Source organism: Helianthus annuus, chromosome 5 (assembly GCF_002127325.2).
Source record: "Helianthus annuus cultivar XRQ/B chromosome 5, HanXRQr2.0-SUNRISE, whole genome shotgun sequence".
NCBI classification, from domain to species: Eukaryota; Viridiplantae; Streptophyta; class Magnoliopsida; order Asterales; family Asteraceae; genus Helianthus; species Helianthus annuus.
This window is the reverse complement of record NC_035437.2, coordinates 140,882,294-140,954,382: the sequence shown is the minus strand read 5'-3', so window position 1 is coordinate 140,954,382 and position 72,089 is coordinate 140,882,294. Positions and strand designations below refer to the sequence as shown.

The 72,089-nt window shown below is 35.4% G+C and overlaps 2 protein-coding genes and 3 long non-coding RNA genes across 5 annotated transcripts; all 5 read left to right on the top strand.

Annotated features, from left to right (window-relative positions):
* The first annotated feature begins 25,195 nt into the window (after nt 1–25,195).
* Nucleotides 25,196–28,043, top strand: LOC110903338. The gene is made up of 4 exons (XR_002571852.2): nt 25,196–25,252; nt 26,195–26,358; nt 27,459–27,705; nt 27,955–28,043. It is a non-coding gene; the product is annotated as an uncharacterized LOC110903338 (long non-coding RNA).
* A 6,330-nt stretch (nt 28,044–34,373) lies between these two features.
* On the top strand, nt 34,374–35,157 carry LOC110903339 (serpin-ZXA). The gene has a single exon (XM_022149355.2). The coding sequence runs from the start codon at nt 34,559–34,561 to the stop codon at nt 35,078–35,080; it is 522 nt and encodes a 173-aa protein (XP_022005047.1). The 5' UTR covers nt 34,374–34,558; the 3' UTR covers nt 35,081–35,157.
* Nucleotides 35,158–37,471: 2,314 nt separating this feature from the next.
* LOC118492554 lies at nt 37,472–48,697 on the top strand. Its single transcript, XR_004894462.1, has 3 exons — nt 37,472–37,837; nt 37,914–37,964; nt 48,152–48,697. It is a non-coding gene; the product is annotated as an uncharacterized LOC118492554 (long non-coding RNA).
* A 282-nt stretch (nt 48,698–48,979) lies between these two features.
* On the top strand, nt 48,980–71,167 carry LOC110899630 (serpin-ZX). Its single transcript, XM_022146522.2, is given in 3 exon segments — nt 48,980–49,127; nt 52,669–52,800; nt 70,725–71,167. Coding segments are annotated over 3 exon segments (723 nt in total).
* Nucleotides 59,827–61,952, top strand: LOC110899631. The gene is made up of 4 exons (XR_002570391.2): nt 59,827–60,331; nt 60,434–60,652; nt 61,268–61,340; nt 61,818–61,952. It is a non-coding gene; the product is annotated as an uncharacterized LOC110899631 (long non-coding RNA).
* Nucleotides 71,168–72,089: the final 922 nt, after the last annotated feature.

Genomic DNA, 72,089 nt, shown 5'->3' with positions numbered 1-72,089 from the left:
TCTTGATCACGGAATCGGTCAGGGCACCTAGAAAAAAAGTGCCCGAACTTATCACACCGGTAGCACTTAATACCCGAAAAATATCTTTTCTTCCCGTTTTGTTTTTTATCATCACGGTTCTCTGAGGAGTCCTGTTGACCACGGTCGTGGATGTTATCACGACCTCGACTACAACCGCGACCTCTCGAAGAATCCGAACCGCGTCCTTTACCCCTGTTACTGTCACGACTATGGTTAGAAGAAGATTTGGAATTTGAAAGCATCAACTTACCCGATTCAGTTTTTTTTCTTCTTTAATCCTTTTTTCATAGGCTTTTAGTCTACCAACCACATATTCATACCCGACTGTCTTTAAGTCTAAAACTTGTTCAAGCGAGACCACAATATGTATAAACCGCCTTGGCAAACTAGTGAATAATTTCTTGACCAATTTTCACTCTTCAATTATTTCCCCAAGTGTGGCAGATTTAGAAGCAATTCCAGACAGTTTCGTAGCGAACTCGTCTATCATGCCAATATCCTTCATCTTCATACCTTCGAACTCGGTTATCAAAGTTTGAAGTCTTGCCTCTTTGACTCGTTCAACACCTAAATTTCTAGTATTTATTGCTTCCCACATCTCTTTAGCTGATTTCAGATTACCAATTTGAAGTATCAGGTCTTCTGGTATTAACTGGAACTAAATTACCTTGACGACGTTATTCTTTTTAGCATCCATTGAACCTGGTTCAATTACTTCCCACACTCCATGAATACCCATAATTACCTCCATTTGCATACTCCAAATAGCGTAATTCGTTGTTGTTGACATTGGACACTAAAACGACAACGGGGTTGGTTCTTTCGCTGGTTGTAGTGGCACGGTTATATCACCCATTTGTTTCTTCTTCCTTCCCCGATAGTAGGCCTGCGGTGAATTTGGTTCAGGATTATCAGACCTTTGTTCATAACTGGACTTACACTTATCCTACCTGATCCTTGACACGATCGGGTAAATTCTACAGGTCTTGGTCTTCAAACTAGGTGATTCTGTTGTATGGGCTTGGTCTTCACAAACAAGTTATATTATTGTATGACCCAGGTCTTCAACAAAACAAGCCCTAACCAGTAACACTGTATACACGAGCCTTCTGAATTTCTTCTCCAGCGAACAATCTACGGGTGTGACACTTGTGCTCTGTAAACGTACGACGTAAAACAATATCAATTATTAATGAAACGATGTGTTTTGGTGTTGATATTTGTGTATTTGTGTTTGACGATTTTACGATTTGATTCTAGTTCGATTTCAAGCTTTAAATCGCTTTCTGGAAAGCTATACGCAAACTGATGCGTAAACATAATCTGTTTAACGCGACAAACACTCCAGAATAGTGATATAGGCTTAGCATACCTTAAATAACCTTTACATAACTTAAAAATAAGTTTTGGATGGTTCGGTGTGTCGAAAACAAGTTTATTCGATCGTAGGGACTATTTGTGTCAAATTGCGAAACTATGCCGATTCGTATGGTAACGAACATTCCGGAACTTGATCTTAAGCTAAACATACTTTAAACATCCTTTACATAGCTTAGAAATAGGCTTTGAGGGGTTTGGTATGCGAAAATAAACTTATTTGATCAATAGGGACTAAAAGCGTCAAAAAGTGCATAAGTTTGCATTTACGCGCATATCTTACGTTCTAAACATATCCGGACATCCAAAAATTTTTTGTAATCATTAAAGTATTTTATTTTAGTGATTGGATGGCAAAAATACCATTCGTCGTGAAATTTGGATCGTTTTCGCGTCCGTTCGAGTTTTCGTCGTAATTAACTGAATAACGCAACCGTACGACCAAACGAACAAACATTTGAGATGTTTTCAAGCATATTTCATGTTCCAAATGCTTTAACTTCATTGTGGAGCCTCGAAATGGGGTTAACGGGGTTTAAACGAGTCGAAAATCAAGTTTTAAGCATGCAGGGACGTGTTCTGCCAATTTGGAAAACTTGAAACCGATCTCCCCCCCGCCACGCGCCAAGCCCAGGGTTTACCTGGCACACAACGCTATAGGGAACAAAACTCAGCAGTTCAATTTCAGCAACTGGCTTGATTTCTAGGGTTATTTATGCAATTTTCTCAATACTATGGCCTGGTTTTAGGCTCCCATAGTATTCAAAAAACTATGTCCCACAAGTGTAGCGTCAAGATTACACCTTCTAAACACTTGGAATGATCTTGATGATCCAATCTTTCTATAAATAGCTTGGGTTTTTGAGAGTTCATTTGCTCATTCTATTCAAATCAGCTCTCGTCTGATCATTGAAGCTATCCCTTTGGTTGAAGGCTTCATTTTCTAGTTTTCTTTGTTCTTGATCCTTGCTTGGACCTTTTGTAAGCTTCTTTCATGCTTGTTTATGCTTTTCAAGCATGAAAGTCAAACAATGTTTGACTTTCTGCTTTGACCATGAATTGGTCAACACAAAGTTCATTTGAACTTTGCAACGTGAGCGTAATCACGATGGTTATAGTCCCTTGTAAGTATACCTACTGATTACCACGTTGATTAGTCGAAGTGACGAGACAAAGTTTTGGTCAAAATACGTGTTTATGCGTATTTTGAGACGAAGCTATTTTTGGGTATCAAAACACTTTGTTTTGATATTAAACCTGTTTTCTAACTTAATTAAACATGTTTTAACATGTTTAACTCGTAACTTTTAGTCTAGTGCTTGTATAAGGTCGTAAGTCAAGCGGTCTTGACAACCGCTTAGACTTTCAAACCCGACCCGTTTGGTCGATCGTTAGGATCCGACCAAGCATGTTTTATGACCATAGTTGTATAGGGAATAACCTTCCGAGGTTATACCTTATGGTCACTTAGTTTAATTAGTTGTATGATAGGTAGTTTATATGTCTTAGGTAAATGACCAAAATGCCCTTTTCATGCATAATTGGATTCTAAGCATATGTAACTTAACTTTTGTCACTTAAACAGATTATGCAACATATTTAAACATGTTAGGGCATATAATACTTGTCATAAGACTAGTTAGGTGTTTCAAACGCGCTTTTGCGCGAACGACGCGTTAACGTAGCATAAGCTACCTTAATGGGTCATGACGGGTCGTAAGCACTTAGGATAGGTTCCGATTTAGAATGTAGGCTTCGTCAAACCATATCACATGAGTTCCAATACTCATTTGGTTTACAAGACCTCATTCTACCCGATCCTCCGATTTAGGTGTCGAATTATTAACTAGCGATCCGATTACTAGGTGCTATCTGATTTCCTTGGTTTACCTGAGCTTTGCTAAGTTCATTTAATCAAGGGTACTTTGCACTTCGATGTGAGTACATAGTTCCCCTATTTTACTGTTTTCAATTGTTTTGGGGTGATTCATATGTGTTAAACGATTTTGATGATTTAAAAAACGAATACCATGGTTTATATTAACAGTAACGATTTCGATAATGTGAACGAACTTGTTGGACATATTTACATAACGAATGACATTCATTAGCTTTGGCCAAGCCGACCAGTATTAGGTTATGGTACCATAGGATCTGACAAATCCCGTAATCTGACTACACCCATGGTTATGTATGGGGGTTATGTGGGTAACGACTGAACCTGTTGATTGTTAACTTACCCTTTGATGGTTTGTTAATACGAGTTGAACGATAGACGAGTTACGAAGGTTTGAATGTTATAAACAAGACGACCAAAAGTAGTTTTCACAATTAAAACGAGAACGATTTGAACGATTGAACGACTTTAAACAACGATTGAACGATTTGAACTATTTAAACAAGTAAAACGAATTGAACGAACGATTGGTTTTTGGTTAGCGTTTAGATAACGGGACGGGTATAATGTGATAAAAGCATGGTAGATACGCCGCTGGTACTTCTTATATATAAGTGTTTTTATCATATTACATACCGTGGCGTTATTTAGTTCACTTGGACGAACGATTTTGAAACGAGGACACACAACGATGTTTACTAAACGATATAAACCACACGAGTTTTATTACGAGAACGATTTACGATTTGGGTTTACATCAACAAATGTTTTGAGTTAAGATTCATGGCAACGAAGTTTTATAAACTATAACCAATCTGTTTTGACTTGTTTATTCATTTTACAATGCAAACATTTTACAAAACAAGGTTTTGTAGTATCGATTAACGAAGTTGTATTAGTTATTTCAATATGTAAACGAGCCAAGGATATGACACTCACACAAAACCTATGTGCTCGCCGACATTTCTTTGCTGACTTTATTTTTACATATGTTTCAGGTGGTGTCGAATGATGTTGATTGAGACTAGGATGTATGCTCACTTAAGACTGGACAAGGCCTTAGTGACTTAATAACGATGATAGACTATGTTTAACATATTTGTTGTGTTTCAAAGATAGTGTTTAATGTTTAATATTTTAATAAAACGAAACTTTTGAATCCATGGTTGTGAAACAATGATTCTGTCGCTCCACTCCCCGACGTTGCAGCCGCGGTTTCGTTGTTTTACGCGGTCGGGGTGTGACAGAAGAGTTGGTATCAGAGCTCATGGTTATAGGGAATTAGGTTATTAGTAATGCTTTGACCTAGACTATAACTTTTCTAGGACCTTAACGCGAGTTTCTTGCGTTTAGATTTTTAAAACAATACCGTTACCTAACTTTAGGTGACAACCACAATGAGAACACAATAACAAATCCGATTTGAAAATCAATCATCTAATCCTAGATGATTTATTATAAGGTTTTGAACCTTCAAAGTTTTGCAAAACGATTTTGAAAATAATCACCCACCCTTTGGATGATTCATTTTGGCTTAATGCCTTCTAAGTTTTCAAAATTTCGTCAAAGTTTGGGTCTAGATAATGTGAACACGTGCAATCTGGAAGGTTGGATGCATGTATCCTGAGTTTTCTGTCTAAGGCTAGAGTGTTCATGCAAATCCACATAATCAGACTAGTCACTCTTACCTAGGAACTCTTGGGATGAGTGTCCACTTATAGGCTAAAGCAGGTCTTCGCGATACATTATATTGACCCATTTACTTTGATTAGTCATAGTGTCGTTCGTTTGTTCGAGGTAACGAACGAATGATCGCCTTCCTTATGTTTTGTCGATGTTTTCAGTACCTCTTTTGTTTATCCAATTGTCGATCTCACTCGTTTCTCATATTTCCTTGTTCTTTTTTAGAATATGCCTCCTCGACGAGATGCACAACCTCAAACTAACGCCGAAATCGCAGCCCTTGTCACTCAGCAAATGGCTGCTGTGATTCCGAACCTAATTACTCAGATCAATCAAGCAAACAACAATAACAATAATGCTCAGTGCAGTTTCAAAACTTTTAATTCGGCTAAACCACTAAAGTTTTTTGGGTCTCAAGGAGCAACTGCGCTCCTACAATGGTTCGAGAGTCTCGAAAGTACATTTAGACATGTTCAATGTCCAAATGAATGAAAGGTTGAGTTTGCATCCAGTGTTTTCGAGAAGCGTGCTCTTACATGGTGGAATGGTGTGATGCATGATAGGGGTGCCGATGTGGCGATGGCACAAACTTGGGAAGAGCTTCGAGCTCTCATGATGAAAGAGTTCTGTCCCTGTAACGAGATTAGGGCTTTGGAACGAGAGTTTGATGATCTAAAACAAGATGGGGGAGAACATCGTGCTTATATGGATCATTATGAGGAGCTAAGTTTGTTGTGTCCTATTATGGTTACCCCGTTGGAGAAAGAGATTGAGAGGTATATCGATAGTCTGCCTGATACTGTGCAAGACATTGTAACTGGTAGTAATCATACCACTGTGCGTCAGGCTATCGAATTGGTTGCAACTCTGACTGAGTCCCAAGTCAGAAAAAGTAAACTGACCCGCAAGGGTGATAAGAAGCAGTCGACTGATTCCGTTCAAGAAAAGGGTAAGGGTAAGAAGAAAGGCGAGTCGTCAAGGAGGCCAAGGAAGCACAAGGCTTCCCAAAATTTTTTGTTACCAATCAGAATGCTTAGAACCCACCAGCACAACCTCCTGCCAAGAAACAGTATGCTGGTATCGCACCTCACTGCAACAGGTGCAATGGTCATCATGCGACCCAACAACCTTGTAAACAATGTACTACTTATGGTAAAATTGGGCACACGGCCAACATCTGTCGTTTGGGTCAAAATCAAGCTGTTCAGAATCCATCACAGGTTCAAGGAAATGCTGCTAGATTCCCACCTAGTTTATGTTACAACTGCGGTGAAATGGGTCATTTCCGCAACAATTGTCTGAGGCTTGAGAATCCGAATGCGAATGTCAATGTCAATCCCGCTCATGGACGAGCATACAATCTGAACGCAAACGAGGCGCGTGCTGACAACGAGGTTGTTTGTTAGTGCACTACATCTGTCGACTTCGTCTTGTATCGAGTCTTAGATTGCATTGTATAGATTAGGGCACGTTTTACAAGAAAATAAGAGAATGTATATGTGTTTTATGCTGATTTCGCCCCAAAGTGTCATTTGGATGATTTCGGGCGAAATCACATGATGGTGATTTCGATCCTATTGACCTGATACCATTTCAGGCGAAATCAGATACCTATATATAGGTCATTCTGAGCGAAATCATGTAACAATTGCCTTGTATTCCACGCCGAGGTGCTGCCGGTGTGAAGACTGATTGTAATCGCTGTTAGATCAATATACAGTAGTTAAAGTGAAGATATAGCTGCTACTAAGTCAGAATCTTGTTTTCCGCACCTGAATCTGATCAGAACCTCTCTGAACGACTCGTTTGGGTCAGCAATCACGATCCTACAATTGGTATCAGAGCCAGTTGGAGGAGTTCTGCAGTTTACAGCCGAATTTCATTGAGATTTCTAGTTTCTACACCTTCTTTCTTCACCAGAACGAGATTTAACGGTCAAAACTTGGTCAAAATTTTACGGACTATAGATAATTGGACATTAACTAATCCTTGAAAGTTTCAGACCTAAATTCTCACTAAAAATGGATAAAATTGATCCCCGAGTTGATTTCGCTCGTATGGACACTCTCTGATTTCGCTTGTGTTAGCTTGATTTCGCTCCAGATACAACCTGATTTCGCTCCAGAAGTCCATTACAGTCTGATTCCGCTCGTAATTCAAACTTTATTTCGCTTCAGGGATACCATCTGTCTGATTTCGTTCCTGAGAAGTTCTAATTTCACTCCAGGGTGTCAAGTTTGTTGATAATTTCGCTCCAAACTGCCATAACCTGTGATTTCGCTCCTAAGTGTACTTTGCCTATTTCGCTCCAAGCTGGTTTCTGGTTAATTTCGCTCCAAAGTCACTGTCTTTGAACAACGTGTTGACAAATCATGGATAACGAGTTCTACAACGCGTTTGCTACACCGTCTGCTCCTACTGTCATTGCACAAGCCATGAATTTAGAAAATGAGACGGGAACTACCCAAAAGCCCCCCGAAATTGATGAGTATTGAAGAATATTACGGGTGGAAAGACAGATTCGAGAACTGGGTGCATGCAAATCATCTTAGGTCGTGGGAATGTATTCTGAAGAAATACGTGTTGCCTTGAACAGAATTGCAGGTTATCAAAGATTTATCAGAGTTTAATGATCAAGAAAGGAATATGCATAAAGTTGAAAAGACGATGATCAGTCTGCTTCAGCAAGCTATTAAAGAAGACATCTTCATTCTGCTACAACATAACAAGACTTCAAAGTCAATCTGGGATGCTCTTCGTGTAAAATTTAAGGGTAGTGAGAACATGATCAAGAGCAAGAAAGCGTTACTCAAGAAAGAGTTTGATCTGTTTAGTAGTTTACCGGGAGAGGATACGAAGAAACTGATTGAACGATACTGTCACCTTGTGCTATCCATGTCAATGCTAAGTATTACAAAAGATCGTGAGGAGTGGGTAGACAAGCTAGCAGATGCGTTACCGCAGAAAGAGTGGGGAACGTATTTGATGATTCTGAAGAATACCGGTGTGTATGATGGATTAACGATTTCTTAGTTTATCGAAAAGATTGAAAGTCAGGATTTGGAACAGCAGAAGATCACTAGGATGAACAGTTCAAGTGGTCAACATGACGTAAAGATGTACTACAAGGGTAGTGTTCCAGTTCCAGAAGCTGAGAGAAGTCCAAAAATCCAGACTGTATTTAGTGCTGGGGATTTAACAGAAAAGGTTGATCAGGGTTCTAACAAAAGCAGCAGTAGATTTTCATCATTTCCTAGTGTCAATCCGAAAGAGTCAACTACAAGTTTCCATTCTCAGGGCACAAAGACAGGAAACGGTTATGTGATCCAGTGTAACATCGCTTTGAATCTTCCAGAGGGTAAGAGTTTTTCTGAAGAAACTGCAAAAGATCACATGGCTCTACTTGGTTCAGTGCTATTATCTTATGAAGGGCTAGTTGCTGGTCGTATCGGAAATCCTATGCTCACAAAGGAGGATTACGATCAGATAGACGCAGGAGAGATGGAATTAATGGATATTAAATGGTGTCTAGCTAGTGTTCTTAGGCGTGCTGAAAAGTTCAAGACTATTACCGGGAGAAATGACTTTCTTGATGCACATGTTTCTACTTTAGGTTTTGATAAATCTAAAGTTACTTGTTTTCGATGCAGGGAGAAAGGCCATTTCAAACGGGAATGCAAGAACAGGGAAGCTAGTGGAGCTCAGAATCCGTTCGGAAAAGACGATTATTACCGGAAACCCATTTATCAGCAGGTTGGTCAATCACAAGACTCACAGATGGCTCATGGTAGAAAGATTGAGGATTCAAAGAGAGCATGTTTGGTAGACTTTAACTGGAACAACTACATATCACCTGATAGCAAAGCATGTTTAGTCGATCAAGATGATGAACGATTACCTGAAGGCTTCAGCTGGGATATGTTTGTTGACAATAAGGGAGAATTCAAAGCTTTCATCGCTAAGATTGTTAAAGAACCAGATATGTTTGCAACATGGATGAAGTCTATTGGTGAGACTGTGAAGAATGTAGAAAAAGAGTCTGTTGCATCTGATGAAAGTTCAGAAAGTGCTGATGAAAACTCACAGAGTTCAGATGAAAGTGTTCAAAATGATTTTAGTTCAGAAAAGGAAGTTGTTTTTGATCAAACACTATCAGATTCTGTTTTATCATATGCTAGTTCTGAGAAATCTGTACAGTTTGATCAGTCACAAACTGATGATAGCAGTAGTGATAATGAGGAGGAAAAACATATTAATATTGCAAAATCTCATTTATCTCCTGAAAGTTTTCATTTCTATTTTGCAGATCGCTTGGAGAAACTGAAAGAGAAACGAGCTGCTAAAGAACAACAACAAATGAAAACTGAAGATGTTGTTGAGAATGAGATTGTTGAAAGAGTTGCTGAGGAGATAGTTGAGACTGAGCAAGTGAAGGTAGAAAAAAAGGGGAAAGAAGAAGAAAAGGTGGTTGAAATGATGAAAACAATCGAAGTTGAAAAAATTGTTGAAGTAGTCAAGCCTTGCACAAAGTGTTTGGAAGCATGCAAGGAATGTGCAGTAAAAGACGATATAAATACTGAGTATGAGAAGAAAAAGGAGCAGTTATTGTTTAATCTCAACTATGTGAAAGAATCCTATGATGTCTTGAACAAAACAGTAACTAGTCTCCAAAAGACAAATACAGAAAGAGAACAGGCACTAACGATGATGAATGCAGTCATGATGTCGAAGCAGAAAGCTACAAATTTTTACATCGAAGAGAGTGCTAAATGGAAGCAAGAGTTGGAGACAGAGAAGATAGAAAATGAGAGAATTAGACGTTTATTGCAAAGTTATTCTAGTTCTGATTATCTCATTGATCGTATTTACCCAACTGTTGCAGGTATGGAAGCTTTTCAAGATGACAAGCCAAAGAAGAAAGATACCGGTAAGAAACCGACTGTTAGTTATAACAAGTGTTCGCCTCCAATCTGGGAAGGGTATTCTCCTAGAAAACCAAACGAGGAGCAACTTGAAAAAGCAGTCAATATAAAGCTAAAAACTGACACAACTGATGAACTACCAGAAAATATTGATGTCACGTTCACCTCGTCTGACACTAATCATGAGTCTGAGTTAATCAAAAAGGTGGTCGATCAGGTGTTGGATACTGATGAGGAGTCCGAGTCAAAGTCTGAGTCTGGAGGGTCAAATTCGTCAATCAATGATCTAAAGTCGTCGGTTAAATGGTCTTATAGTAAAGAATTTTTATTATCAAAAGCAAACTTGAATGATGAAACATTTGAAGTAGCATATAATTTAAATGATCCAGAGAAGTTATACTCTGACAAAGAGTTTCCAATAAGAAGTGTTCGTTTTGAAATGATCAAAAAGGTTTTTAAAATGACAGAAATTAATATTTCTGAAATAAAAGATTTAAATCTTACTGGTAAATCTAAAAAATACACTTCAAGAGTTCAATAACGATTAAACAAGAAAAGGGTTACAATTCTGGTCCTGGTTTTCAAAAGAAACCAAACCAAAATCGTAGCTACAAAAAGAAAGGTTTAGGCTTCATTCCACCAGAAAATCATAAAAATATGAAAAACTCTAAAACAAAAACAGAATTTGTTTCAGGTGGGAGTGCAAAGGATGAACAAAAGAAACCGTTCTGGAGACAATCATATAAGGAGTTTCTTGCTGAAAAGAAGAGGAATGGAACTGGAGTGTTTCATTCAAAGGAAACTCGAACTTGTTACAAGTGCAATGAAGCTGGTCACATTGCATGGAATTGTCCGAAAAATGCCAAGACAAAACAGGGAGTTTCTAATAAATTGAAAGAAAAAGTTGTTGATGTTGAACCACCAACAGAAAAATTTAAAATTTTTGAAAATTCAACTTTTGAGGTTGGTGAGTGTTCAAAGAAAAATGCTTACAAAAAGAAAGCAAAAGACAACCAAAGGTGGGTGGTTAAAAAGGCTAATAAGAAAGTCGGCGATGAATCTGGTTCCACAAAGCCAGAAGAGCCACAAGTTGAGGTGAAAGTTTCAGTGAATGATGATGATTTTCTATTACTGAAATTTGAAGAGGTTAAACAGAAAGTTGGTAAAGTTGAAATCTCGAGTCAGTTTTACACCGAGAAAACTAAGTTTGATGTCGAGAAAACATTCAATGGGAATGTAAAGAAATTTTTTGGAAAAATGCTTAATGGGAAAGCAAAGGGGGTTAAAGATTTTTGTGCAACTAAAAAGGCAACTTACAACCCTACCGCGCAAGAATTGAAAACCATCAAGTCTGAGAAGACTTGGATGGAAGTTTGTTTTCCTTGAAGTCTTAGGACTACGCCGGAGATCCCAAGTTCATATCGTGGATCAGGAATCGGCATCATTCTAAATTTTTGATAGGTTGTTTAAAAAAAATTGAATGAGTTTAAATTTTACAGGTTGAATTGACTACGCCGGAGCTTCCAGGTTGGTAAGTGCGAAGCAGGAATCGACATATTTGTGATTAATCTTACAATTGGTAAAATGGTTTATGTAGACGTGACATTCCTACAAGTGGTATTGTTTCAGATATACGTACAATTGGTACAGAGGTTGCTTAATTGCAAAACGGTAAATCAGGGACATTAAGTTGTACTTGATTTACTACACATGATTAAACAAGATGATGAACCATATCCCCAAATCTATTCTTGTCAATCCTAGAATTGGTAAAAACAAAATCATTTTCCGGAAAAATCATTTTGATTAAAACAAACTTAAGTGTTTTGAAATCTAAATGAGAAAATGGTTTGTTGAAAGGGGGAGTTCAGATTGTTTATGTCGAGTGGATGGAGATTTGATGCGATTCGATGTCAGTTGTCAAGTTTCTGTGTAGTTTGTTTTAAAATTGGGTCAAGAGTTTAGATAATTTTCAAATTTCCTTTGAAATGTGTTTGCATTTTAGGGGGAGTAGGATATTTTTAGAAAATACAAAAACATTAGAAAATTTGAAAAATCCAAAAACATGATAAAATCCAAAAACATGATAAAATCCAAAAATGAGTTTTGTTGTGAAAAGAGGAAATGATAGTACATCAGTGGACTGTCACAACATGCTAAAGATATGTAAAGTCAAAAATGTGATAAACAATCTTACTGCGGATGTGTCAGTAGGTTTTTGCACATTTAATAAATTGTGATGAGATATAAACATAAAAATCAAACTGGCTTATTCAGTGGGTAACAACTTCTTGGATATATAGGTAACCCCTGAAATCTTGTTTGAAAGGTCCCTTATTCTGAGATACTAGGTCTTTATGCTCAGTGATATCTGGGGTATTATCCCGGGACTTCTGCTGAATGGAAGTTCTGACCTAGTCCCCGGATAATACTTTCCGCAAATGCTTTGAAATACAAGCGCAACCCTCAGCAATCTGGTTAAACAATAAAATTGATAGTTATTGCTGTTGTAATAAAAAGATCCTCTAAAGGGGACACACCGAAAGTCGAAGCCGTCATCTCTCTGCGTATACGGAAGTATCGACCTGAGCTCTCACGGCCCTCGCATCTAACCCCTGAACAGATATCATCTGTGGTATATTCACCTGTAAGACTGAATATTGGGATCTGGATACGAGAGTATATTCAAGTAGTGGGACACACGGATAAGTTAGTTTCTAAGATATTAATATCGTATCTCAAAACAATTAAACTTTGTGTGAAAATTTAAGTTGACAAATATATTGACAATCTAGGTAAATTGTTTAGAGCTTAAAATGAAATGCAGCTTAACAGTGTTGTTGATATGTCTCAAAACTGATATGATCCTCTTACGCAAACTCACAAAAATATTGTTTGTAAATATTTCGTTATTGCATTTACTTTCTTTCAGAAAATCCAAAAAGATTTTAGTGTTTTTTAGCATAAATTTTGAAAAATTCAAAAAGATTTTCGACAACTGATATTGAAAAGCTTATTTTCAAAATTCTGAGTGCTAAACATGATGAGCAACATTTGAGGGGGAGTGTGTACTTTGAAGATTAAAAATTTTCAAAATTTAAACCTTTCAAGTGGTTCATTAAAATCTGTGTCTGATCTGAGGGAGAGTTAGTGTTAAGTGCATGTCTCTATATTTGAAAAGTGTTATATTTACTTTGAGGAAGAGATTATGCAGGTTAATATGAGCTGAGCTATCAATCCTGAGCAGAACAAGAGCCAAGTTTTGATTATGGAACAATATTCTGAAGAGCCAGATTTCGATTCTGAAGACAAAGCTTGAGCCAGGATATCGATTATGGATGTGTGAAAGACAGACAACGATCCTGAAGCTGATGATGCTGAAGAACTAAAGGAATGCCAGCATATCGTAAGGGGGAGTTTGAAGATATATGAGATAAGAAGAGAGAGAGAGAAGCCCAGAGACTGATCAAGACTGAAGTTTGTGAAGACACGACACAGTCAGACTCGACACGTGCGACTCGTCAACATCTGATGGGGAGTCTGTTAGTGCACTACATCTGTCAACTTCGTCTTGTATCGAGTCTTAGATTGCATTGTATAGATTAGGGCACGTTTTACAAGAAAATAGGAGAGTGTATATGTGTTTTATGCTGATTTCGCTCCTATTGACCTGATACCATTTCAGGCGAAATCAGATACCTATATATAGGTCATTCTGAGCGAAATCATGTAACAATTGCCTTGTATTCCACGCCGAGGTGCTGCCGGTGTGAAGATTGATTGTAATCACTGTTAGATCAATATAATCAGTAGTTAAAGTGAAGATATAGTTGTTACTAAGTCAGATTCTTGTTTTCCGCACCTGAATCTGATCAGAACCTCTCTGAACGACTCGTTTGGGTCAGCAATCATGATCCTACATTGTTAATGGTACGTTCCTTGTTAACCATCAACCTGCATCTGTTCTTTTCAATTCTGGTGCCGATAGAAGTTTTGTTTCGTTATCATTTGAGCCTTTGCTTGCGATACCTAGAACTAATCTGAGGAAACCCTTATCTGTTGAAGTTGCTACTGGAAACCTCTTATACTCGATTTTGTTATTCACGATTGTCAGTTGAACCTCGATAACCATCTTTTTCCTATTGACCTCACACCAATGCAACTTGGGAGTTTCGATATTATCGTTGGGATGAACTGGTTAAATAAGTTTCATGCTTAGGTGGTTTGTTTCGATAAGATTGTTCGTATTCCTCTTTCTTCTGGTGAAGTTCTAGAGGTTCGTGGTGAAAAACCATCAGGTGGTTTGAAACTCATGTCGTGTACGAAAGCCCAAAGTTATTTACGAAAAGGATATGTGTCCTTTCTGGCACACATCACCGAGGAGAAAGGCAAGAGAATGTGTATTATAGATATTCCGATTGTCCGAGATTATCCAGAGGTGTTTCCTGATAAAGTGCCTGGTTTGCCTCGAGTTCGTCAAGTCGAGTTTCATATTGATCTTATACCTAATGCTAACCCGATTGCGAAAGCACCTTATATTCTTGCACCGTTTGAGATGCAAGAGTTATCAAAACAGCTTCAAGAGTTATCCTACAAAGGATTCATCCGACCAAGTTATTCACCTTGGGGTGCTCCAGTCCTGTTTGTGAAAAAGAAAGATGGGTCTTTCAGAATGTGTATCGATTATCGTGAGCTTAATAAGCTTACCATCAAGAATCGAAATATCCCCTACCACGAATTGTTGATCTCTTTGATCAACTGCAAGGTGCTACATGTTTTTCCAAGATCGATTTGCATTCTGGGTATCATCAACTTCGTGTGCTTGAAGAAGATATTCCCAAAACTGCTTTCCGCACGAGATATGGTCACTACGAGTTCACTGTCATACCTTTCGGTTTGAACGAATGCCCCAGCTATTTTTATGGAATTAATGAATAGGGTTTGTAAGCCTTATTTAGACAAAATCATCATTGTGTTTATCGACGACATTCTTATTTACTCGAAGTCTTGAGCCGATCACGAACAACACGTTCGTCTGACGATGGAACTCCTGAAGAAGGAACAACTTTTTGCCAAGTTCTCCAAGTGTGAATTCTGGCTTAAAGAAGTTCAGTTTCTGGGTCATATCGTTAACAAGCAGGGTATTCATGTGGATCCTTCCAAAATAGCTGCTATTAAAGATTGGAACACACCTACGACACCCACAGAAGTTCGATCTTTTCTTGGTCTTGCTGGTTACTATCGTCGGTTTATTTCGAACTTCTCGAAGATTGTGGTTCCTCTCACTGCTTTGACTTAGAAGAATAAGCCTTTTGAGTGGGGACCCAAACAAGAGGAAGCGTTCCAAATGCTAAAACGAAAACTATGTGATGCTCTTATTTTATCTTTGCCCGATGGAAACGATGATTTCGTTGTCTATTGTGACGCGTCGAATTTAGGTCTTGGTTGTGTTCTTATGCAACGAGGCAAAGTTATAGTTTATGCGTTGAGACAATTGAAAGTTCACGAGAAAAACTACACCACTCATGATCATGAGTTGGGAGCTGTGGTTTTTGCACTCAAAATCTTGATACACTATCTCTATGGCACGAAGTGTGTGGTTTTCACAGACCACAAAAGTCTCCAACACATTCTCAATCAAAAGGAGCTGAAAATGAGACAACGACGCTGGGTTGATCTCTTGAACGATTACGATTGCGAAATTCGCTACCATCCTGGTAAGGCGAATGTCGTAGCCGATGCGCTAAGTCGAAAGGAACGAGTCAAGCTTAATTTTGTTCGCACTCTAACTGATATCCAATCGCGTGTTTCTCAAGCTCAACATACTTATGTTTCACAAGACATGATGGGTAAGAATTACCACGTCAACCAGAGCTTAAACTCGAAACGAAGGACGATGGGTTACTCTATTTCAAGGATCGTTTGTGGATTCCGAAACAAGACGATCTTCGTACTTTAGTGATGGACGAATCTCACAAGTCTCGATATTCTATCCATCCTGGTGCTGAAAAAATGTACAAGGATCTTCGTATCCAGTACTGGTGGCCTGGTATGAAAAAGGATGTTGCCTTGTATGTATTGAAATGCCTAACTTGTATCAAAGTCAAGGCTGAACATCAACGACCATCTGGTTTTCTTGTACAACCAGAGATACCAGTATGGAAGTGGGAGAACATTGAAATGGATCTTTTCACTAAGTTACCGCGTACATCTAGAGGTCACGATGCTATTTGGGTAGTCATTGATCGATTAACAAAGTCACCTCATTTTATACCGATTCGCGATGATCTATCTGCTGATAGACTTTCAAAGACTTATGTTGATGAGATTGTATCTCGACATGGTGTTCCTTTGGATATCATATCTGATCGTGATGCTCGATTTTCATCTCATTTTTGGAAGACCGTGCAATCTGCTATGGGAACCCAACTAAATCTAAGCACTGCTTATCATCCCCAAACAGATGGACAATCTAAGAGGACGATACACATTGGAGGATATGCTTAGAGCATGCGTGAAAGATTTTGGTAGTAATTGGGATTCTTATCTACCGTTGCTTGAATTCTCTTACAATAACAGTTATCATGCTAGCATTAATATGGCACCGTTCGAAGCTTTATACGGTCAAAAATGTCGTTCACCTGTCTGTTGGAATGAGATCGGTGAAGCTCAGCTTACTGGACCTGAGCTCATTCTGGAAATAACAGACAAAATCAAGAAAATTCGTGATAATCTTCTGACAGCTAGAAGCTGTCAAAAGAGTTATGCGGATATGCGACGCAAGCCCTTGGAATTTCAAGTTGGAGACCATGTCCTACTCAAGGTGTCACCTTGGAAGGGAGTGGTGAGATTTGGAAAGAAAGGAAAACTTGCACCACGATATGTTGGACCATTTAAGATTGTTGAAAGAATCGGAAAGGTTGCCTATCGACTTGAGCTACCTCCTGGACTTGGGAATATTCACCTGACATTCCACGTGTCCAATTTGCGAAAGTGTTTAGCCGATACTGATCTTCATATTCCACTCGATGAAATTCAAGTTGATGAAACGATGCACTTTATCGAGAAACCTGTGGAGATAATGGACCGTGCAGTCAAACAGTTGAAGAATAAGCGAATACGATTAGTCAAGGTTCGTTGGGAGTCCAAACGTGGCCGAAAGTTTACTTGGGAGCGTGAGGACAATCTGAAAGCGAAATATCCACATTTGTTTTCACAAGTTTCCTCTAGTTAAAATTTCGGGACGAAATTTCCTAAAGTAGGGGAAACTGTGACTTGTGCTCTGTAAACGATGTACGACGTAAAACAATATCAATTATCAATGAAATGATGTGTTTTGGTGTTAATATTTGTGTAGTTGTGTTTGACGATTTTACAATTTGATTCTAGTTCGATTTCAAGCTTTAAATCACTTCCTGGAAAGTTATACGCAAACTGATGCGTAAACGTAATCAGTTTAACGCGAAAACCACTCTGGAATAGTGATATAGGCTTAACATACCTTAAATAACCTTTACATAACTTAGAAATAAGTTTTGGATGGTTTTGTGTGTTGAAAACAAGTTTATTCGATCGTAGGGACTATCTGTGTCAAATTGCGAAACTATGCCGATTCGTATGGTAACGAACATTCCAGAACTTGATCATAAGCTAAACATACCTGAAATATCCTTTACATATCTTAGAAATAGGCTTTGAGGGGTTTGGTATGCGAAAATAAACTTATTTGATCAATAGGGACTAAAAGCATCAAAAAGTGCATAAGTTCGCATTTACGCGCATATCTTACGTTCTAGACATATCCGGACATCCAAAATTTTTTTGTAATCATTAAAATATTATATCTTAGTGATTGGAATGCAAAAATACCATTCATCGTGAAATTTGGATCGTTTTCGCGTCCGTTCGAGTTTTCGTCGTAATTAACCGAATAACGCAACCGTACGACCAAACGAACAGACATCGGAGATGTTTTCAAGCATATTTCATGTTCCCTATGCTTTAACTTCATTGTGGAGCCTTGAAATGGGGTTAACGGGGCTTAAACCAGTCGAAAATCAAGTTTTAAGCATGCAGGGACCTGTTCTGCCAATTTGGAAAACTTGAAACCATGCTCCCCCGAGCCACGCGCCAAGCCCAGGGTTACCTGGCGTGCCACGCTACATGGACCAAAATTCAGCAGTCCAGTTTTAGCAACTGGCTTGATTTCTAGGGTTATTTATGTAATTTTCTCAATACTATGGCATGGTTTTAGGCTCCCATAGTATTCAAAACTATGTCCCACAAGTGTAGGGTCAAGATTACACCTTCTAAACACTTGGAATGATCTTGATGATCCAATCTTTCTATAAATAGCTTGGGTTTTTGAGAGTTTATTTGCTCATTCCATTCAAATCAGCTCTCATCTGATCATTGAATCTATCCCTTTGGTTGAAGGCTTCATTTTTTAGTTTTCTTTGTTCTTGATCCTTGCTTGGACCTTTTGTAAGCTTCTTTCATGCTTGTTTATGCTTTTCAAGCATAAAAGTCAAACAGTGTTTGACTTTCTGCATTGACGATGAATTGGTCAACACAAAGTTCGTTTGAACTTTGCAACGTGAGCGTAATCACGATGGTTATAGTCCCTTGTAACTATACCTACTGATTACCACGTTGATTAGTCGAAGTGACGAGTCAAAGTTTCAGTCAAAATACGTGTTTATGCGTATTTTGAGACGAAGCTATTTTTGGGTATCAAAACACTTTCTTTTGATATCAAACCTGTTTTCTGACTTAGTTAAACATGTTTTAACATGTTTAACTCGTCACTTTTATTCTAGTGCTTGTATAGGGTCGTAAGTCAAGCGGTCTTGACAACCGCTTAGACTTTCAAACCCGACCCGTTTGGTTGATCGTTAGGATCCGACCAAGCATTTTTTTATGACCATAGTTGTAAAGGGAATAACCTTCAAGGTTATACCTTTTGGTCACTTAGTTTAATTAGTTGTATGATAGGTAGTTTATATGCCTTAGGTAAATGACCAAAATGCCCTTTTCATGCATAATTGGATTCTAAGCATATGTAACTTAACGTTTGTCACTTAAACAGATTATGCAACATATTTAAACATGTTAGGGCATATAATACTTGTCATAGGACTAGTTAGGCATCTCGAACGCGCTTTTGCGCGAACGACGCGTTAACGTAGCATAAGCTACCTTAATGGGTCATGACGGGTCGTAAGCACTTAGGATAGGTTCCGATTTAGAATGTAGGCTTTGTCAAACCATATCACATGAGTTCCAATACTCATTTGGTTTACAAGACCTCATTCTACCTGATCCTCCGATTTAGGTGTCGAATTATTAACTAGCGATCCGATTACTAGGTGCTATCTGATTTCCTTGGTTTACCTGAGCTTTGCTAAGTTCATTTAATCAAGGGTACTTTGCACTTCGATGTGAGTACATAGTTCCCCTATTTTACTGTTTTCAATTGTTTTGGGGTGATTCATATGTGTTAAACGATTTTGATGATTTAAAAAACGAATACTATGGTTTATATTAAACAGTAACGATTTCGATAATGTGAACGAACTTGTTGGACGTATTTACATAACGAATGAAATTCATTAGCTTTGGCCAAGCCGACCAGTATTAGGTTATGGTACCATAGGATCTGACAAATCCCGTTATCGAACTTCACCTATGTATGGGGGTTATGTGGGTAACGACTGAACCTGTTGGTTGTTAACTTACCCTTTGGTGGTTTGTTAATACGAGTTGAACGATGGACGAGTTACGAAGGTTTAAATGTTATAAACAAGACGACCAAAAGTAGTTTTCACAATTAAAACGAGAACGATTTGAACGATTGAATGAGAACGATTTGAACGATTGAACGATTTTGAAATGATTGAACGATTTGAACGATTTAAACGAGTTAAACGAGTTAAACAAATTGAATGAATGATTGGTTTTTGGTTAGCGTTTAGATAACGGGATGGGTATAATGTGATAAAACCTTGGTAGATACGCCGCTGGTACTTTTTATATATAAGTGTTTTTATCATATTACATATCGTGGCATTATTTCATTCACTTAGACGAACGATTTTGAAACTAGGAAACACAACGATGTTTACTAAACGATATAAACCATACGAGTTTTATTACGAGAACGATTTACGATTTGGGTTTACATAAACAAATGTTTTGAGTTAAGATTCATGGCATCGAAGTTTTATAAACTATAACCAATCTGTTTTGACTTGGTTATTCATTTTACAATGCAAACATTTTACAAAACAAGGTTTTCTAATATCGGTTAACGAAGTTGTACGAGCTATTTCAATATGTAAACACGCCATGAATCTGATACTCACACAAAACCTATGTGCTCGCCGGCATTTCTTTGCTGACTTTATTTTTACATATGTTTCAGGTGGTGTCGAATGATGTTGATTGAGACTAGGATGCATGCTCACTTAGGACTGGACAAGGCCTTAGTGACTTAATAACGATGATAGACTATGTTTAACTTATTTGTTCTGTTTCAAAGATAATGTTTAATGTTTAATATTTTAATAAAACGAAACTTTTGAATCCATTGTTGTGAAACAATAATTCTGTCGCTCCACTCCCCGACGTTTCCGACGCGGTTTTGTTGCTTTACGCGGTCGGGGTGTGACAACGAGTGCCCTGGTTCACTGCTACAACTTCTCCTACCTGTTGTTTTCGACTCGCGGCTTCACCCACCAGCCTTAATTCACGGCCGGCCTTCATGGTTTCGTCGGTCTTTATAAATTGATACCAGCTCTCACGCAGCTAGATCTTCCAGGTATGAATTCGATTTTTAGCTCTTGAAACTTAAAGGCCCTGAATTGTTACCAGAATTCAGTTGCAATTGGAACACACAATCAAATTGGCTAACACCCAAACGGTTTTATTATTGGAGAAAACTAACTCAAAAACTCCAAATTACAAATCTATACCCATTGTTCATGGTATATATAATCTAGCCTATACAATTAGACTATAACTAGTATTCTATTTTAATAAAACTCACAACAATTATCTAAACAATTCCTATTCTAACTCAAGTAGGAAACTAGATAATTATCCACCATTTAATTAACTGATTTGTAGGTATTTGACTTGTACACGAATACATGGCACCCCATATCTGTCCCACACAATTGCCATAGACAGACAAGGAAATTCGCCAACAAGATTTACGATATTGTGCTTTTATTTTGCAATCTGAGATATAAAATAGTAATGATCATAGTTGGAAATTTGTGACCGAATTGTACAGTATATGTCTTATAAGAGCAACGGAGATATAGGGGATAACATAGGTTCTAGAAAACCAACTGGCTTCCGAGTTATGAAACTTGACACTAGGGCTTGATGCCAAAAGTTTTGTGTCAACAATGGAGGATTAAAAACTTTAAAATAGAGAAAAATTGGGATTGAAAGCTACTTCAATGGAAAATTGGTCGTGCTGCTTTTATCTAGTGCACATGTATGTGTTTGTTTTCACTTTTTTATAATTATGATTCATATTCTTATTCTTAAATAAAACAATGGAGGATAAAAAACTTTAAAATAGAGAGAAATTGGGATTGAAAGCTACTTTAGATGGAAAATTGGCCGTGTTGCTTTTATCTAGTGCACATGTATGTGTTTATTTTCACTTTTTTTTTTATAATTATGATTCATATTCTTATTCTTAAATATGTTTATTTGGGAACTGTTGATCATTATAATTTTGTATTATCATATGTTATTTAATGTATCTTTGTTGATCATTATAATTTTGTATTATCATATGTTATTTAATGTATCTTTGAAACGGTTTTAATTTATTCTATGATGAATATCTTATAATTTAGAACACTTTGAAATATCTTATAACTAGGTTATAACCCCGTGTATTACACGGGCTAAAATTTCTCACGTAAGTACAAGATAATTAATATTATACAAAACTTACTTAATCGAAAAAATATCAATTTATTTCCTTGAAATTTAAAAGGCAACATAATAATTTTGAAATAAATTTAAGATACCAATATATAAGAGATAACTATTGGTATCAATAAATACATAACAACTTGAATTATAAATAATTTAAAATTGAAAGCTACAAATGAAAATTTGTTAGTGTTGCTAAATCTTACACAACGTTTATACCCTAAAGTTTAACAATTTTATTAAATGTAAACTCAAGAAGCTATGCAGGGGCGGAACTACAGGGGGGGTCAGGAGGGTCCGCTAACCCTCCGGCCACCGGACGTCCATGCATGTTCTGATCTTTCATCTGGTGAGCTTTTGTATTATGACCCACCAATATTGTTAGTTTATCGGTAGTTGCAACGAAAAAGAAGAATAGTGTTAAAACTTAAAAGAGTAGTCACCGGAATAATTTTTCCGACACAACGTTGCAGGGGAGAGTGAAAATTTTGTGTTGTGGAGAAGATAATGTACATAGGGGTGTTATTGTCATTTAACCAAATCATTAAAAGAGTCAACATTATTTAACAGTCAATGTCACTGTACGATGCTTTCTCTCTCTACAAATGTTTTGATTGTTTTTAGATTTAATATAATAATAAAACTGAAGTCTTTCAGTTTATAGAACTAGAATTTCCCTTTCTATTAAGTTTGTTAAATTCAAGTGAAGATTAGATATTTATCACTTTTTCTTCTAATCTTTTTACCTCACTAAAATATAATTATTATACACCAACATATGTGTCTAGGGTAAAATTCGACTGCAAATTCCAAATCTCTTAAAAAAAGTGTAAAAAGTTATAAAACACACTCAAAATACACAAATAAAGAGTGAATATTACTAAAATACTGTATTAGAACCCTAACAATACATAAAAACTTCAAACACACAATTTTAAAAATATGAATATAAAACATAGCATGATCATTAACATAAAACACAATAATATCAACCATTTGATAATTAGAAGTTTACCATAAAAAAAAACAAAACAAAACAAAACTCATAGACATGGTGTTTTAATAATCTTCATGGTGTTATATGTGGGTTTTATGAGTGACATTATAGTATTTTATTACTTTTTAGATTTTTAGGTTTTGGACTTTGTAGGAGTCCTACCCTATGTGTCTATATGTATTATATTGACCATCTGGTTAAAAGTTTCTGGTTCCGTCACTGAAGCTATGTAGATATCTTTTACTGTAATAATGAAAAATAACTTAATTGTTATTGAATTTAAATTACATCCATATAAAAAAAAATAATGAAAGTGTATTTTTTGTTTAGGGTAAATATAAACTTTGTAAAGTTAAATGTAAATATGAATGTAAAAAATCATCACGGTATATTAGTAATACTAGATTGAATATTAGATTAGATATTGATCTAATCTACCTATTATACTAAAAAAATACACTTAATGCCACATGTCCTTTTCTTAGGCAATCAATTGGGTGATGTGGACACTCTCTTTGGGCAGATAATAGAGAATGAGCGGCAATCTCTTTTTCTCTATTCTCCTTCTCACGTACGTTTCTCTCCTCAACCTTTCCTTTAAATCTTATTATTTGCAAATCACAAACCTAGATCTCTAAAGCAAGGATTCAAATAATCGATTGAAGGCCAGTAAGTTATTTTCGATCCTTAATCTGATCCACATATGTTTTTCTTCATTGATTCGTGTTTCATATTTGTTTAATCTTGATTTATATTTCACGAACCCTAATTTGCAGTGAAGCAATTCTCATGTATCTCTGATTCATCCTAATCGTTACCCTCTTGGTATGTTAAGTTTTAATCTTATAATCTTACGTTTATACAAAACCCTAATTATGATATGTGCAATTTTCAGACCTTCAAACTTCTACAAAACCCTGCTATGAACCGAATTCCCTTGATGTTTCCACTGATTGGATTCTATATAACATTTGGCTTCTAATTATTTCAATTTTCTAAGATTTTCTTCAATGGTAGCAGATCTCTGTTAATTTTCAAGTTATCGTTTTTGCTCAGGTAAATGTTCTATTGGTTTTTTTGGATTATATAATAGTTTATTATTGGCTTATTTTTTTTGTTAATCATATGTATATGTTATTGATTTAATTGGAATTAGATTTATATGATATGGTTTGAAACATGTGACTGTATTGTGATTTTTTGGGGTAAATTTGGTTACATTCACCAAGTGTAGAAGTGTAGATTGGATTTTGGAGTTTATAAATTGTGAAATTAGAGATCAGTGTAGAAAGATACTCTTACAACTCTTTTGATTCTACAATACTTTGTTTGTTCGGTTTTTTGATTTTGTTCCTGTTTGTTGAGAGATATTCAGTTTTCAATCATTTTCGCTCTGTGATTCTTTCCGAGTTTCTGGACAAATTTTTTTCCGGTAAAGTTCTTTTAACATCACGTTGTAGTTTTTATTATTGATTTATTGAAAAAGTTTCATTGAGTTCTTCTTCATCTAGGTAATCATTTTCTAGTCAAATATCGTTTTAGTTCTTTTAATCAGTTGTAATAATACCTTAATTCCCACAATCGATATTATTAGGTGTCCATACCGGTTGTCGTAGTATTGTAGCTCCATCACCATTAAGTTTGGTTAAATAATACAATTAGTGTTGCAGAGATAGCACATGAGGATATACAAGAGGATATACAAGAGTAGTTTGAACTCGAAAAACAGTAGATAATGTTACTTCCACCAGTGGCGTATATAGAGTATGTTCTTAATCCCTTTCGGCTTGAGTTACTTTATTGTCAATTGTTTTTTTATTTAACAAGATTAATATTCAATCAGTACTTATTTGTTAATAATAAGAATTATATTATGGCTACATATTTATTTATTTATTTAGAATCCCGTATGGGTCAAACAAGGTTAAAGTCACTAGACTTTATACCTTTTATACCAAGTTACTAACCAAATGGGTCAAGCTAGTTTACTTCATTTTTTGAATCATAAGACTATGAGGGGCGGAATGGCCAATTTTGGTTTGTGTCCCTTAATTGGGTCAACTGGAAAAAAAAAAACTACCTCAATGTGGATTGAGGCAAATGGGTTGAAGTCACAAAAGTCATATATTGTATACTAACCAAATGGGTGAGAAATGGGCGATGGTTTGTGTTTTTTTTAAACAGGTAAATGAATAAAAAACTAGCTGAAAGTGGAATGGGTCAAATTGGTAGAAGTAACCGAAGTCTATATATTGTATATACGATAAGTTTGAAATGGATTTTGGTTCCACTTTGCTTAACTTTAATTGAGTCATTTCCACAACAATCACCTGCTTTTTTTTTTCAGCTGCAGCTTAAGAAAAACATTAACCAAAGCAAGTTCAGGTTACCTCAAAGGTTAGTTTTGGTTTACATATAATAACTCCACAGATAATGAATACAAGTTACTTCTTATTTTATGTACAAAACAATAACTTTGAAAAGAATACCAACTCCATTTTAAAAGGATCAGTCAAATTAAAATGGGGGATTTTAGAACTTAAAAGAAAAACTTAACAGTAATGTTTCAGCTATGTTTTAAGATATGAAAGATGATCAATAAATTATGTCCTTTGAGGGAGGCTTTTTGAGATTCAGTAGGTAAGTTTACATTATTTCAATATTAGTGTTCACTTATGTTGCATATTAACAATTTATACAACAATCTTGCCGAATAATTGGAAGAAACTTCTAATCTTTGGGTGATATGAGAGTTTTAAATTAAAGTAGCGAGTGTGGAAGATATAGTCTCATCCCGTATGTTTGACTTCTTGAGTCAACTCTACATACTCAAATAAGAGATATTTACGGTCCGGTTCAACCGGTTTTTACGAGTTTTTGGGTGGAACCGGTAACTACGGTTTTTGGAAAAACTAAGCCAAAGCAGTCGGGTTGGCAGCATCGACTGGACTGTCGGACCAACCAAATGTTTAAGAATTGAACGGTTTACGAATAAAGTAAAAAAGAAAAAAATTAAGAGCACGTATTCGGCTAAACTAATAATCTATATATAGGGTAATGTTAAGTTCATATACGTAGAAAAACATGTTTTTTTAATATTATGGCGGTATGTTCATCCCGCCCTGTTACAAACCATAAACCATAAGCCAGACCACATTATTCCTGACCCATCTGAGCTCGCTGATTTAACTTGGTTTGGGCAGTTACGTCGGTTTCGATGGTTTTTTAACATCACTAACTCAATTAGCACTACCTTTTTTAATTCTTACTTTCAGGTTTCCGGTTCCATAGTCTATCAAATTACCACTAAAGTTTCACTTTTATATCTTTTCATTTTAGAACGATGAACAAAAATGGTCAAATTATGGAACCAGGTTCGTGCATGTTGGTGGGTTTGTACGGTGGAGATGGTGCCTCCCAACGATGGTGGCTCTCGCTTCCAGGAACAATCACAGAGGTTTTTAGTAGCAAACTGACTTGACTCATGAAGTTTGCAAAAAGAGGTAAGAATATTTGTGCATTTGTGTTTTTTTTCCTCATATGGTCTCCATACTATTTTCCATAAGATTTATATATTTATTCACAAGATAGTTTAAACATTTGTGAGTTTTTTAAACAATACAATAAATATCTAAGTATAATATAGGGTGTTTGAATATTTGTGAGTTTTTTAAACAATACTATAAATATCTAGCATTGGGGCGGAAGACCAAATGTGACTCTTTAAGCTATTATTGTTAGTAGTAGTAATAGTACTCACAGTAGTTCAAATGGGTGCCAATGAATAAGGTAAGAAGAATACTCTTTTTTTTGCTTCTCTATTTTGACTTTATAGGTCAACTCTTTAGAAATTCTCACCATTCAAATTGATATGGTTTTTATTATAATTTAACACCTATTTATTGTTTTGAAGTTCTTCAAAAGTTAATAGTATTCATATCAAAAGTTAATAACTCATGACCGGTTCAGAAAATTAGTCCTAATGAATTTGTCATAGATGAAGTAGACTTTGAAGACATCGCTTTTGACTAGATGACTTAAGAGAAGAGTTTAAGGTGTGCAATATTCATGAATTGTCATTGATTGCATCTGTAGTAAAGAAAGATGCCAACCTTATTAAGTTCATGTATGCATGTGTTCGATTGTTGTCTACAATAATTGGACCATATTCCTTAATTATCGGTTATAATCTTTTATCTCATCTCAACCACTCAAATTTCATTTTTTTTTTATTGATCCGCCTATGGGTCACATTGGTGAAATATGGAACTAGATTAGGCCTGAGGTACAAAAAGGGTGATGTGGGAAAAATATTTATTTAAATGGGTGATTTTCCAAAAGGGTGTTAGTGGGAAAAAAGTATTTATTAAAATAGATGTTTTAAAAAATTGTATATTTTTCAATAGTATTTCGTTGGCCTGTAAAAAAAAAGGAAGATAACTTTGCTTCAAGAAGTGGGTCAAGTTTTGGATACAAAGATTGACTAGAATGCATTGGACAAATGTAGTTTATAAGAAAGTATTTAGAATGCGTTGGAAGCAAAACAACTGGCTTGAAGTCTCTTTTAACAAATTAATAACCTAAATCTGTTAATTTGTTGCAGGTGATAAATAAAGAGAAGGTTGCTTTGTAAAGGTGAAGATGATATATTATCTTCGTTGTGCTGAGCAGGGGCGGTTCTTAGAAGGCCACGGCCCGGGCAAAATTTTCGGCCGTAGTGCTAATTTTTCACATTTTGATCGAAATTTTTATATATACTACGTTTGGCCCGGGCTTACCCGGGCTTTTTTAGTGCCCGTGTCTTTCGGCCCTGGCACGTTCAACGGGCAAGATCCGCCACTGGTGCTGAGGTACGATCTCTATAATTTTGCATATCTGATTTCGTATTGTACGTATTTTTTAGCATCATATTTGTAAACCAATCTTGATTTCAAATTAATGTACTAAAGCAACTTTTTATTCAACTCGCAAAAACTGTTTGTGAACGCCCAAAAAATACTACTTGTGACTGGTGTTTAACTTATTACTTTGTATTGTGACTGACTTACTTTTGCTTCTTTTTGTCGATGATATATGCTCTGGTAACATATATCATGGAGATTGGAGAACTGAGGCACAATAGGTGGTCTCTTTGTTTGGTTTTATGCATTGGCTAGAAACTGGACATCTTTTAATACACACCGAAGTGGAAGAAAAATTATGGTGTAAGTCACAGTTTGTGTTTTTTTAGTAATGAACATGTGATTCAAACTCCTCACCAAAATTAAGTATACTCTATTTCTTAATTTGTTGTTTAGATTTTCTACTCTTACATTTTGGTTTAGGGTACAGGAGATAGAGTCGTAACTTTGTGGATTAGTTAAAGAAGAAGAAGCATGGTTTGTTGTATATGGAAATTGATGGAGGGATTGCCAGCTATATCATGTATCATCAACACTAAACCTGCTGGTATCATCATCAATTAATTTTCTTTTTCAGTCGCTTATGTTATGTTTATGAATCCTTTTTTACTGTAACAATTTGAAAAGGATCGTCATCAATTAACTTTTGAGACACCAGGTAATCAAATTTTTGCACAAAATTTCAATCTTTTGAATGTAACAAATTGAAAAAGGATTTGATACGTTTGTTAGATTGAATACTAATCGCTTATGTGTGTTGAACTGATTTGTTAAAATGAATACTAATCACATACTAGCATTACTCCTAGAACTATTATGAGTATAAAGAGATTTTCAACGAATTGTGATCGTTGCATATTCATGTATTTTAATTTGTCGTTGTACTCTAATATATTCATTTGTGTTTTAACATGTATGAAATCATAATATTTATGTCAATGATGATACTGAAGATATTTTATTTTAGCAACCCGTGTAATACACGGGTTCTTAAGCTAGTCTAATATAAAACTAAACAAACCCGTTCATATGGATAAAGTTATTTCTTTGAAATTTAAAAGGCAAGATAATAATTTTGAAATAAATTTAAGATACCAATATATAAGAGATAACTATTGGTATCACTAAATACATAACAACTTGAATTATAAATAATTTGAAATTGAAAACTACAAATGAAAATTTGTTAGTGTTGCTAAATCTTAAATAACGTTTATACCCTGAAGTTTAACAATTTTATTTTTTGGTTACCAGTCAAATGTAAACTCAAGAAGCTATGCAGATATCTTTTACCGTAATAATGAAAAGAGTTAATTGCCAAAATCGTCCCTGAGGTTTGGGCACGTTTGCCATTTTCCTCCAAAATGATACTTTTGTAACAAATTTCCCCCAACGTTTGTAACTTTTTGCTATTTTCATCCAAACCACTAACTTAGTTTATTTTTTCTATTAAGTTGAGGATATTTGGATGAAACTGACAAATATAAAACCACAGGGACGATTTTGGCAATTTACTCAAACCTTTTTTAATTTCTTTTATTTAATTATTTTTGTTACATGTATAATAAAAAAGAATATACATAGAGTTTTTAGAAAAAAAATTAATAATTTTGTCACATAATTTTTATAAATTTTCATCCAAATCACTAACTCGGTTTATTTTTTCTGTTAAGGTGAATGATGTTTTAAATTTTATAAATTAAGACAGAAATTAATTTACAGCTTCTTTATATAAATCAGTTTTATAAAGAGAAAACGTCATTGGTGTACATCATATCACAATGGATTACAACTGTTAGTATTTAAAAGTTGTAGAGATAGAAAAAAATTGTAAAACGTTACATATTTTTTAAATGTGTTGAGCACCTAGGAAATATGTTGGTAGAAATAAAATATTTATTTAATTAAGATTATGAGGGTAACTAACTAATACTTATTCTGAGTTTCTTGAGTAAACAAACTTTTGGTTCATATCATTATAATTACAATTTGGTGAGTAATTTTAAGGTTTGGTAATGATACGTTGTTTGATGGGGGGGGGGGGGAGCACTGGCTTCTGTTTTCCTTAGGATCGAATTTAAAAGGGTAGAAGATGAATTACAAATTTGGTACATATGATAAGATTTTTTTATTTGATATTTTTCATTAAGGTCACCGGCATTTTAGTTTTATAAAATTTAGATGTTTAAGTAGATTTTATTTTTATAAAACTGGTCTATATAAAAAATTAGAAATTAATTTATGTCTTAGTTTATAAACATTCTTCACCTTAATAGAAAAATTAACTTAGTTAGTGGTTGGATGAAAATTTATAAAAACTATGTGACAAAGCTATTATTTTTTTCATATAGAAATAGCATGTATATTCTTTTTTATTATATATGTAACAAAATTAATTAAATAAAAGAAATTTAAAAGAGTTTGAGTAAATTGCCAAAATCGTCCCTGTGGTTTTATATTTGCAAGTTTCATCCAAATATCCTCAAGTTAACAGAAAATATAAACTTAGTTAGTGGTTTGAATGAAAATGGCAAAAAGTTACAAACTTGGGGGCAATTTGGTACAAAAGTGCCATTTTGGACGAAAATGACAAACCTGACTAAACCTCAGGGACGATTTTGGCAATTAACTCTAATGAAAAATAATTTAATTTTTATGGAATTTAAATTACATCCATATAAAAAATAATGAAAGTGTATTTTTTTTAAGAATAAATATAAACTTTGTAAAGTTAAATGTAAACTAGTATTAAGCAACCCCGCGTTGCGGTGGGGACGAGCATTAATGCCACACTACTGCCAGCGACCACCAATACTAAAGTTGTGGCGTGTTAATGCGAAGAAATTAAACCGAAACGTAAAATAAAATAACTAAGTTGATCTAGGACTCGCGCGTTACAATGAACCCGCGTCTATTTTTCCCGTTTAACAGGTTCATCGTAATCTATATATAATATATATCATTGCCACTATACAAACCATAATGCATACATTACAACAACCATTGCATTAATATGTTTCAAATTATATTTAACTCTAACACCCACGCGCATTGCGGCACAAGAACATCGTAAACCCCGAATGGATTAGTCCGCACGTCGTGTGATGCGTTAACCGTACGGAAACGCGCATTTTGACGTATCGAATTGAACCACAGGTAACCTATATAAGCATTGCGATTGAATCAAAACGTAAAGTAAATCAAATTTATATGTGAGACGACTCATACATAGAAAAGAAACTACAATTTGACTCCACACGTCGAAACAAAATTTACGAAACATACACAAAATACGCACGAATACATATTATATTTGTCCTGACTCATCTCCCAAATCGAAACGTAGACCAACTCAAATTTATAGTATATAAAAATATGCACATTAAATTTTTTTATAATGAAAAAGTATTATATTTGACCTAAATCGTTTTCTAGAAAAAGTTTACGTCGAAACATAGAGCAAATCATATTTATTCTGACACGTAAATAAAAATATGCACGTAAAATAGTTTTTTTTTTTAAGTAAAGAAGTATAGGGGTAAACTCGAATCAAATTATTGGTAAAATACTTAATAGGTCAAAAAGGTTCGTAAAACCGTACCAAGTAGCACCAATGCAACACAATTGCCGGCGACCCCAACATTGGAAAATTTCGTAAAAAATAAAATAAATAAAAAAGGAAAAAATAACAGGGAACGAAAAGCAGACGTAAAATCGTTGAACCACGCACGCCCGTTGTTGTGTGTTAATGCGAAGAAATTAGACAGAAACGTAAAACGCAGAAAAGAATAACTAAGTCTAACGGGGAAAATAAACGTGTTGCGACGAACCTGTCAAATAGAAAAAAAAATATACCAAAAAACGGTGAACCCCACACACATGTTGTGTCGTGTTAACTTGCAAAATTTAGAACAAAACGTAAAATGAATAATTTGTGAAAGATGAAATTTATAAGGGACCAAAGATGAAAATAAAAAGTGTTAGGGTTAAATTGCAAAAGAAGAAAAACATTGGTTAGAAAGGATTAATTAACTTTTTTTTTTTGAAAATCTCCCCAATAAAGTACAACTTATTGCTAATTTATAGTTTATAATATGAAGTAAAAAATCATCACGGTATATTAGTAATATTAGATTATATATTAGATTAGATATTGATATAATCTAGAGTAAATTGCTAAAATAGTCCCTAACGTTTGTTCACATTTGCTAGATCCATCCAAAAAAAGATTTTTTCTCATATGAACCACTGAGGTTTCAAAAAAGTTGCTAAATCCATCCAAACTTCAGGGATGATTTTAGCAATTTAATAAAACAAACTTTTTTTGGATGGATTTAGCAAATGTGAACAAACGTCAGGGACGATTTTAGCAATTTACTCTATTTATTATTTTCATCTTTTTATTATATCTCTTAATTAACATAAAATCTATTTATTTTCATCTTTTTATTAAATTTCTTATTTAACATAAAATATACTAGTTTTTTTTTTCTTTGAACGACGAATTTCTACAACAGGCGATAGATTCGCACCTGCTTTTTGATGCGAAGCGTGAGCCCGGTTAAGACAACATAGTCTTGGCCAGAGTGGGGTGGAGGGCCTGCAAAAGCAGGTGCGAATCTATCGTCTGTTGTAGAAATTCGTCGTTCAAAAAAAAAAAAAAACTAGTAGATTTTATGTTAAATAAGAAATTTAATAAAAATATGAAAATAAATAGATTTTATGTTAATTAAGAGATATAATAAAAAGATGAAAATAAAAAAAATAGAGTAAATTGCTAAAATCGTCCCTCACATTTGTTCACATTTGCTAAATCCATCCAAAAAAAGTTTGTTTTAATAAATTGCTAAAATCGTCCTTGAAGTTTGGATGGATTTAGCAACTTTTTTGAAACCTCAGTGGTTCATATGAGGAAAAATCTTTTTTTGGATGGATCTAGCAAATGTGAACAAACGTTAGGGACTATTTTAGCAATTTACTCTATAATCTAATATAAAACTAAACAAACCGGTTCATATGGATATAGTTAAACTAGATTAATATTATTAATTATTAATCTAATATATATAAGAATTACTTACGTAACAATAAAAGATCATGAGTAATTTAAGGATTATCTAACATGAATATAGTTAAATGTACCTGTAAGGCGTGTCCCTATAAGTTTACATTAGTATATAGTATAGATTTAGAACACTGAATACTTTTGAAATATCTTATAACAATAACAATAATAATAATAATAATACATTTATAATTATCTCATGAAACTTAACAAACTAATAACCTAGGACTAGGATTTTATTATCAGGATAAGTCTTAATATCGACATAATAGGGATTTCAAATATCTAAACAAGCGTCAATGACTCTATATAATCAACCAAAAGCCTAATCTCCATTATCAAGAAAACTATCGTCTCTGTTACAACCACAGCCGTCCCCTCTAGTTCCACCACCCCACCACACACTTCGATCTTTGCCTTTTGAATTCGTTTGCCAGGTACCAAAACCACCATATAATTCAACTTCATTGACATCTCAATGTTTTCTGATTCACAGAAAGATTCCGGTTTAGTTACTAATTCTGTGTTAGGCAGTATGGGAGCGACTTGGATTCCAAGTATGCAAGCCTTGTTTTCTTTCTTGATTCTTAGCATCTCCCTTTTGCTCGTCACAACAAGATATAGTAGCGTCTTTAATATCCCTCCTGTGGATTTTATCTCAAAAGCCGACGTTCATTCCTTTCAGCCACAGCACCTCAATGAATCTCTTCAACCACCAATCACCAACTTTCAACCACCACACGTCGATGAATCTCCTCAACCATCAATCAGCAACAAAACCCGCGCCTCAATGGCCCTGGCAACGCACCTTCTCACCCAGAAACAAAACGATTCCAACGTTGTTCTCTCGCCCCTTTCCATCCATGTCCTCCTGAGCATGGTAGCAGTTGCTTATGATTATGACCACAGACGCGATCGGCTCCTCACTTTCCTCGAAACAAAATCCACTTACGAGCTCTCCATGCTTCAACGGAAGTTTCTGTCTTCGATCGTAGCTGATGGTAGCCCAAATAGTGGACCTCAATTGTCTTTTGAAAACGCGGTTTGGATCGACAAAAACCTTCTTCATAGTTGTTCTTTCAAAAGTGTAGTGACCGGTGGCTCTTATGGAGCCGCTTACAACCGGGTCGACTATAACCGGACCAAGGTCAGTTCTACTTTTTGCTTTTTTTTTTCTGTAAGAATAAATATGTATTTATATGTATTTAATCTAGTAACTATTATTATCATTTATATAATATAGATCAAAATATATTAAAACCTATAATAAAATTAGTTGTTAATTGTTGATGGACCGATTTAAAATATGCGAAACATACCAGTTATTTTACAAATAGTTTATTAATATTATATGTGACGAATCTGTTTATCCAAGTTCTATGCAACTGTTATCATGTAAGCTTTAGAGCATATAATGTGTTTATTAAATGTTTGGTTGATAATTCAATAGTGTTCAATTTTGATGGTTATTTTGTCTACAAACTTCATGTATATGACTGTTTGGCGTTCTCATAGGCGGTCGAGGTAGACAACGAAGTAAATTTATGGGCCGAAAAGAAAACGAGTGGTTATATTAAGGAAGTCATTCTTGCTAATGATGCAACTAGCACTTTCAGACGACTCATCTTTGCAAACGTAGTCTACTTCAAAGGAGAATGGAGTCAGAAGTTTGATCCGACAAAGACAAAAGAATCCGACTTCCACCTCATCGACGGTAACAAAGTTCAAATTCCCTTCATGACCAGCAAGGAAGACCAATTCGTGACTGAATATGATGATTTCAAAGTAGTGGGTCTTCCCTATTCACAAGGTCAAGATAAACGCCAATTCACAATGTACATTTTCCTCCCAGACGCAAAAGACGGCCTTCAATCTTTACTACAAAAAATTGATTACACACCAGAGTTTTTTGAACGTCACATTCCACGCGAAATGGTAGAAGTTGGACAGTTTTTGATACCAAAATTTAACATCTCATTCGGGTTTGAAGTGTCTGATATGTTGAAAGAGTTCGGGCTTGTATTGCCTTTCAACAGTACGGATGGTCCGATCAGCATTCACCAAAAATCATTTGTGGAGGTGAATGAAGAAGGTATAGAAGCTGCACCTGCAACACTTATGATGGACAGTTCAGCAAGAATGGCTCGTGATAAAGTTGATTTTGTGGCTAATCACCCATTCTTGTTTGTGATTAGAGAAGATGTGAGCGGGGTCGTGTTGTTTATGGGAAAAGTGATTGACCCTAGTGTTGTTGAATAGGTAGTTGATGTCTCTAGTTTCGTTCATACTTTGCGTCTTTTGCTATGAACAGTCGAGGGTTAATTTTCATTTATTAATTTTTTTTGTTGGAAAAGAACACGATACTGGGCTTTTTTATGCCAAAAGATTTTTGGTCTAGTACTACTATTAGACTATCTCCAATGCTAAGGGCGCTCTTAGGCGTCCTTAGCTGTCTAATCAGACGCCACGTCATATCCTTATAAATCCTTAAAAATCCTTAAAAATCCTTAAATCATCGAACTTCACCTCCAACCATACAAACATCCTTACATTTTCCACATCATCACTCATTTTTCTTTAAATTCAATTACTTAAATTATTAAAAATGTATTTAAATAATTAAATAGTTAATACAAGTAAATAGGTGATATCTAAAATAAAATAGTAACTATATTTAAAAAAATATTAATACATCTGAACTCCAGGATACATGCAATAGATTGGTTTTTTTAATCGGATTTTTCAGAATTTGCTTTTTAATGGGATTTTTCAGAATTCGTTATTTATTTAAAATGGTTTTTTTTTTTTAACTTAAATCAAACCTAAAGGTTTAAAATTTAGTTTACTACAATTAAAGGGGGTGAATATAAAACTTTTAATATTAAAATTAAAGGTTTATCTCTTTATTGACTTTTATACTTCATCTTCCTCGCAATTTTCACCAATAAAGCTTTCCATAATTCCATGTCTTCAATGTTGAAAAATATTTAGTTTTTTCTCCATTAAAAGTTCATATATAAACTGAAAGATTTTTGTTGGAAATATAGAAAAAGAAAACGAAATGGCTCAACAACCGAGGCAACCCAAGCCCTTAAGTTTGGACGCCTCACCTTCAGACATCTTCAGGCGGCTGGCTCCAACGCAACGCCCGACTTCGGGCGACTCCGACGTGACTCGGATGACCTAATTTCGAATGCGTTAAAGATAGTCTTAGCATCTTTGGGGATTTAGTTCCATTCAAGTTATTGATGTTGTACTGTTTTGTCTTGCTCATTACTCTTATGTCCTAATATTCTGCACCACAAATAAAATTGAAAACAACAATGGTTTATAACTTATAACTAAGAATTTTAAGAGTATTGGGTTGTTTAAAGCTTTTGGGTCGAACCCATATCTTAGATTGCGTGTTAAATAAACTAGTACTTTGCCCATCGCGCATTGCAGCGACGGACAGCAGGTGGAAACATGTATTAAGACAACATGCTATTTGTAAAACACAATTTAAAAAAAAAATGTAAAACACAATGCGTAAAAGATAATTACAAAAAAGTGTAAAACACAAGTGTAGACACGAAGTGTAAAATATTATGCCTAAGACATTTCGTAAAACACAATGCGATATCATTTGCAAAAGTAGTAGTCCAGGGATTACAAACTTACAGTTGCAGTTTTTGAAAGATAATCATCATCATCATCATCATCATCATCATCATCATCATCATCATCATCATCATCATCGTCGTCATCATCATTATCACCATCATCATCGTCAGTAAATCACACCCATAGCAAAACTAAGGTGGGGCCTGAGGAGGGTAGATGTAGACAGCCTTACCTCTACCCCGTAGGGATAGAGAGGCTGCTTTCAATGAGACCCCTGGCTCAATTGTAGTTTTGTATCAAGCCTTGGACCTGAGGTACAAAACACTCAAACAATTGGGACAAAGACCGACTGGTGCATGTACCCCCGTGTCTTTCAACTATCCACATGATACATGATTAACCATCCACCACTTTTAACGTTATTTTCACAAAATTAGTAAAGCGGGTATAAAAATGAAGTAATAGAGCAAAGCATAAAAACGCAAAGTCTAAAAAAAGGAAAAGTGTAAAAGTAGAAGGGTGGTGGCGGAAATATGTAAAAGATGAGGGAGTGGTGGTGGAAATGTAAAAGCAGAAGGGTGGTGATGTAAATGTGTAAAAATTGAGAGGTGATGGTGGAAAAGCAAAGCAATGGTATTGGCCAAGTTTGAAAGATGATGGTGTTGTTGTGGAAATTGTAAAATGAGGGTGGTGGTGACAACGTTTGAAAGTTGGGGTGTCGTTGGTGGCGTAAAAGCCACCGACTTTGTTGTTTAAGATATGTAATACTAATAAAAGAGTAACTTTAATGCCACATGGCATTCTCTTAAAATGAAAAAATTCACCAAAATGCCATGTGGCAATTTATTATGCTATCTCAACCTTATAATCTATATATCTATATATAATCTAAAATTTAGTTATATGTTCTATTTTAAAATCAACATTTATGATGTTTTAAATGCAGTACTTAAAATAATATTCTTTAAAATAATCTATAATCTATATAAATCTATAAATCTATATCTAAATCTATAAATCTATAATCTATAAATAATAATAAATAATAAAACTATATAAAGCATTTCAGTGGGATAAAAATGAAATTTCCTAGAGGAATTTTAAGACACCATAGGAGGTCTCAGGTTAATATCCCCATTTTTTGTCCCCTGTTTCCGAATATGGCCCCGTAAAACCCTACTGTGTGCATCGTGCCTTCCGTCTTCCATTTGCAAATGAAGCGTCTCATCTTCCAGTGGTTTCCATAACCCTATGTTATATATTGAATGAATTAGAGTTTCATTAACATTTCAGAAGCAGCGCAGAGCTGCAAGATCGAAGCCATTCAATTCTGCCCCTTCGTTTCCAAAACCTCAGCCCCCTCTATAATCCACAATTATCATTCAGGAAGCCTGCCTGAAATCACCATACCAGGTATTACCTCCAAACTCACCATTCATCTTCTTTTCTTTGCCATATCTTTCTTACACTTGATTTGTGCAATATATAGATTTCTTATGATTTGGAGCATTCAAATTGGGCTTCCATTTTTCAAACCCAGGTGAGGACTTCTATTATTTATCACTACTTTCTTGAATTCACCATGATTTACTGTCTGATCTTATGAGTATGGGGCTGGATTGAGTCACACTTTCCTATGTTTCATTGTCTTTAATTTATGCATACAAGGTGCTTGATAAAATGTCTATGTGAAAACTGTTGAACTTGGGTTGATTCGTAATTCAAGTTGTTGCTTTGAGTTTCTTTATTTAACTGATGTATAGTCCAAAAGTGTTAAACTTGGGTTATACCATATTTACATGTTGATTAAAGTTGCTTAATTTGATTGCCCACCAATGTATTTTACCTATATCTCAAATGGTTCGAATGAAAACTTGGCTACCAGAGCACAGAGTCAATAGAGCTGAAAGTAGCCGGAAAACTATATCCAATCAGGATAGTCATTGGTAACATGACACTGGGCATGGAATTGCCTGAGCAAGATTAGCATCAAGCGAGGAGGCACGGTTGGTGTCACGGCCCCCGGTCCCGGTTTGACCCGGTTCCAGAGCCGCGGGACAGGAAACCTGCGGTATCAAATTTTGGCGACAGCGGAAGTCTTAACTCAGGGTCTTTTAACACCGAAAATGCTCGTTTAATATATTACCCCAAGGTTTAGGGATAAAATCCCATAATTTACAATAAGTTGATTTCACAAAGAAATCTTTATTTTTCAAAACATGTTTTATTTATTTATTTATATTGAGCCACTTCTCTGAGCTGGTAGTGCTTTACTGCACTTTTCCTGGATCACACAGATCACCTGAAACATGTTTGAAAAAGGTTTTGTTAGCGGGGAAATACTGAGTGAATCATTCAGTTTTCTAAAATGACCCATTAGTTACAAATTACAGTATTAAGAGCGATTACAATGTTTCTGATATCAACCCAACTACCCACAGTATTTGTCACTCGACCATTCATTGGCTAGCCCATTTGTCCAATGGTGTTTGTGACTGTGGTCAGATCACCCCTTGGCCACCCGTTTGTCCAAGTGTGACGGGAAACAAGTAATGTATACAAAACCCCACATACCGGCTGTAATATGGTGATTACAAAGACTTAATCCCTGTAATTATAACTTTGAAAATAATTTGGAGTTTTGTAAAACAATTGATAAAAAGAGAATGACTCACATTGCAGATTTAACGAGCAAGATATAAGCCTACTGATTAGCCTTGATTAAACCTAATTTAACACAATGTACACACAAACGGGTTAGTAACTAATACAGCAGTTACGTCAATTCACGAGATTAAACCCTCACAACGATTAATCAGTGCAATACTTAATAATTCAATCGGATTTACAACGAATAACAGAGCATAGTCCGAATTCGAACAGCACTCAAATATTCGAGTCGAAATCACAATGAACAATCAAAGTACAAGCTCAATTTGAGCAGCACTCGGACTATCGTTGGACAATTATAATCGATCGGACGTTGAATCGTAATAGCGATCGAGTTATTACCCTGATTGCGGCAGCACTTCGTGATCGTGTGTGTTTAATTGTGTTGCAACAGTTCTAACTCGACGTACAGACAAAATTTGTGCGTCGTTTTAACTTCAGAAGCTAAGTGCCAATGCCGGCTATTTATAGTGATTTTTGGGACACGCTTACGGACCGCATGCCCTTCTCCTTACTGTCTGTAAGCTAAGCAGTCTATTTCATAGGCTGCCTAGGCTTGGGTATAGCTTGGGTGATTCAAAATTTCAGCCAATCAGAACTTTGCAACGTTTAATTTAGATAATTATTAAACTAGGGTTTGCCCTCCTCGAGTTTTAGGGGCCCTGATCCTGATTCCGATTGTTCTGAAAATTTTAGGGCTAATGCAAAATTACTTGGGTGTCTTAATTAGGGTTTTCTTATTGACTAATTATCGTCCTAATTATTGATTTTAGTGACAGTTGTTACATCCTCCCCACCTTAAGAAAAATCTCGTCCTCGAGATTTATTGGAATAAATGAGGATATTTTCACTTCATTTCTGACTCCAGCTCCCAAGTATATTCTGGTCCTCTCTTTGAATTCCATTTGACTTTGACCAGCGCTAGTCGTTTGTGCTTGAGAAACTTAAATTTTCTATCTTCTATTTGTAGTGGTTTCTCTACGAACTTCAATTTTTCATTCACCTCTACATCTTGAAGAGGTACTACCAGGGATTCGTCTGATAAACATTTCTTGAGGTTGGATACATAAAATACATCATGTACTCCAGATAGTTCTTCTGGTAGTTGTAGTCGATAAGCAACTGGTCCTATTCGTTGGATCACTGGAAATGGTCCTACGTATCTGGGACTCAGTTTTCCTTTCTTACCAAATCGTACTACTCCTTTCCAAGGAGAAACTTTCAAAAGTACTTTATCTCCGACTTGAAATTCTAACGGCTTACGGCGATTGTCTGCATAACTCTTCTGACGATCTCGAGCCGTTTTCAGTCTTTCCTTGATTTGAGTTATCTTGTCCGTAGTTTCTTGTACAACCTCAGGACCTGATAATTGACTTTCTCCTATTTCTGCCCAACACACTGGGGTTCTGCACTTGCGTCCGTACAGTGCCTCGAATGGAGCAGTTTCAAATGCTCGAATGATAACTATTGTTATAAGAGAATTCAATTAAAGGTAGATGGTTATCCCAATTTCCACCAAAATCTATCACACATGCTCGGAGCATGTCTTCTAGAGTTTGTATCGTCCTTTCACTTTGTCCGTCTGTTTGTGGATGGTATGCGGTACTCAGATTTAGTCGAGTTCCCATTGCTTTCTGAAAACTTGTCCAGAATTGGGAAGTGAAACGACTATCTCTATCTGATACAATGGAGAGTGGAACTCCATGTAAGGACACTACTTCGTCTACGTACAGCTGGGCTAACCTTTCCATGCTAAAGGTTTCTTTCATTGGTAGGAAATGAGCTGATTTGGTTAATCGATCCACAATTACCCAAATCGCATCATTACCTTTTTGGGTTTTGGGTAACTTAGTAACAAAATCCATTGTTATGAGTTCCCATTTCCATACAGGCATTTCCAGTTGCTGTAATAGTCCGGAAGGTTTCTGGTGTTCGGCCTTAACTTGTGAACAAGTTAGACACTTAGATACGTATTCGGCTATATCCCTTTTCATTCCTATCCACCAGAAATTGTTTCTTAAATCTTGGTACATCTTATTATTTCCTGGGTGCATGGTATACCTAGATTTATGGGCTTCTTCTAGAATTTTATTTCTTAATTCTCCTTGCTTAGGTACCCAAATTCGTTTCTTATGGAATCTCCAAATTCCATCATTTCCTTGTTCTAGTTCCTTTAGGTAACCTTTCATTCCTTCAGCATCATCCTTGATTGATGTTTCTTATATCTTCTTCAATTGTTCCATTAAATCTACTTGTAGATTTAATCTAAGAGAACGGACTCGCTTTTGCTTCTCGTGGTATTTACGACTTAAGGCATCTGCGACTACGTTCGCCTTTCCTTCGTGATATTGAATATCACAGTCGTAATCGCTCAGAATTTCCATCCATCTTCTTTGCCTCATGTTTAATTCTTTTTGCGTAAATATGTATCTTAAACTTTTATGATCTGTATAAACAGTAAACTTACTTCCATACATATAATGTCTCCAGATCTTAAGGGCAAAAATTATGGCTCCTAATTCTAAATCATGAGTTGTGTAATTTTCTTCGTGCTTTTTCAATTGCCTAGAAGCATACGCAATTACCTTCTTGCGTTGCATCAATACACATCCGTATCCTAATTTTGAAGCATCACAATATACTTCGAAATCTTCTGTTCCTTCAGGTAAGGCTAAGATTGGAGCATTTGTCAATCTGTGCTTTAAAATCTTAAAAGCTTCTTCTTGGCTAGGTCCCCACTCAAACTTAGCGGCTTTACAGGTTAACTTAGTTAAAGGTACGGCTATCTTAGAGAAATCCTTAATAAATCTTCTGTAGTATCCGGCTAAGCCTAGAAAACTTCTAATTTCCATTGCTGTTTGTGGAACTTTCCATTTCGTGATTGCTTCTATCTTAGCAGGATCTACGTGAATTCCTTCGTGGTTTACCACATGACCTAAGAATTGCACTTCTTGTAGCCAAAATTCACACTTTGAAAACTTGGCATAAAGCTTTTCTTTTCTTAACAAAGTTAAGAGTGCGTGTAAGTGCTCACAATGTTCCTTTTGACTTTTGGAGTAAATAAGTATATCGTCGATGAAAACGATCACAAATTTATCCAAGTATGGTTTACAGATTCGATTCATCATGTCCATGAATGCTGCAGGTGCATTCGTTAGTCCAAAGGGCATGACTGTAAACTCATAATGACCATACCTCGTTCTAAAGGCAGTTTTAGGTATGTCTTCTTCTTGTACTTTCAGCTGGTGATATCTGGATCTTAAATCTATCTTAGAAAAATACCTAGCGCCTTGGAGTTGATCAAAAAGATCATCAATCCTAGGTAATGGGTATCGATTCTTAATGGTAACCTTATTTAATTCTCTATAATCGATACACATTCTCATTGATCCGTCTTTCTTTTTCACGAACAACACTGGTGCCCCCCAAGGGGATGAACTAGGTTGTATAAATCCTTTGCTTAGTAATTCATCTAATTGCTTTTTCAATTCTAGCATTTCGGTGGGTGCTAATCGATAAGGTGCTCTAGCTATTGGTACAGTGCCTGGAATTAAATGAGTCCTAAACTCTACTTCCCTATCAGGTGGTAATCCAGGTAATTCTTCTGGAAAAACATCTGGGTATTCTGAGACTACCGGGATATCCTGAAGTTCCTTATCTTTAGTGTTAATGATTACGGAAATCATATACACCATTTCCTGTTTTCTCGAATAACTAGCCAATTTCATTACTGAGATGAACTTTAGTGGTTTTCGCGGTCTATCTCCTGTAATTAAAATTACTTCTCCTGTAGGGGTACAAATTTCTACGGAATTCCTATCACATAGGATTCGAGCATGGTTGGCTACTAACCAATCCATTCCTAATACCACATCGAATCCGGCTAATTTCATAGGTAACAGATTTGCAGAAAACTTATGGCCTAATAGTTCTATTTTTCCTTTTTGCAAAACTTTATCTATGTTCACAGAATTTCCTTCTGCTGTTTCGACTGTAAAAATCATCCTAAGAGTGGTTAAGGGTAGCTTAAGAGCTTGGCAAAATGAAGTATTAATAAAACTTTGGTTCGCACCAGAGTCAAATAATACTTTTGCAAACACGTCATGAACTAGGAACGTACCGGCTATCACGTCTGGAATGAGTTTGGCTTCTTGAGTGGTCAACTGGAATGCTCGTACATTCTTCTTGGTTGCTCCCTCAGCCGTTTTAGCTTTGTTGTCTGCTAGTTTAACTAACTTAGGACATTCAGATTGGAAATGTCCCCTTTCTCTGCAGTTATAACAAATTCTTGTTTTCTTCCTGCAGTCTTCTTCACGATGTCCTCTTGCTTTGCAAAAATTACAAATTACATTGCATTGTCCATAATGTTTCTTTTTGCAATCTCTGCAGAAAGGAGGTGATGAGGATTGCCCTGTTCCTCTTTTCTTAGTATTACCCACACGAAATCCATGGGTAATCTTTTGAGCTAATTCCTTCTTGCAGTCTTCTTCTCTTGTGCGCACCAGTTCATCTGTTAGGGTATTAGCTAATTCCACAGCATCGTTAATAGTACGAGGTCTCGCAGCTTTAACGATTTACAGATCTCACTAATTAAACCCCAAATGTAACGGGAAATGAGTACCGGTTCTGGCGAAGCCAGTGTTGGAACTACTCTCGCGTATTCAAAGAATGTCGAAGTATAACCGCGACAATCTACTCCCGTCATGCGGTGACTTAGGAATTTGTTTGCCATTTGATCTTTTTCATATTCGGGACAGAATTTTCTTTCTACAAGACTCTTAAATTCTTCCTAGTTCATGGCATAAGCTATCCTTCTTCCTTTTGCCTGTAATATTGTGTTCCACCATTCTAGTGCTCCTTCTTTGAACAGATTTGAGGCATACATGACTTGATCCTCTTCGGCACATTTACTTATTGCAATTACTGCTTCGGTTTTCTCTAACCAACGTAGTGTAGCCGTTGCCCCTTCGTTACCTGCAAATTCAGTGGGTTTGCAAGCAAGAAACTCTTTGTAAGTGGAACCAGGTGTTGCAGCTTTCATTTTCTTAGGAAGTGGGGCTTGTCGTGAATCATTATCATGATTGTTATGATTGCTTCCTCCGTTTGCACTATGGCTAAAATTATCTTCCTGTGTACGTTTACTAGGAATGATTTGTTGTGGTTCAATAGGGTTCCTAGCAACAGCCATGATTGCTGGAATAGCATTGGCTATCCCCTAAGTAATGATATTTTCAATATCTTGTCTAGTCATATACTGATTTTCCTGATTTTGCTCGGATTGATTGTCTTCATTGACTGGCTCATTATTAACATTTTCCATCTGATGATTTTTTATAGATATAAATTTATTAGTGTCAAGTAATTGCAAATTCAGTAAAATAATTGCACAAAATCACAAAATCTCATCACGACACATTTCTAGTCAAAATTGTCGATTTCTCGACTTCTATTTTGAGGTTGTAAATTATGTATATATATATATATATATGTATATATATATATATATATATATATATATATATATATATATGCGTCCATACACACAGTATCTTACATAGTTTTATTGCCCATTTTACAGAGTTCTAGTTTTACTATTATGGCTATTATACAAACCTACTTCCTTAACTCCACTCTCTCGGTTGTTTAACTGGCAGTTCTAGTAACGATGCTCTCTTTCATCGTACTTCCAGGATAGTTGTTCCCCCATCTCCCTGATCCTATTCCCGGTACCTATCAGTTCTTCACCAAACTGACGAAGTTCGGCAAGGTTTTCATTACTCATTGGAGGATTAGGGATGGGTTCTGGATCAAATTGAGGAAGGAAGGTGTAGGGATTATTAACTATGCTTTGGAATTACCAGTCGTTTGTCCACCATTCTTCCATTTCGCCGAATGGTCGGGTGTGGATTAACGGGTCCGGAATAGCTGGTTCTAAGGTTAAGGGAAATTGGATTGTGGCCGGGTAAGGGTACAGATTATTGCGGATAGGGCTTATAACATCACAGTTGGCTAGTAGACGATCTATTTCGTCTTGGAATGTGATTCCTTCAGGTTGTTTTGAGCTCTCTCCGATCTCTATTCCCGTTTTCTTAGTGTCTTCCCTTATTTCTATTTCTGGTTGTTTTGAACTCTCTCCAATCTCTATTTCTTTTCCTTTGCTCACTGGATTTTCTATTTTAGGAAGTCTCCTATTTGTTGGTTTCATCCTGCGCACTTTCCTCCATCCTACATATCTTCTTCTCTTTTTAGGTTTGGATTTTTCCAGCGGTGGAGCTTGGAATTCCAGAGGTTCTTCTATGTCAGCAATGTAACCAGTAAAGTCGTGGGAGACTTCAATAGGCACTGGATATAAGTTGAGATTCTAAAACGCTTCCGATATCTCATTCATGCTGCATAGCACATATGCAAAATGCACAAAAATGCTAAGTTAAAACTTTGGAACAAAGTTTTACAAATAAACACTGAAGTTTTATTGCATTTTAATTTGTACAGAGAACAACAGAGAAGGTACACTCGACTTTATTTATTTACTAGATAGTGATTTTCTTCTAAACTCGATTTATTGGAAATTTAAAGGTTTGCATTTTCTGCTACGGTGGCTAGCATATAAAGATTTGCACATTTTTCGTCTAGTTTATCTTCCCAAGGTGAACTATTGCCTAATTCCTGGATTTCAGGATTAAACCTCACTTTCTTGACTTGGGGTTTCCGACTTTTCTTAATAATCGAATTTCTTTTCTCTGGGGTAAGAGGATTTTCATATTGGGCTTTTCGGACAAAAAATCCTTCTTCTAGGGTTGCTGGGTATTTGGAGGAAGAGGTTCCTTTTTCCTGGGTTGTAGTATCTAATTTGTGATAGATGGCAGAAAGCTTTTGTTTACCCATACTGTACTTAACAAATAATCGGTTAATAAAACACATAATCACAGAATGTCAACTAATAGGATTAAGTATTTTGTCAAATGCTTAATTCAGTAATAGGCTTAAATCAGTGGCTCGATCAGTGGCTCTATTAACCTGGCTCTGATACCACCTTTTTCCTGTCACGGCCCCCGGTCCCGGTTTGACCCGGTTCCAGAGCCGCGGGATAGGAAACCTTCGGTATCAAATTTAGGCGACAACGGAAGTCTTAACTCAGGATCTTTTAACACCGAAAATGCTCGTTTAATATATTACCCCAAGGTTTAGGGATAAAATCCCATAATTTACAATAAGTTGATTTCACAAAGAAATCTTTATTTTTCAAAACATGTTTTATTTATTTATTTATATTGAGCCACTTCTCTGAGCTGGTAGTGCTTTACTGCACTTTTCCTGGATCACACAGATCACCTGAAACATGTTTGAAAAAGGTTTTGTCAGCGGGGAAATACTGAGTGAATCATTCAGTTTTCTAAAATGACCCATTAGTTACAAATTACAGTATTAAGAGCAATTTCAATGTTTCTGATATCAACCCAACTACCCACAGTATTTGTCACTCGACCATTCATTGGCTAGCCCATTTGTCCAATGGTGTCTGTGACTGTGGTGAGATCACCCCTTGGCCACCCGTTTGTCCAAGTGTGACGGGAAACAAGTAATGTATACAAAACCCCACATACCGACTGTAATATGGTGATTACAAAGACTTAATCCCTGTAATTATAACTTTGAAAATAATTTGGAGTTTTGTAAAACAATTGATAAAAAGAGAATGACTCACATTGCAGATTTAACGAGCAAGATATAAGCCTACTGATTAGCCTTGATTAAACCTAATTTAACACAATGTACTCACAAACGGGTTAGTAACTAATACAGCAGTTACATCAATTCACGAGATTAAACCCTCACAACGATTAATCAGTGCAATACTTAATAATTCAATCGGATTTACAACGAATAACAGAGCATAGTCCGAATTCGAACAGCACTCAAATATTCAAGTCGAAATCACAATGAACAATCAAAGTACAAGCTCAATTTGAGCAGCACTCGGACTATCGTTGGATAGTTATAATCGTTCGGACGTTGAATCGTAATAGCGATCGAGTTATTACCCTGATCACGGCAGCACTTCGTGATCGTGTGTGTTTAATTGTGTTGCAACAGTTCTAACTCGACGTACAGACAAAATTTGTGCGTCGTTTTAACTTCAGAAGCTAAGTGCCAATGCCGGCTATTTATAGTGATTTTTGGGACACGCTTACGGATCGTATGCCCTTCTCCTTACGGTCCGTAAGCTAAGCAGTCTATTTCATAGGCTGCCTAGGCTTGGGTATAGCTTGGGTGATTCAAAATTTCAGCCAATCAGAACTTTGCAACGTTTAATTTAGATAATTATTAAACTAGGGTTTGCCCTCCTCGAGTTTTAGGGCCCTGATCCTGATTCCGATTGTTCTGAAAATTTTAGGGCTAATGCAGAATTACTTGGGTGTCTTAATTAGGGTTTTCTTATTGACTAATTATCGTCCTAATTATTGATTTTAGTGACAGCTGTTACAGTTGGCATAGGAGGCAAGATTTGGACAAGCACTTGCATAATGGCCATCTTTCAAAGAACCTTCACTATTTGCTCGCTATGTTGGCGCCAATATCAAATAGCGACACATGAGTGCTACGCTATGCAATTCGCTATAGTGAGCGCAATTAACAATTATGCTACTGGCTATTAATCCCAATTATTACAACACTGGCTACTAATGAAAATAGATGGGGATATATATATATTTATGATCTATTAGATCTTGGTTTAAGAAGTTTATGTTTCTATTATTAGACCATTCTAAAACTGAAGTGTATATATTTTAGGTTAGGGTCGTTTAATAATGCATTGCATATTATATTGGCTAATTATAGGGACATTGATTGTGGTTTTCAGTGGTTATATATGTATTTTTTGGGCTTTATCTTTAATTCCAAAAAACTGAAGTGTTATGATACACAGGAAAGCATGATTTTTGGACAATGGGCTGTAAGATATGTAGATATCTATTATATATTTAATTTTTTTAATGAAATGTGGAGTATTATCTAAAGTTATGTCTTATGGTTACAAAAACTTGCCTTTTGTAGGTTTTGGAGAAATTATACAAAGCTAGATGGGGTCTAGAGGATGGAGTAGGTAGCATTATCCTGGCTCCAACTCGTGAGTTAGCAAACCAGCTATTCGGTGTACTGAAATCTATCGGCAAGCATCACGGGTTCAGTGCAGGCCTTTTAATTGGTGGACACAAATACGACGAAGAGAAAGATCACGTGTAACGGAGATGGAAAACGCGTGTTTGATACCATGTAACGGGAGTAAACTGTCACCGGTAAGTGCTTAACGCAGCGCTTGACGCGAAACCTGCTTTGCATGAGTAACCAGCGCCAGTTACGAGCATTCAGGAAGAGTTGTTGATGGCAGAGAGATAATGGTTCAGTTTGCCAAATACGGGCCAGATGTTGAAAGAATGTGAGTCGAGTATTTGGTAATTTTGCGTCTGAATTAGCATTTTACGCGAATAGGAGCGTTCCCAAACGCTAAATCAGTCGGAACTTTCCCAAAACGTGATTTTATATGATTTGTAACGAATTTAATGAAAATCGCGTACGGCCTGTGTTTTCTGGTCCGGATCGTGAACCCGTGTCGCTTGGTTTTTACTCCGTTACGGGTGATCTGGTTCGCGATACGGGCGGAGGGGGTCTGTGATTCTTGTGATTATGGCTAATATGCATTAATATTAACTCATATGGGACTTGCTGGTAACTGGTGAGTTAATTGAGGGGAAGGCATCTCATGTTCTATATAGACATTCCAAGCTTACTACTACATTCAGTAGCCTTTTGGATCCTGATGTTTGTTTTAAGGAGATTTTTTATCAAACCCTTGAGATTAGGGTTTTTTTAAACCCACCCACTATGGTGGCTTCTATCATTAGGCCAAAGTTAGCTCCGGACTCTGTTGAGTTAAGCACCCAACAATTCGGAACTCCTTTAACCCAGTCGAGCATGACCAGTGACGAATACAAGTCAGCAGTATTGCAAGCGAAAGAACACATTCTTGCAGGTGATATTTTCCAGATTCTTTTAAGTCAGCGTTTTGAACGCCGAACGTTCGCAGATCCTTTCGAGATTTATCGCGCGCTAAGAGTCGTGAATCCAAGTTCATACATGACTTATTTGTAGGTACATTTACATTATTTATAAATTTAAGTTTTCGAGTTATTTTTTTACTTAACTCCTTGTGTCGTTTCATGTTGTCAGGCTCGGGTGTGTATCTTGGTTGGTTCAAGGCCAGAAATTCTGACTCGTGTGAAATCTGTAATAGTGCTCTCTAATTGTTGGTTTTTAAACATGTAACAAGTTTATGTAAACAAAGTGATCTCTAATAGTGCTTACTAATTGTTGGTTTTTAAACATGTAGCAAGTTTAGGCCATAGGAGTTGATAGCTGTTGCAACATCCAATGGATTATCAATATGGAAAATGGCGTCAAACCCTGACCATAATCGAAGTTTTCCAGTTGAGAAAGTTGTCACGTTTCCTTGCCATGACAATGAGGTATATGTCCTCTTAGAAGTTAATGTATAATATTTGTATGAGTTATCCATCTTCAATGCAAAGGGATTTATAATCGAGTGTATGCATGTGAAATATTTAATTATAACAAATGTAATAAGAAAATCTAGAGTGTGAATTTGCAGTATTCTACAGTTACTTGACTCGAATCAAATTGAGTTTTTATGGCAGCAAGCTACCTAACTATTAGCGGTTGATCGGCAACGGCCCCAACTTCAAAAAATAACCGGTGGTGGTTCCACCTTTTCACATATTGTCAACTAATAGACCTTTACCAATAGAACCTTAATTTATTTTTGTCCCCTTATCCTTTTCGGTTTAGTAAAGTTTCATTGGTTTATAATATATGAAAAGGTGGGGCAACCATCGGTTATTTTTTAAGTTGGGACCGTTGTCGGCAAACGACTTCGGAACACCCGCTGCAACGCGCGGGCCTTCCCACTAGTAAATAATAATAAGTTAATATAAAGACAATTAAATAATTGAATTTAATATATATTACAAATAATCTTATATTCATGATTATATCTCTTCAACATTTTTAATTCTTAATAATTAATATTAGTTATTTACTTACCTATACTTTAATATATATCTCTACATTAATAAATAAAAAACATACTTATCAAAAAAAGAAGGGATAACCAAAAATTTATACATCCATCACTATTTGACATAAACAAAATGTTTATAATTTGTTATTATCGTTTTCACAAATGTTAAACATATGTATAAACAAAATATATATGTGTGTGTGTGTGTGTTTAATATATATAACCTTAGATCATGAACTAATTTCATTCCATCTTCTACTTTGATAACACTTTTTAATTAAACATGAAAATATTAATTCGAAATAAATATACTAATTTTTTTATTCAAAAACAAAATTCTTACTTCGTGAACGCATCATTTAAAGCGAGTAATATTATATTTTCTTTAATTTTATATGCCTAGTTCATATCCAGTTATATGTATTCATATCAAAATTATTTATGATGTGTGATTCAAGAAATAATATGAAATATAAAAAATAATTTAAAACTTATAACCGTTGTGTCCTTCAAACATGACCAAACTCAACAATAACATATTTATTTTAAAATACTCATTCATGGTTATATAAATGGAAGACACATTTATTTCTTCAAAGAACTCAATCAACTTCATGATTATCTTAAAGTCTTTCATTTTCTATCATAAAACCCATGTAATACATGGGTCTATAAACTAGTTGTAGAATATACGAGTTCTTTTAATGGCTTATATTATTATTATTTTCACCAATAATCTCAATTTAGTCCACTAAGAGGATTAACCTATAAGACATATGCCTCTATAAAGTGGGATAGTTTCACACCTAGAAAGGACTAATGTGTTCGTTTAATTAAAACATAGGGGGGTTGCATCTATCTATTGGATATAAATTTTGCATTATAATATCTTTCTCTTTAAACTTTATTATTGTTGAGCATGAGTTTTCGGGGTTATTAAGTTTTGTATTCATACTGAATTCTTTGTTTATGTTTAGTCTTAATAGAGTGAATTCGAAATTTTGTCCTTTATCTTTATACACTTCTTCAATCAGCATCATGTCTATGTGATGACCAATTAACTGAGTAAACTGACTTTTGTCATGAGATCTTTTATAGTTCGATTAACCCTATTTAGTAGTGTGAGTCAACCTACTCTATGTCACCCAACAAGCTACTAGGTTTTTCATCAACCGAACAAGTTATTTGTGAATCAGTTTCTGATAATCAGTTCTTTGATAATCAGTTTTTGATAATCAGTTCTTTGATAATCAGTTTTTGATAATCTGAATGCCGCATGATGGTGATAATCAATTATTTGTGAATAGGTTGATTTAGGTATTTTGGTTTTAGTATTTCAGGTTTGTTTGTGATGTTTTTGTTCTGTTTTGTTCTGTTTGTTTTGTTTGTTTTGTTTTTGTTCTGCTTTGTTCTGTTTGTTTGTTTTGTTTTGTTTTTGTTTTATGCTATCGTAGTAGTATCAAAACATGAGGTTTGTTTGTGATATTTTTTGTGAAAATATTGTACAAAATGGTTGTGGATGTAAAGATACGCAAAACACCAACTACAAAGGCCAGAACACTTGACAACCTCCTAGAAGATGGTGCGGTGCACATAAGGAACTGACTGATCAAAACTATCAATTGCATATGAATGAATATAACCCCAATGGCAGATATATAATTAGCGAGCTCTGGAATTTCAAAGAAAATCGAAGAGCTACACTAAAGGGGGTTATCAGCTACATTCCGAAGTGCACCAGTCAGTAAACATCCACAATTTCTTTCTTTGGTATGATGTTTTGTCTCTCTATTGTATGTTACGGTCTTTTATTATCGAGTCTGTAAGTTCCGTCAAGTCTACGAAGTTGGATATCCTTCTATCATTCTTGGTATTATGTTTTGTCTCTGTATTGTATGTATAATGCAAGTTTATATTGTTTGCTTAAATCAATGATTTATAAAACTTTGAGTTGACACTTTATAAAAGTTTACATTTAATATACAATTTAGGCTTTAATAATTTGTTATATATAGTATACATTTAAATTATTAGATTGCATTTATTTAAAAAGAGTTAATTTGAATTATTAAATCAATGATTTCTTAACAAAAAAGCAAGAAAAGAATTTAGGGGCTCAGGTTGATGTTTCACACAAACCACAGGGACGCAAAGTGTTATGAATATATGCCAAAAGACGGTCTTACCCCTGGCTCAAACAGTCAAACAGACGGAACATTGACGGGAGGACTCAAAGTGTTATGAATTCATAAGCTCAGGGGCTCAAAAAACGAAAAAATGAATTTAGATGCTCAGGTTGATGTTTCACACAAACCACAGGGACGCAAATTGCATTTTTCTCATTAAAAAATAAAAAAAAAAAAACAAAAAAAGATGGGCCCACCCCTCATCTTCTTCTCTTTCTAACCCACCACCACCACCACCATCAACCCACAATCTAGGATAAACTAATGATTTTAAACTAGTGGCAATAAAGAATCTGATTTCCACCTCCTTGATGGCAACAAAGTTTAAGTCCCTTTCATGACCAGCAAGAAAAAACAATTCGTTCGTGAACATGATGATTTGAAAGTACTGGGTCTTCCCTACTTGAAAGGACAAGATAACCGCAAGTTCACAATGTACTTTTACCTGCAAGATGCAAAAGACGGCCTTCCGTCTTTATTGCAGAAAATCGGTTCCGCGTCTGATTTTTTTGACCGCCACATTCCACGCCAAAAAGTACAACTCGAACAGTTTTTGTTACCAATATTGGTTGGTGCATATTTTGTATGTCCGTCACTATGCGAATAGGCTAGATAGAGCGTGCGTTGAATATTGTATTGTAACGCCCCGCGTTTTCATAACTTTCCATATATAGAAACCATTGTTCATATTCCTTTTTTTATTTTTTGGAAACTTTGTATCCTATTAATCGTCGTTTCGTTTTAAATGTCGAAAAATCTGTCTTTAATCTAATCCGTTATAAAAATGGGTATTTATTCATGGTTTAATTAATTAAATTAATTGATTTTACTATTTAAAAGTTTATTTTTATAATAAACCAGTTAGTCTCATTAACTTTTAAGGCTAGTAAATGCAAACTAACTTAGTTAATTGTAAAGTTAGTGTTCTTTTTGAAAATAACATAAGTTAACCTAACTAAATTATACATCAGGGACCGAATGTGAAAATTCTGAAACTATTGATTTAGTTAAAACAAAATAAATAGGACGTGCACAACCCTAGCCGCATACTTTCACTAATCAGTCATCTTTCCCTCCTGCCCTTTTGTCTTCTCTACTAAACAAGAACCCACACATCAGACTTCATCTTTTCCCTCTCAATTCTCTTTGCCTACAACTTTATCTTCAAGGAAATCAACATTTACCTTCTCTAACTTACACCTGCAAATAAAAGCATCAGGCCTCTCATCTCACAACACACTCACACCTACCCCTACCCCTTCCCTCCCTCTCGGTTCGTAATCCGACAACCACACCCCAAACCCCCTTTGTTAATCTGTCACATGGCATCAGCGAGGGTAGCGCCGGCAGCGGCTAAACAGACAAAGATGGAACCGACGACTACAACAGCGACGGCTGTGGTTTCGGGGCTCGAGACGGCGGTGACAGAGGCGGTTCAAGTGAGCGACAGAGATAGATGTGGATAAGAGAGGGAATGACTGCATCTGTGGTGGTGCTCGACAGAACCGTCAGTGACGGTGCGCCGTGACGGCGGCTGTGGTGCTTCGACTCCGGCGAGACATCTGGTAAACCCTTCACCTTCTTCTTTCATTTCGGTTTCCTTTCTTTTGATCTAATGTAAGATACTGACAATGTTTCGTTTGTTTGGGTTCGGGTTCGGCTTAAAGTTTGATCTCGGCTCAGATTCTCGTGTTCGGTTCACACAGATTCGGGTTCGGTTCAAGAGGCGTGTCGGGGCAGATTGCTGCTCGGGTTACGACTTGATGTTCGGGCTTCGGTTCGGTCGAACCCGGTCAACTGTCGGGTCAAAGCCGGTCAGCACCGATCGAATAGTCAACGCGGGTCAAATCCGGTCAACTGACGGGTCGACGATTCCTTCGAGACTTGGTAAATATTTAAACAACGCGAATCTTATCATTTCCTTTTATGTTTTGAATAAGTATTATTTATCTAAAAATCGAACTCGAATTGATATAGTTAGTAACTAATTACATTTTTCCTAGCACATCCTTATATACATTGTTTACAAACATTGATTAATCGTTGAATTTTAAGTATTATATTGACAACTTGTATTGTCGGGATCGTCCAAAAACAGAGGAAACTCTGTCCGTTTTTCGTAAAATTCCGTAAATCGAAACGCGTTAATTTTATAAAACAAAACCTTTCGAAGTTCTAATATTTTTATAAATAAAATATACACTATTATTATTTTGTGTTAATTAATGGTCGAACCACTAATGAAAACGCATTGGATTCAATTAAATTTTTATAACAGTAATTATAAATGTAAATTTATTTAATTAAATTATTTATTTAATTTCTTTTCTTTTTGACAAAACTTCTATAATATTTTTGATAAACTTAGATTAAAATCTTTGTAAACTTTATATACCAAAAAAATATATATACTTAACCATCGACTAGTTATACTCTAAGTTCTACTTCGAATCCTCCGTCATAATTTCCGAATACTCATACACCTTCGCTTGCCCATATAGGGTGACATCGGTGTTCCATCATCCTAACCTCTCACTCGTCGACACTTGGATAATCGGAAGACTTAGCAATTTTGTGAGTATACTCGATCCCTTTTTCCCCTTTACACTTTGGGATGCAACATGTATATGCCTATTCAAAACAACTTTTATGCTTAAACAAAACATATTCTATCTATGAACATGACATGAAACTATTGTGAATATTTGCTATGCTTGTATGCTCTATGAACGATTTGGAACGTTATATGCTCATTAACTTTGCTAGCCCACCTTAACAATTATAGCGCTATAAGATTGACGCCCCGCCCGTTATTCTTGTGGGTATTGTTAAGTAAAACTTTACCACCCCGCTAAACTTTTGGGATTAGGCTTGTTATGCGTTGTATTCTTGGGTTTGATCATATTGTACGCCAAAAATTGCATTGCTAGTAAATTTATTCATTATGTAACATGTTGGATATGAGTTTTTTATATTCTATTATGCTATGTAAATAAACTTGTATACTCGCCTTTGCTTTTGCATTGAAACTCTATTTTAATACATGTTGCAGGTTAATTGATGAAGTATGGACAAATGATGAAACGAGATTTAGGGTGGACTAGATACACACCTAGATTAATCTATCTTATATTGTTATGTTTTGTTACGAAACAATGTTGTTTTCTTTATTTGAATTTTGTATGACTTTAGTATTGGAAATGAAATTTGAATTTAATTGAATAATGTCACATAGTGTTATGAAGTCTCTTGCAATCTATACACATTTCGTCTCATCCCGATGTTTCCGCCATCGGTTGGGGTGTGACAGATTGGTATCAGAGCCATAAGTATAGGGAATTAGGAAAAGTAGGAATGCTTTTACCTAGTCTATAGTTTTAGAGTCTTATTTTTACATTTTTCTTGAAACTACTTGCATGCTACTTTAATTACTTCTTATTTATCCTCTTTTATCTTTTAAAGGTATATGCCATTTATGTGTTAATACTTGATATGCAATTCTTATGTGTTAATACTTGTTTCATTATGCGTTAATATTTGTTTTAATATTCCATTCTTTATGTGTTATTCTTGACATGTTTATCCTTGTTTATTAATATTCAACATACGCTTTTCCTCATACATTTTACTCGACTATTTTAAATCCGTAAACACTCGTATTATACAAATGAGACGAATTCACCAAAATAGACGTGAAACAAACAATTTGGTGAACGACTCTCAATCTACCTATTTCTTTTTACACGAAATATTGTCATTATGCTAGGAGTGAAATCCACATCTTAATGGTAAATTTCAAATTTCAAATTCTAGTGGACCCTCGTCAACGTGTCAAAATTAAATTTTGACCCGACGAGTACCAACCACACTTAGGATACGAAATCGTCAAGTTAGGGGTGAAACCCGCACCTTGTCGACTAGTTCCACTCCTTCATTTTCAAAAATCTCGCCAAGTCTTGAATTTTCGATTGAATTGGAACGTGTAGTAACCGGAAGGGTAAATACCGTTAACCGACACGTCGGCAAGAGTATTTCACCTATTAGGCTAAAGCATGCTCTCAAATTCAAAAGACTCTCCGACCACTTTGGTTAGTCAACGTTCCGTCTTGGAACCATCCAAATTTCTTTTTATCAAGCCTACGCTTTATTATTTTCAATCTTTTATGATGAAACCCACTCTTATCAATTTTGAATCATTTTTGGTATGTCACTTTTGCGCATACATTATACTATTATTTTTCATACGATTATACATTATTAGCATGCATGATTTCACGGAATTTTATTTACGCTTTTGTAACAACGAGCAGAGACATATCATCGAGATAGGAGTGATTTCCTTACCTTGACGATTAACTCCGCTTCTTTTCTCATCTTACGACGACCTCACCAACGAATTAGGGGTGATTCCCTTACCTAGGTGATCGTTACCAATACTTCCTTTTAATAAACTATATTATGTAAACATGATCATGATATTTCCTAAATCGTTTATCATTCGTTAAAATCCCTACTTATTTCAAATGCACATGGTTGCAAAAGTCGCCAGGCGTTCCCTAGTCGGTCGACCGAGGAGTTGAGAGTACTCGGCCTAGGCGGAGAGTACTCGAGGAGTACTCGGACATGTTAAATTATAAAGAAATTAGTTTTTGAAAATTAAATATATGTCAAATAACATAAATTTACTAATATCTATAACAAAATACGTGAAAATGATATTCATTCTTTAATATGATAGGCAGAGAAATTATGTTTTCTTATTTTTTAAGTCAAACTCAGCCCGAGTTGACCTACTAGATATGATTTTGGCCGAGGTTGACCGCGTTTGACCGATTCTGAGTAATTAGGCGGAGTCAAAGAAAGTCGCCTCGGCAGCTTGCCTTGTAGCGACTACTCGGGGAGTACTCGGCCTTGGAAACCTTATTTTACAACCATGTGTAATATATTCAAACGTGTATCTTATACCGCAATCTATTTTCACATCACTCGCATGCACAAAATTTAATGTTACCTTAAACACTTTTACCTCGATTTTCAAAGTTTCACGAAGTGCTACTCATCAACTTAGACGGTCTAACAAATTCATTGCCCACGAAATTTATATTCAACGTAACCATTGAAACAAGCTCATCGCATATCATTAAACTAGAGATTTCCTATATTTTTTTTTTTGTTTATTGAGAATCAAACCAACTTTTCGCACATGCCTATGAAATATTACCAAAAAAAATATCCAAACATTTACTGAAACTCCTTTCAAAAAAAAGAGAAAAATAATAATAAGACAGTTTATTAAAAGTCGCTCTTCAACAAGCACTAAGTTAATATACCAAATTCCTTTTCTAAGTATCAATTTTTTTCACAAGAATCTGTAAACTACGGAGTTTCTGATATAAAAATTTCTTAAAACGATGCAAACTTATTAATCTACAGAACTTTTCAAAACCTCACTCGATACGTCAGATAAATTCAAAACACGTGGGCAAGGAAAATTCATAGCAACCAATAATTTCAACTATATCAATTCTCCTGAAACCATAGTAGCATTTTCATTCCTTTACAAGGTACCTTTTTCGCATAACCAATAAACGTTTTATACTCTCTTTACATTCACAAACTAGAGTCTATATTTTGTGACAAGTCTATCTATTTTAACTTCACGTTCTGCGCAAACAACTATATACGCATATCATTTTACACGTTTTAGTCAATATCTCACAACAATCACATGCGTGTCACTCATTCCCTTTTTCTTTCATAATCAAAACTTTTAATCGTTTACGCGCATAAACTCGTGTAGTTCGATTTATACTATAAACAAAGTCACTATTTCCTATATCTATACTTATACATTTTATGACTTCACTAATGTTAACAGTTACACATTTATGTTATACTCATGATTCAAAATTCATACGTTTTACGTTATACATACACCCCCCAATTAAACATTTACGATGTACTTACATTCATGTTTATATTACATACGTATAAATATTCATGTTTATATATTTTATGTTCTCATTTACACATATAAAACTTTGGTTACACTTATATTCATACACATATATTTTATTTATACTTAAATCTTCATGTTTTACACCTATATTCGCGTTCATATCTATGCACATACATCTTATGTTCACACTTATACTCGTATTCATACTCATACACTTTGTGTTTATACTTATACTCATGTTTGTACTCACACTATACTCATTTTTCATACACATTATGCTTATACTTTTACTCATACTCATGTCATGCGTTTTGTATTTATGCTCACGTGCGTGTTCATATTTAAACTTATACTGATATTCATACTCAAAATTCATACGTTAGCATCGTACGTGAGCGAAACCCTAGGGATTCGCTTACGTTGACCTTATACTATTTGGAACACAAACATGCTTATATGCTACAACCCTCTTTATACGCAATCTTATTTTCAGAATTTAGTAATACCTTAAATTCATACGCAACTAGTACAAGCTATGCGGATCATGCGACGATCGGTATAATCGCGGGTGCACACGGGATTATAGTGATGGGCGTATGAGAATCATAGAGTGTGCTACTGCGTATGGTAAGATATGGAACGTAACATTACACCAAATACGAGACGGACGTCACATGGTCAAAACATGGTGGATATGTCGTTGATACTTCCTATACATAAGTGTTTTCATCATGTTTCCAAACTTTCGTAAAGCGTGCCATGAGAAATTCAGTGCCTTACAGACCTTTTGGACCTAATACGAACTCTAAACAACTCGCAAACACACTATATTCGATTATCCACGACGAGACCTCATTCTTAATGCACCACTTTTGTCTATCCGTTACGTATGCCATTCTTATACTTGTAATCGTTTATTAGATCAATCGTTCACCCTTATATCTCAATTATTCTCCGTTGTCTCAAACTCCAAAGCCTCAATTTTAAACAATCCTCTTCGGTTTGCCAAAACCCTTTCGAGTCTTCCTCTTGAATAAATTTCGGGACGAAATTTCCTAAAGGAGGGGAGACTGTAACGCCCCGCGTTTTCATAACTTTCCATATTTAGAAACCATTGTTCATATTCCTATTTTTATTTTTTGGAAACTTTGTATCCTATTAATCGTCGTTTCGTTTTAAATGTCGAAAAATCTGTCCTTAATCTAATCCGTTATAAAAATGGGTATTTATTCATGGTTTAATTAATTAAATTAATTGATTTTACTATTTAAAAGTTTATTTTTATAATATACCAGTTAGTCTCGTTAACTTTTAAGGCTAGTAAATGCAAACTAACTTAGTTAATTGTAAAGTTAGTGTTCTTTTTGAAAATAACATAAGTTAACCTAACTAAATTAAACATCAGGGACCGGATGTGCAAATTCTGAAACTATTGATTCAGTTAAAACAAAATAAATAGGACGTGCACAACCCTAGCTGCATACTTTCACTAATCAGTCTTCTTTCCTTCCTGCCCTTTTGTCTTCTCTACTAAACAAGAACCCACACATCAGACTTCATCTTTTCCCTCTCAATTCTCTTTGCCTACAACTTTATCTCCAAGGAAATCAACATTTACCTTCTCTAACTTACACCTGCAAATGATAGCATCAGGCCTCTCATCTCACAACACACTCACACCTACCCCTTCCCTCCCTCTCGGTTCGTAATCCGACAACCACACCCCAAACCCCCTTTGTTAATCTGTCACATGGCATCAGCGAGGGTAGCGCCGGCAGCGGCTAAACAGACAAAGATGGAACCGACGACTACAACAGCGACGACTGTGGTTTCGGGGCTCGAGACGGCGGTGACAGTAGCGTTTCAAGTGAGCGACAGAGAGAGATGTGGATGAGAGAGGGAATGACTGCATCTGTGGTGGTGCTCGACAGAACCGTCAGCGACGGTGCCGCCGTGGCGGCGGCTGTGGTGCTTCGACTCCGGCGAGACATCTCGTAAACCCTTCACCTTCTTCTTTCATTTTGGTTTACTTTCTTTTAATCTAATGTAAGATACTGACAATGTTCCGTTTGTTCGGGTTCGGGTTCGGCTTAAAGTTTGATCTCGGCTCAGATTCTCGTGTTCGGTTCACAGGATTCGGGTTCGGTTCAAGAGGCGTGTCGGGGCAGATTGCAGCTCGGGTTACGACTTGATGTTCGGGCTTCGGTTCGGTCGAACCCGGTCAACTGTCGGGTCAAAGCCGGTCAGCACCGATCGAATAGTCAACGCGGGTCAAATCCGGTCAACTGACGGGTCGACGACTCCTTCGAGACTTGGTAAATATTTAAACAACGCGAATCTTATCATTTCCTTTTATGTTTTGAATAAGTATTATTTATGTAAAAATCGAACTCGAATTAATATAGTTTGTAACTAATTACATTTTTCCTAGCACATCCTTATATACATTGTTTACAAACATTGATTAATCGTTGAATTTTGAGTATTATATTGACAACTTGTATTGTCGGGATCGTCCAAAAACAGAGGAAACTCTGCCCGTTTTTCGTAAAATTCCGTAAATCGAAACCCGTTAATTTTATAAAACAAAACCTTTCGAAGTTCTAATATTTTTATAAATAAAATATGCACTATTATTATTTTGTGTTAATTAATGGTCGAACCACTAATGAAAACGCATTGGATTCAATTAAATTTTTATAACAGTAATTATAAATGTAAATTTATTTAATTAAATTATTTATTTAATTTCTTTTCTTTTTGACAAAACTTCTATAATATTTTTGATAAACTTAGATTAAAATCTTTGTAAACTTTATATACAAAAAAATATATATATACTTAACCATCGACTAGTTATACTCTAAGTTCTACTTCGAATCTTCCGTCATAATTTCCGAATACTCATACACCTTCGCTTGCCCATATAGGGTGACATCGGTGTTCCATCATCCTAACCTCTCACTCGTCGACACTTGGATAATCGGAAGACTTAGCAATTTTGTGAGTATACTCGATCCCTTTTTCCCCTTTACACTTTGGGATGCAACATGTATGCCTATTCAAAACAACTTTTATGCTTAAACAAAACATATTCTATCTGTGAACGTGACATGAAACTATTGTGAATATTTGCTATGCTTGTATGCTCTATGAACGATTTGGAACGTTATATGCTCATTAACTTTGCTAGCCCACCTTAACAATTATAGTGCTATAGGATTGACGCCCCGCCCGTTATTCTTGTGGGTATTGTTAAGTTAAACTTTACCACCCCGCTAAACTTTTGGGATTAGGCTTGTTATGCGTTGTATTCTTAGGTTTGATCATATTGTACACCAAAAAATGCATTGCTAGTAAACTTATTCATTATGTAACATGTTGGATATGAGTTTTTTTTTATTCTATTATGCTATGTAAATAAACTTGTATACTCGCCTTTGCTTTTGCATTGAAACTCTATTTTAATACATGTTGCAGGTTAATTGATGAAGTATGGACAAATGATGAAACGAGATTTAGGGTGGACTAGATACACACCTAGATTAATCTATCTTATATTGTTATGTTTTGTCACGAAACAATGTTGTTATCTTTATTTGAATTTTGTATGACTTTAGTATTGGAAATGAAATTTGAATTTACTTAAATATTGTCACATAGTGTTATGAAGTCTCTTGCAATCTATACACACTTCGTCTCATCCCGATGTTTCCGCCATCGGTTGGGGTGTGACATGTATAGATTAGTGTGAAAACGGAACGAGTTTTAAGTGTTAAAGCCCTTTCGTGCGAAAGGGTCTTTCGTGCGAAAGGGGTCACCTCCCTTCTGTGAAGAGAGTCCCTCTCGTCCCTAGTGCTTTCGTACGAAAGGCCAGTGCCTATATATAGGGGACTTGGGTTCTCTCATTTGTGAGTTTTGGAGTTCCCAGAGGGGAAACGCTGGCAAAATTTCCCCAGAAATTCAACTACTAGAAAACTGTCTACTTTGTGATAGCCAAATTTGTAGCAAATTTGTAAGAAATTGGTCTTACATACCGATTTGCTACAAATTGTGTTAGTTTGCTACAAATTGGCGACAAATTTAACATTTTATTTTTGAAAAATATATGTTTTTTTCTAAAATTGATAAATTAACAAATAAAATAACTTTTTTTGTAGGAAAACTATCGTAACTAGTGATAGTTTCCTATAAAATTCTGACAAATTTAACATTTCATTTTTAAAAATTATCTATTTTTTTAAAATTGATAAGTAACAATTAAATTAACTTTTTTTTGTCAAAAATCTATAGCAAGTGATGTGAGTTTGCTACAAATTTTAGACAAATTTAACGTATTATTTTAAAATTATCTATTTTTCTAAAATTGAATAAGAACAAATAAATTGACTTATTTTTTTTAGGAAATCCGTATCAACTAGTGTCAATTTGCTACAAATTTCCGACAAATTTAACAGTTTATTTTTTAAAAATTGTTTGTTTTTCTAAAATTGATAAATAACAGATAAAATAACTTTATGTTTGTAGAAAATCTGTAGGAACTGTTGTCAATTTCCTACAAATTATCGATAAATGTAAAATTTTATTTTCAAAATTATATGTTTTTTATAATTGATAAATAACAAGTAAAAGTTTATTTTTTGTAGGAAATCTGTAGCTACTGGTGTTAGTTTGCTACAAATTGCCGACAAATTTAACATTTTATTTTTAAAAAAATATATATTTTTTTAAAATTGATAAATTAACAAATAAAAAAAACTTTTTGTAGGAAATCTGTAGTAACTAGTGCTAGTTTGCTACAAATTTAACATTTTTTTTAAATTACTTATTTTTCTAAAATTGATAATAACAAATAAATTAACTTATTTTTTTTAGGAAATACGCAACTAAATTAACTTTTTTTTGTCAAAAATCTATAGCAAGTGATGTGAGTTTGCTACAAATTTTGGACAAATTTAACGTATTATTTTAAAATTTTCTATTTTTCTAAAATTGAATAATAACAAATAAATTAACTTATTTTTTTTTTGTAGGAAATCCGTAGCAACTAGTGTCAATTTGCTACCAATTTCCGACAAATTTAACAATTTATTTTAAAAATATTTATTTTTCTAAATTTGATAAATAATAAATAAATTAACTTTTTTTTTTGTCAAAAATATGTAGCAAGTGGTGCCAGTTTGCTACAAATTTCCGACAAATTTAGAAATTTTATTTTTTAAATTATTTATTTTGTTGTGGGTACAAATATTACAAAATTATAATCTATTTTGTCGGAATTTTGTCGAAAAGCTAATTAATGTTGTGACGAAATTGCTACAAATGGTAGTTGTGTGACAATTTTGTCAGAAAATTGAAGAAAAGTTTTGAGATTTTTTTGTTTTTCTTTTTTGTGAGAAAACTGTAGAAAAATTGTAACAAAAATTGAGTTGTGAGAAATTTGTAGGTAACTTTTGTAGAAAAATATGTAGTTTTCTAGTAGTGTTCGCTAGCTTGTAAAAGATGTAAACTCTTAATGAAGCATTCAACTTATGGATGTCAATGCTGCTTCTACTCCTTTCTTATCAATAACATTCATGGTTTCGTCGGTCTTTTAAAATTGATACCAGCTTACGCAGCTAGATCTTCCAGGTATGAATTCGATTTTTAGCTCCAGAAACTTGAAGGCTCTTAATTGGTACCAGAATTCAGTTGCAATTGGTACACACGATCAAATTGGCTAACACCCAAACGGTTTTATTATTGGAGAAAACTAACTCAAAAACTCCAAATTACAAATCCATACCCATTGTTCACGATATATATAATCTAGCCTATACAATTAGACTATAACTAGAATTCTATTTTAATTAATCTCACAAATTATCTAAACAATTCCTATTCTAACTCAAGTAGGAAACTAGATAATTATCCACCATTTTAATTAACTTGATTTGTAGGTATTCGACTTGTCTAAGAATTAGATTAGACATTATTAATTATTAATCTAATATATATATAAGAATTACTTACCTAACAATAAAAGATCATGAGTAATTTAAGGATTATCTAATAGGGGGGTATTACACGGTCCTCCCAACCGCCGAGGTGATCCAACCTCGCAGACCGGCACCCAGCAAGCCTGAGTCTGGGGGTAAATCCGCTACCGTAGGGGCATTGGGAACGAGCAAGACCCAATGATTTTAAGGATTATCTAATATGGATATAGTTAAATGTACATGTTAGAATGCGGGTTGGTGGCCATTGGGCTGACACCCAATGATTTTAAGGATTATCTAATATGGATATAGTTAAATGTACATGTAAGGCGTGTCCCTATAAGTTTACATTAGTATATAGTATAGATTTAGAACACTGAATACTTTTGAAATATCTTATAATAATAATAATAATAATAATAATAATAATAATAATAATAATAATAATAATAATAATAATAATAATAATAATAATATATTTATAATTATCTCATGAAACTTAACAAACTAATAACGTAGGACTAGGATTTAATTATCAGGATAAGTCTTAATATCGACATAATAGGGATTTCAAATATCTAAACAAGCGTCAATGACTTTATATAATCAACCAAAAGCCTATTCTCCATTATCAAGAAAACTATCGTCTCTGTTAGAGGGGACGGGGCGGTCCCGTGATGGCCATTGAGCACGCGTGAAACAACCACGCTACACCGCCGCCAGTCAATTTATAACGCGTGAACATTTCAACGCGTTAACCTGAGCACGCGTGAAACTTTCCATTTTTGACCGTTTTTTTTTTTGAACGTTGCCTTTTTACCGTTTATTCCAATTTTTTGACCGTTTGAATATTGTTGTTTTTATATAAATACCCACATTTTCAATACACTCAATACAAAAAACCTCTCAACAATTCTCACACTCAATACAAAAATCTCACACTCAATACAAAAAATTCAAAAAACTCTCAACTATTTTACAAGAAATATGGAAGGTTCAAGCAAGAGAGGTGGTGGATCGAAAAAAAGAGGTGGCGGTTCGGGTACGAAGAAAATAAGTTTATTAAAAACAGTTTATAAAAAACAGTTTTTTATTAAAAAAACAGTTTATTAAAAAAACAGTTTTTTATAAAAAAAACAGTGTTTTTATAAAAAAACAGTTTTATATATAAAAACAGTTTATAAAAACAAAAGAGTTTTATAACATTTTATTTTTTTTGTAGAGCCGAAACCCACAAAGTGGAAACCCACAAAGTGGAGCGAGCGAGGCGACGATCATGCAACAAGCCACCGAAATGTATGTTTCGAAATATGCGAACAAGTTGATGGACCGATTTAAAATATGCGAAACATACCAGTTATTTAAAATATGCGAAACGTACCAGTTATTTTACAAAAGAGTTGATGGACCGATTTAAAAGAAGATGCATTTCCTGTTGACGACTTTGAAAGTAGTGTACGTTCTGAGTACCCCGATGCCCGAAGAAGTGACGAATGAACCGCTGGAACTAACTAGGAAGCGTGGAAAGTGGCTGAATGATGATTACATCTGTCGTGGGCATATTCTGAATGGTATGTGTGACTCTCTTTTTGATATATATCAAAATGTTGAATCTGCAAAAGAACTGTGGGAATTACTAGAGGCCAAATACATGGCTGAAGACACATCCAGTAAGAAATTCTTAGTCAGTGATTTTATGAATTATAAAATGATTGATGATAGATCCGTCATGGAACAATATAATGAATGTCTAAGAATTCTGGGTCAATTCGAACAACATGGTTTAAAGATGGATGAAGCAATTTCTGTTCCATCTATCATTGATAAACTTCCTCCTTCTTGGAAAGATTTTAAACATACTTTAAAACATAAGAAGGAGGAAATGAATCTGGTTGAACTTGGAAGTTGTTTTCGAATTGAGGAGTCTTGTCGGGCCATGGAAAAGGTTAACAAAGATAAACATGTTGGTGGGTCTTCTGTTAACATGGTGGAAGAAAGTGGTCCTAGTTCTAAAAATTCTAACAAGGGAAACAACAAAAGGAAGTTTCAAAGTGGGTCTAACAAGAAGAACAAGGCTGTGAAACATTCAAAACAGACTAAGGATGAGGGCTGTTGGAAGTGTGGTAAACCAGGACACTTCAAGAAAGATTGTCGTGTTGGTAAAGCCAAGAACGAAACTGGTACTAGTGGATCCTCTAAGGATCCAAAGCAACAAGGTCAGAAATTAAACTTTAATTATAATTCGGATGTGAATTATGTTTCACTAATTTCTGAAGCATTTTATGTGCAGGATGATTCTGTTGCTTGGTGGTATGACTCGGGAGCAACAAGTCACGTATGTAAGGATCGAAGATGGTTCAAGGACCTTACATTAATTGAAGATGGATCTGTTTTAAAGATGGGAAATGTTGCAACCGAGCCAATCCACGGAATTGGAAGTGTAGTACTAGTATTTACTTCTGGAAAAACTCTAAGTTTAAGTAATGTATTGTATGTACCTGGCATTCGGAAAAACTTGTTATCCGGTATTGTATTAAATAATTGCGGGTACAAACAAGTGTTAGAATGTGACAAGTATATCTTGTCAAAACATGGTTCTTTTATCGGATTTGGTTACTTATGTAATGGTATGATTATGTTAAATCTAGAAGTGCCGTTTAGTGATGATTCTGTTTGTATGATTGATTCTGTATCTAGTGTAAATTTGTCTAAATCTGAATTATGGCATGCTAGATTAGGACATGTACACAATAAACGCATTATGGAAATGTCTAAAATGAGCTTAATTCCGGCAGTAAATTTAACAAATGAAAAATGCCATATCTGCAAGTTGAACAAAATAACTAGAAAACCCTTTATGCAACATGTTACTAGAGAAAGTAAACTGTTAGATTTGATACATAGTGATTTATGTGATTTTCATGGTACACCATCATTAGGTAACAAGAAGTATGTTGTAACCTTTATAGATGATGCTACTAGATTTTGTTATGTTTACTTGTTACATGCAAAAGACGAAGCTCTGGAAAAGTTTAAAATCTATAAACAAGAAGTAGAGCTTCATCAAAGCGGATTGATCAAAACTCTACATACCGATAGAGGTGGTGAGTATTTTGATCCGGTGTATTTCCAATCAACTGGAATAATACACCATACCACAGCTCCTTACACACCGGAACAAAATGGTGTGGCGGAAAGGAAGAATAGGACACTAAAAGAGATGGTTAATACCATGTTGTCCCATTCGGGTCTAAATAATGGGTTTGGGGAGAGGCGATGTTGACGGCTTGCTATTTGTTAAACCGGGTTCCTAATAAAAGGAACAAAACAACCCCTTTTGAGCTTTGGTATAAAAAGCCACCCGAGTTGCAAAAACTGAGAGTTTGGGGTTGTAGAGCCGTGGTAAGGCTCAATGATCCTAAGATAAGAAACTTAGGGGAAAGAGGTATAGAATGCATTTTCATTGGATATGCGGAGAATTCATTTGCTCACAGGTTCTATGAAATAGAACCAAATGACCACGTTTCAGTACATACGGTCATTGAGGCAAGAAGTGGAAATGTAGAATATGATGAAGAGAGATTCACATCTATACCTAGGCCAAAGGATATGAATCCTTCTTTAAAGATTTCTAGTGGAAAAGAAATTATGCCTTCAACTAGCACTGAACCAAGAAGGAGTTCGAGAGAAAGAAAGGCCAAGTCTTATGGTGACGACTTTCAATTGTACTTAGTTGAAGGATCGAGGGTTGATATTAATTTTCAATATCAATATTGTTTCAATGTCGATGAGGATCCAAAGACATTTAGTGAAGCAATGGCTTCAAGGGATGTTTCCTTTTGGAAAGAAGCCATCCAAGATGAAGTGGATTCTATCTTGCAAAATAACACTTGGAAATTGGTGGATTTATCTCCCGGTTGTAAACCATTAGGAAGTAAATGGATCTTCAAGAGGAAGATGAAGGTGGATGGCACTATTGATAAGTTCAAAGCCAGATTAGTAATCCAGGGGTTTAGACAAAAGGAGGGTATTGACTTCTTTGATACATATGCTCCTGTAGCAAGGATATCTACCATTAGATTATGATTAGCACTTGCTGCTATACATAATCTTAAAATTCACCAAATGGATGTGAAAACTGCATTTTTAAATGGTGAATTAGATGAGGAGATTTACATGAAACAACCAGAAGGGTTTGTTATGCCTGGGAGTGAAAACAAGGTGTGTAAACTAATTAAATCTCTTTATGGCTTGAAGCAAGCACCTAAACAGTGGCATCAAAAGTTTGATGAGATTGTGTTGTCTAATGGTTTTGTTTTAAACCAAGCAGATAAATGTGTTTATAGCAAGTTTGATGCTTCTGGAAACGGAGTCATGATCTGTTTGTACGTAGATGATATGTTGATTTTTGGTACTAACCAAGATCAAGTTGACAGAACAAAGGAATTTTTATCATCTAAGTTTGCTATGAAGGATATGGGGGAGGCTGAGGTGATTTTAGGTATTAAAATCAAACGTGAGAACAGGGGCATTTCAATCTCTCAATCCCACTATATTGAGAAGATCCTGAACAAGTTTAATTTCAAGGATTGTTCTCCCGCAAGTACTCCTGTTGATCCTAGTTTGAAGTTGTTACCTAATAAAGGTATTGCAGTATCTCCACTTGAGTACTCGAGAGCAATTGGATCACTTATGTACGCTATGATCAGTACCAGACCAGATATAGCGTATGCTGTTGGAAAGCTTAGTAGATTTACTAGCAATCCTAGCACTCATCACTGGCAAGCATTAGGTCGAGTATTCAAATACTTGAAAGGAACCATTGATTATGGTCTGACTTACATTGGATTTCCTTCAGTGATTGAAGGATATTCAGATGCAAGTTGGATAAACAATAAGGAAGATCATTCTTCCACAAGTGGTTGGGTATTCCTACTTGGGGGAGGTGCTATTTCTTGGGCTTCAAAGAAACAGACTTGCATAACTGACTCAACTATGGAATCTGAGTTTGTAGCCTTAGCGGCAGCTGGTAAAGAAGCTGAGTGGCTAAGAAACCTGATTTATGAGATTCCATTGTGGCCCAAACCTATATCCCCCATTTCTATAAGGTGTGATAGTGAAGCTACATTGGCTAAAGCATATAGTCAAGTGTATAATGGCAAGTCAAGACACTTAGGTGTGAGACATAGCATGGTTCGTGAGCTCATCATGCATGGTGTGATTTCGGTTGAGTATGTCAGAACTCAACAGAACTTAGCTGATCATTTAACCAAAGGGTTAACTAGAGATCTCGTGAAAGTATCAGCTGTGGGATCAGGGTTAAAGTCCATCTGAGAACTCTCATGTTAAGATACCCAATTCCCACCTAATATGACGTTAGGTGCAGAATTCAATGTGGAAAGCTTAACATCTAGAGTTTGGAACACAACATTAAATCGTCCCAAAGGTATGTGTTTAGATCTGCAAGTTAAGGAAGGTTGAGGTATATCTTCTTAATAGCTCTTTTGAAAAATTGCATTTGCAGGTGCAAGAGTAAAAGAGCTACCTATATGAGCATGAAGTTTAGCTGCTTCAAGAAGCTTGGACTTGGCTTTGATATGCTTATGAAGGATAGGGACACAGGCTAGTAAAAGATAGTGTCAAGTTAGATCTATGTATGTAAACTAATGTGTATATTATCTTCATGTATTCACTATGGATATTAAGGGTTCAATCCTTAGTGACACCCTTAAATTCGAATATTTGGAATGTGTAATATACTAATATGAAATTCAATCGTCACGACATTTCATTTATGCATTAGTTTGTTTTGGTTTGCTGTGAACAAGTTAGTTAATCTATGACTACACTAAAATGGGGGAGGTATGTTGGATATTTTAGTGTAATTTGAGATTGCGCGTGACATACAAATAAGAGTGCACGCTTATTTGAATGTCATCGGGACTAACGGGGGATCCAAGGGGGCAGCGCCCCCTTGGCGGGGGTTGGGGGCAGCGCCCCCGAGAGAAGCGGGGTCCAAGGGGCGGCAGCCCCTGGCGGGGTCCAAGGTCAGCTTGGAAATTTTTTATTTTGGACAAAAGTGCTTTATCGAAAATGGATCAGAAATTAAATTTCGGGCTAAATATGCACTTTTGAAACATGAGGGACCAAAGGTGTTTTTGTTCAAAACAAAAACTGCAGACAGTTATTGAAAACTGGAAATACGCTCTCTCAATTGTTTTTCCAAACCCTAGACGAATTAGCAGTTCGTCAAATCCCTCAAAATTCTCTCAATCAAATTCACATACAGAAATCTAGTGTCAAATCTGATTTTATCCGATCAAAGATTGGTAGCCACTCCAATTGTTTGATCTGAAAGTGATTACACGACTTCAGATTTATCCAAGCAATTTCGAAAATTTCCAACAAGATAAACGCCAATTCACAATGTACATTTTCCTCCCAGACGCAAAAGACGGCCTTCAATCTTTACTACAGAAAATTGATTACACACCAGAGTTTTTTGAACGTCACATTCCACGCGAAATGGTAGAAGTCGGACAGTTTTTGATACCAAAATTGAACATCTCATTCGGGTTTGAAGCGTCTGATATGTTGAAAGAGTTCGGGCTTGTATTGCCTTTCAACAGTACGGATGGTCCGATCAGCATTCACCAAAAATCATTTGTGGAGGTGAATGAAGAAGGTATAGAAGCTGCACCTGCAACACTTATGATGGACAGTTCAGCAAGAATGGCTCGTGATAAAGTTGATTTGGTGGCTAATCACCCATTCTTGTTTGTGATTAGAGAAGATGTGAGCGGGGTCGTGTTGTTTATGGGGAAAGTGATTGACCCTAGTGTTGTTGAATAGGTAGTTGATATCTCTAGTTTCGTTAATACTTTGCGTCTTTTGCTATGAACAACCGAGGGTTAATTTTCATTTATTAATTTTTTTTGTTGGAAAAGAACACGATACTGGGCTTTTTTATGCCAAAAGATTTTTGGTCTAGTACTACTATTAGCATCTTTGGGGATTTAGTTCCATTCAAGTTATTGATGTTGTACTGTTTTGTCTTGCTCATTATTCTTATGTCCTAATATTCTGCACCAAAAATAAAATTGAAAACAACAATGGGTTATAACTTATAACTAAGAATTTTAAGAGTATATGGTTGTTTAAAGCTTTTGGGTCGAATCCATATATGAGGTGGGACTATTAATGGCCAATAAGGTTAAGGTGGAATTATAACAGGCCAATTCCCCTTCTAATTGGATTTTTTTATTCGGATAACTAATTGGATTTTTTTAATCGAATACTAATTGGATTTTTTTATTCGAATCGAATTGGGTAGGTTTTAATCGAATTCGAATTCAAGGGAAAATAAAAATTATTCGAATAATTCAAAAATTCAATATTCGATTCGATGAACACCTATATTCTATTTTCAACCATTGCCCAACCCATCTTACCATCTCTTAGCCTAATGGTATCAATAAATTGACCCTTTAAAAAATAAGTCTACATAGAATAAATGGGAAGAACCAAAATTTTCCTTTGCCCCTGTGGACATGCTTAGCCAAAGCCGAAGCTCCCTCATTTAAAGCCAAACTTTTAACCTCAAGCTTGTCACTAAGCATTATCTATAATTGTTTAGTTGCTATGCTAATGAAATGATGAACTGAGGATATTTATTCGACCCAATTTGGCCTGTAACCAAACCCACTTATATTGCCACTACCGCGTCTTTAGCTACCACATCCACCTCAATCCGAGTTACCAGTTTAAAATCCAC

What these genes read in the sequence shown, in the direction of transcription:
- LOC110903339 (XM_022149355.2), top strand. Translation starts at nt 34,559, where the DNA reads ATGACCAGCAAGGAAGACCAATTCGTGACTGAATATGATGATTTCAAA.